Below are 72,089 nucleotides of genomic sequence, written 5' to 3'. Positions count from 1 at the left end.
AGACTTGGACTTTTAACCCTGTTGGTGGCTAGGATTGGAATTGGATTAAAAGGAATTAATATGGGATTTACTATGAGGACAATTAGACTTTTATTCATTGTTACTAGGACTACAACCATGAGAGCAGTTGATTACTATGGTTGTAGCTAAGAGATGGTCTTTACACCAAATGAATGTAAAGAATGTTTTTTTACATGGTGATTAACAAGAGGAGGTCTACATCATGTAGCCACTAGGATATGAGGACTATGCACACCCAAAGTTTGTTTGCAAGTTTGATAACTCCTTGTATGGCTTGAAACATGCACCTAGAGCATGGTCAAACAGCTAGGAGAGTATCTTGTCACTATTAGATCTCATGTATCTATAGCAAATTTTTCTCTATATGTTACAAAGACTAACAGGGGCATTCTTCTAGTAGTCATCATACGTGTTGATGACTTGATTATCACAAGGGAGATTGATGTTAGCATTCATGAGGTGAAGATACTCCTTAAGAAAAAGTATTAATATGAAGGATTTGAGTGAGCTGCGATGCATCTTGGATATAGATATGATTAGATCATGTGATGGAATTTGGCTTTATGCTATCTAAGTATATAATGACAAGTTGTAAGCCAATCTCAGTGCCGTTGGACCAAAACACAAAGTTGGCTAAAGACATAGGTAATATTTTTGAGTACCCTACTATGTGCAAGCGCATTATAGAGAGTTTAATTTGCATAACTATCACCAAGCTAGATTTGAGCGACATTGTTGGATAAGTCAATCTATATAGGCCCTTGATAAAGCCATACTTGGATGCAGCTATGAGGATACTCAAGTACATAAAGTCCATAGTACACTGTACTTTTCTATGAGGATACTCAAGTACATAAAGTCCATAGTACACTGTACTTTTCTATGAGGCTAAAGTACAGGTACAGGTTTATAAATATAAAGATATATATTGGGCTAGTAGTGTTTCAAATGGGAGAGGTATTAGGCTAGTAGTGTTTCAAATGGGAGAGGTCTACTAGCAGCTTTATGTATTCTTTTGGGAGTGTTACTATTAATGTAGAAAGAAGCAACCCTGGTTTCTTTGTCAAGTATAGAGGTTGAGTACAAGAGGGGCACTACTATAGCAACATGTGAGGTAGCTTGGTTACATAAGCTACTTATAGATATGGGTGGAACCCATAGATAGAGTTGTTGTCATTTATTGTGACAATATGAGCAGCATACAATTGGTGAGAAACCCAGTATAACATGTTAGAATGAACCACATTGAGGTGCATTATCACTTTGTGAGGGAAAAGGTTCTAGCAAGTGATGTGGATTTGGTATATGTTGGCACAAAGGATCAGGCAATTAACATCTTCATAAAGGCATTGGGTACAAAGAAGCTCCACAATTTCAAGTGCTTACTTGGACTATAGAGTATGGAGTTGAGCTTGAGGGGGAGTGTTGAGATATCGAGCTCAGCTATAAATAGTAAAAATATGGATTACATGCTGAGATGACAACTCCACACTTATTCCACCTGCATGATTGGTGAGATTATAGGTGATATGTTGCCAACAATTTACGTTGTGTGACAACAACCACTCTTGTTCATTAGAGTTATGGCATAGTTATAGTGCCAACTCATGTAGTCAAGTTCACACTATGATTGACCTTATATGTTTTAGTAGGAGAGTGATTTCCATTATAAGTATGTACTCTTATCTTTATGTTATGGTTGTAGAGAAGAAAAGAGAATGGAGGAAATTAAGCTATCCATCTTCCTTGTGTGCTTATCTACTCTTGTGTGTGTGTTTTCTTACAAGAAGCTCAAGCTTAGGGCCTCTCCCCTCCATCTTCCTTGTGTGCTTCTCTACTCTTGTGTTTTCTTGCAAGGTGCTTAAGCTCACCCTCTCACCTACATTCTTCTTAATATTATGGGTTGTGCTAATGGAGGCAAGTGGCGTGAGAATTCATGATATATTTCCAAAATCCTTAGATTTCTTAAGACTCACCACCCTCTCCTACAAACCTTATCCTTACATTGCCTACGGAGAGAATCACCCAAAATAGTGTAAGGAAAAGATATCCTTGCAAGACTTTACTTTGTGATGATTTAATCCATGGGAAAAGAATCCTTTATCCAAGTAATATTGAGCACCCTAGAGCTCTAGCCATCTTATGTCTATCAAGGTAAGGGTAGCCAAAGTTAGAGTGGCTAAAGTATCAACTCTTTGATTATCCTTTCTTCCAACATGGAAAATTTTACAAAAAGATAAAAGCTCCCTAGCTTCAAATTTCTTGGAGGGGCTAATGACTCCATCAAAATTAAGGATTGAAGAAGTTAGTGGCGTCTCCCAAATCTTCACACAATTTCTCATGTAACTTTCCTCTTTCTACTTTCATGTAAGCAAAACTGCAAGTTAGCCTTGTTTTCTATTTTAAAAAAAGTAAAAGAGAGCTCTTGAATTTTACAAAGCCATATTGAAAATCTCCTTATATGATTAGGTTTGTGAAACAAAACCTATAAATGTGTTTGAGAGGTGAGAAAGAAGAAAGGTGAGGGTAAAAAATATGACTTGTAGCTCTTTACTACTACTAATATAAATGTGACAAACTTATATCTATTTGTTAGCTTTTGATATGTTTGAGATCACATACTCCTATGTCAAGACATCAATCACATACTCCTATGTAAACAATTCTTAAGGCATTAGTCATGATATTTCAAAACAATCACAACTTGGACAACCATATCATAGCTTGGATATTAGAGGCTTTGTGCTTCCAAAGTTTAACTATAATCCCTTCGTTTCAACCTCTTGTATGTAGATAAGTAAGAGGTTATAGGACTAAACACTGGATAGGTGTTGTCCTCTTCATCATCCCTTTGAACCCTATCCCCATCACAATAAATTTCATACTTCAACATGTTTAGTCAAAAGATAATGGCTTGAAATGTATTGCATTTTCATCAATTGAGGTTAACAATATTTTCAAAGTATTGAAAAAGCCAATTGGTGAATCTGGAGCTCAAAGGACTATGCAGGTGCCTAACGGGTTGGTAGGTTCTACCTACTCTAGAAAGCCCAGTTGTCTTCAATGTAGTTGGCCTCCCTCGAGGCCTCTTCTTCTTTGGCTTATCCTTCCTTGCTTGAATATGCTTCCTTGTTCTTCATGTCAATGTAGCTCTTAAAATATTCTTTGTCTTTGACTTCATTGTTCTTGAAATCCATGTAGGCTTTTGAAGTAATGATAAATCATTTTTTCAATGTGTTCATGAAGCCTTACATGATGATGATGCCCATTCTTTCAAATGATAAGGTAATAAATATGCATAAGGGGGTCTTAGCCTTATCATCAATCAGTGTCTTACCCTTGTATAATTTGATGAGCATGATTATTGAGTTACATGATGCACACAAGCTCAAAAATTCCATTGTCATGAGAAATGCTTATGCAAAATTATGTTGTATTTTGGACTGAGCATTTGACCATTCAAATCAAATGTGATGGTATACAAAGGTTTAGCAATGATTCCAATGTGAGTCTAAACCATCAATCATCCAAAAAGCTTCAGATGATTAGCTCTAATCAAGATTCTAATAAAGGCATTATGACCTCCACTAATTAATAAAGGCATTATGACCACCACTAATTAGCCAAAAAAATTGAGATCAAGCCTAATTTAATCACCATATAGTGATTTATCTCTCTATTTTGGAGGCAGAGAATTGAGCTCACTTGGAGCACACAAGTGATGGCCCACCTCAAACAACCATGAAGAATTCTTTAAAATAAACTTAGACTAGGGTGTGTAGATGGGTTTCAAGCTTATACGTACATGATTTACCATTATAATCGTACCTTAATCTCTATTTTAATGAACTATGTCCCTAAGGAATACACAAAGCTGTCACGACCAAACCAATACAAATTTCATCACTCTAAGGTCATAAGTGTCTTTTTCATGTTGAAAAACTATCCGTCCTTTGAGGATTTTATCCAATTTGGTTTGTAGCCTTCAATTTTGAGAAAATCCCCAAATTATGTCTTCTCTACTACTGAGTGCTACAATACTACTGTCAGCTGGCTACATGGGCTGTTTTGGATCATTAAGGTGGTGGCGGGCTATGCCTAGGGCTTGGGGAGATGCCCCAAGTTGTTGCTTAAGATTTGGTGGGGTAATTATTACTCTAATGGATATGGATAAAGATGATGAAAGAGGTAAAAATGAGATTTGCACTACCATTAATCATAATTAGTGTAGATGATAAAATTGGGATTAACGAAAGCAAAAGGAGTATGGATTTAAGCTTTTATACCATGTTAGATTTTATGGTGGATTCCAAAAGATGATTAGAGTCATGGTTAAGGCATCATTAGAACTAAGCAAGAAGGTTAAGACTAATCACATATAAGATATCATGATGAAAATGTGAGAGATAGTTTCCATTAGATAACAGCCTCTTATATAGGCAGTACAAGTGATTAGCACATAAGATTAGGGTAATGACAAGCATAATGATAGCAAGATATGAGAATGTGAGAGAGAGTTTCCATTAGATGATAGCCTCTTATATAGGAATGAGTACAAGTGACTAACAATGAGATTAAGCCATAATCTCTCCTAGAATCTCTCAACCATCTCCTAGATTTGAGCACCTAAAAGTGAGCACCCACTTGTCTAGATTTGGGGTCATGGAGCCTTCTCTTGCCACTTGATCTCAACAAGTTTTTTTAAACTACAAGCAGCCTTGATAACTTTTACTGCTTGTAAATGTTGCTTTTGATCATTAAACCATATGCCCTAAGCCCCTATGGAATTATTTTGGTGTATTATTTCAACAGAGGAAAGAGAAGAGCTCACAAGTAAACTTTTGTAAAGGGAATGATTGTGTACTAGTTATTGTGAAAAAATGACTTACATATAAGTGACTAGTTTTCACACTAGGCTAGCCAAACTTAAAAATGCTCTAGCCTCTATTATTAGTCTTAAGCAAGTATGTACATGGAGTCCATGGACTTTCTTGATTTGACAGGGTAAGGCCACTTTATATGTTCTAGCACCGTCTTACAAAAGATAAGTGCATGCATGAGAGAGTAAGATGGCAAAGCACCTCTTGTAGTAGGTTGGCCGAGTGAAACCATGTTAACCTAATGGAGTGGTTAACATGCATCTAATGCTACTATCCCGTAGGGCCACCACCACTATATACGTGTAGCTAATTGTTACAAATAGCCAATCGTTTGCCTTGCTCCTCATGGTGTGCTTCCCTAGACTTGCATGCTAAAAACAAAATGGAATTCTCTCTCTCTCTCTCTCCCTCTCTCTCTCTCTCTCTCTCACACACACACACCCACACCCATGCACGCGTGCATGCATAAACTCAATAGATTTAAGTGAAGCGCTAGAGTCTCACTCCAAGTTTGGAATTGGGAGAAGCTTTTCAAATTGTAATGATCTTTCAAATCATACAGCTTCCTCTATGTGCATCCTAATGTATTTCAATTCTCTGAATAACTAATCGATATTACATTAAGTCTTTTCCAATGGAATACATTAGTTTCTTCCCCCATAAGATAGAGGGTCTAATAACTCATAATCTACTAAATGGTATTAATCCTTATTTATGGCTTAGATATCTCTTATTCATCATCCAATTTTTACTTATCCATTTGTTTATGGCATATTTTGATTCTCAATAACTAGTTCCATGTTTCCAATCCACGAAAACAAAAAGATTGTGGATTGAAACAAATCTAAAATTTACAAAAATGGGCAACAGATTTTTTTATCTTTTGCCACTTTATGGGTCTCCTCTTTCTTCCATATGGCACTACCAAAATTTATAACAGTATCCATTGATTCATTGCACTTCGATCTTTTCCTTCTATGGCTACCATTGGATAGCCATATCTTTTCCTTTAATAGGTACCATTGTTGGTATCTTTAGGGTTAGCAAATACAAATCCTAAGCTATGGAGTTTCAAACTAAAACATGATGTTGTGTGTAGTACTGAGAGAAGGGTAGAGAGGTAAGAGAACAAAGCTCAAGGGGTTGTATTTGTACAATACATGATGCTTATATTCATTGATTTAAAGTTCACAAAGTATAATGTTTTTATAAGCAAAATGCCTTATCTTTTTCAACACACAAACCATGGGGAAATGACACAAGGCTAAATGATGACATCATTGCTTACACACACAAACACTTAGGTGGTTCACATGTACTAACTCACTTACATAAGTGACTGTTCAAACACACACAAACACACACATATAAGAGGTGCTCATACCTAGATAGGTGTTCACACCTATACACTTACACATTGATGGACACAAGAGATGGACATGCACACATACGACTTTGAATCCCAACAGACCCCCCTTTGGAGTGAAGGTGGAGATGTATCAAGACAGACCTTCAATAGGCAAGGTGATTTAGGCTTATTGGCACCACGTGATGCAAAAAGGTCACAGTGGCCATACCTGACATGATATAATAGATCACAGTCAAGCCTCTAAAAATGGAGCTTGACCACACATGACTTTAATTTACATCACATGACTTTAACTTACATCATTCTACTCAAAGATCAACCCCTGGATCTAAACAGGGATAGATTGGGATAGTGGAGCCTTTTATAACATAAGGTAATACAAACATATAATAGACATGAGAAAAACACACATGATTATTATATCTTATTTTGGGGGAATCCCAGGTAGAGAACCCTAGATACTCACACACAAAATCAAACATAAATAGACTAAAAGCTCACTAAAAGTCAAGGTAGAAGATTCGCCATGATATCGCCCTTTTTTATGGCATCATTTCTAAGACACTATCACCAAGAGCGATGGCTCAAAGATAGTCAATGAAGCTAAGCATCTTTGATGCTGAGTTTTGGTGCTACCAGAATGCCACAAGGTAGTATTACCACCTTTGGTATCCATGGGAGTGATTCCAGTTGATGCGAAAGGCATTAATTTTACCATTTTATGATAATTTTTTAAAAAGCCTGAAAAAATAAGTGTATATGATCCTTTAATTTATGTCAATTTGGCTAAGAAGTACCAATTTTGGGAATTGAACTCACCACACACTTCAATTTTGGCTCTAGAGATCAATTTTGGCAAAACCCCCAAATTTATAGCCTACTACATCTTTAATTTTTAATGCAAACTAGCAGTTTTGATGTAGTGAGCTGAATTTTTGAAAAAAACACCTAATGTTTGTAATTGCAGAAGTGTTATTTAGTTATTTTCCTTTTTTTTATTACCGGAGGTGTGCTGTGCCACATGGAAATGCCACATGTTACTTTTCCTAGGAAAAGGATCACGCTACTCCAACAAAGATAACGGTGTTTAAAGAATAGAACCAGGGTACAAGGAAAGTCATGTATTTACTTTCAATCAGAGTGACAGACACTATGATAGAGCATATATAAGATGCCAACACTCTAGTAGTTACATGGTAAAACCTAGTGAAGATGTTCCAAACAAACACAAAGGCAAGGAAGTTGCAGCCTAATGCATTGAAGATCCAGGAAATCATTGAATCATGTGGATTTATTATCTCTTAGTGGAAGACAATGACTTGGTGAGCATGTGTTTGAATAGACTTGGTGAGCATGTGTTTGAATAGACTTGGCAAAGAATACAAGCCATTCAAGACCTCTATTTTTGTAAGAGAGAATGTTTTCAACTTTTGAGATTTGGTGTCTATATTATAATCATAGAAGAGGTCTTTGGGTGAAGACTCTTCCTCCCAAAGTAAGAACACCTCAGAATGGGCCTTCTACTTAAATTCAGGTAGAGGTAGAGGTAGAGATAGAGGTTATGGGTCAAGGCCAAGGTAGTGATCATTTTGGAAATGAGAATTATGGACAAGAATAGTCCAATGATTCGCAGCCAGCAAACACACAAGTGGAAGAGGCTAGTCTTAAGGCACAAGGAGCTAGAGAGGCTGAGACAATTAGTAAAGATAGCAATCAAGATTAATTTCAAAAGATTTCTTTTATTATGGCAAACCACATCACTTTGCAAAGTAGAATGTCGCAAGAAGCAGAGTGACATAAAAAGTGGCAAGTTGCAGATGAGGGAAAACTAGAGCTTATAAGCTCGCACACACACACACACACACACACACACATGAATTAAACTCATGAACCCAAAAATGGAGTGAGGAGGGAGAGAGGGAGTGTAGACACAATGTGTAGCATCCAAACAAACTAGATAACTCTCACCCAAGTGGTGAGCTTTCTCACAACAATGGATAAGACATACACAGAGATGAAGACTAAAATTTTGTGCTACTTCTTGCTCTCAAAAGAGGTCTACAAAAGAAAAGTGAAAACTAACATAAGTACTACAATACTATGTATAAGCAGTCCATAATGTGAACATGCTAAGTAGGGTGAGCTATCAAGATAAGTATACCATAACTCGGTTGGACTAGGTAGGTGTAGTCTAGCCATAAAATCAATGGTGAAGATCTATCATGTAAGTTTCCAAATACGTCAGTGGTGTAAAGGCGGAATGGTCACCCAGGCACATCATGAGTGTCAGCTTGTGTCTAGCTTGATATCCCAACACTCCCCCTCAAGCTTAATTCCATCTCCAAGACTCTAAGCATAGTGTGTAATTTACAAAGCTTCTCTGCTTCCAAGGCTATGGTAGTGAAAATGTTAGCTACCTAATCCTCTATGCTAACGTACACAAGATTAATATCTCTTGCCCAAGACCTCTCTAATGAAGTGATATTAAACCTCTATATTTTTGGTTGACATATGAAACACTGGGTGACTATATGCTACTAAGGCTGACAACCAACCATACCATATTTGGACAACATATCCAATGCATATTATCTTTGTGATAGCCATATGCCCTTAAGAATCCTGATGACCTCAATGCCAAGAAAGTATCTTAACTCACCTAAATTCTTCATGTCAAACTACTTCTTGAGGAGTCCCTTTACATTCTCAACTTCCTCTTCATTGCCACACCCAGTAATCAAGTCATCCACATAGATGGTGATGACCACAATCCCTTTATCACTCTTTTGCACATAGAGTGAATGATCAGCATCTACTATATGAAAGCTAACGATGATGGTGATGACCACAATCCCTTTATCACTCTTTTGCACATAGAGTGAATGATCAGCATCTACTATATGAAAGCTAACGATGATGGTGATGACCACAATCCCTTTATCACTCTTTTGCACATGGAGTGAATGATGAGCATCTACTATATGAAAGCTAACGATGATAAGATATTGTGTAATCTTATCATGACATGCTCTCAGTGCCTAATTCAAGCCATACAAGGCTTTACATAGCCTACACACATAATTTGGGTGACTCAAATCCTCATAACCAAGTGGCCAAATATACTTCTTCTTACAGCTCACTATGCAAGAATGCATTCTTTACATCAATCTGCTGCAAAACTCGGCCTTTTGACATAGCCAATGCAATAACAACTCTCACGATTACAATCTTAGCAATGGGATGGAATGTCTCCTCATAATCAATGCCATAGGTCTAAGCATAACCTTTGAAACCAATCTTACCTTATAGCTTCTAATGCTTCCATATCTAAGTTGTGCTTCACTTTATAGACCCACTTACATTCAATAGCATTTTTACCCTCAGGTAAAGGCACCGATTCCTGTGTCTTATTTGCATCCAATGTAGCCATTTCTTCATCCATAGCTTCTCCCAATGTATACCCCCAATAGCATCCTCACAATATAGGTTCAACCTCCTGCACAACCTTTGCCATGTATGTGTAATGGTGAGCTACATAACCATCATATGTTAATATCTGAAAAGGGTTTTTGACCCTACCTTACATGTGTGGTCCTAGATATGTCCTTGGTGTCCTTGTGGCATTGCCTTAGCCTTTCTTGTACCAGGTGTCCTAACTGGAATCCCAAACTCCATATCAAGGCTCTACTCTAAGCCACTAGACTCTCCATCAACATATGAATGCCTTGCTGAAATGTCAAGCATACCAAGAGACTCATCAACCTTCTCTTTACCTTTATATAATGCACTTGTTAAACCTCCAAAACCTCTAGCCACCGATGATGTAGGCTAAGTGATGTATGTGTGTGTCTCCATTAAAGGGGGGGTCATGTCTATGTATGTCACATTACCTTCTTTGGATGAGAGATCCATTTGGGAACTATCAAAGTCCAATCAAGACCGGCACTTACATGGTTCTGGACCACCTAGTCGGATCCTAAAGAGTAGAGAATAATGCAACTGTACCCAATGCAACAAGCAAATGCTGGTGCTACCAGTCTAGCTAAGTTGGGGAGTTAGTCATGACCACAAGCAAATGCTGGTGCGTCGAGCTGCCAGTCTAGCTAAGTTGGGGAGTTAGTCATGACCACAAGCAAGTTAGTTCCTAGGTCCTTCATGATTCTGGATAGGAGTTGACACCTAGACAGGATTGCAGCAATCAACATAGAATGAACATAGAATAGACAGAAATATGTAGTGTACTAACCCATGAGACATTCTTCAAAATTAGCTTGGATTCATAGAGTACAATACATCGACAATCACTCAGCTCATGAACTCCTGAGCTCAACTACTCACTCAATTCTCTCTTCTCTAATCCACATATCCAAGAATAATCCCCTTTGTTGCTTACATCCATCTGGGTGCTACTTGTTTGCAAGAAACCATTACAAAGTTGTTACAAAGCAAGAAAGCTTAACCCATAATAGTTTGTTACAAAACGGGACAATCTGGGTGGTGACTTGGGTGGCGGCCAAATGGGCTGGTTGGTTGGCGATCATGGTGGATGCTATGTCACAGCAGCGAAGCCCACTGTTCTTGCTGTTGCTCTGAAAATTTTCAAAAAAATTTTGGATTCGAATAGTTTTCGACTCCGGACCATGTTGTCCTAAAGACTGCTATGGCCTATTCCATCCTTCTTCTTCTGGTTCAGCCTGTGTAGCAATGCCCCCTAAAATAAAATTTATTGGCCGTTCTTGGCCATACCTAGGCTCATAAGATCTTTTCTTGCTGCTCACCTAAGCATGCCCTAGCCCTATCCTTTCATCTAGTCGGACTCTTCTCTGATCAGCCATCTGGATCTGGAATGGAGTAGGCTACATATCTATAATTCTTAGCTTCTTGGCCAGGCTATCTAATATTATATTTACACATGATCCTCCATCAAGGATGACCCTTGACACTATCTCCCCTCTGATTTTTATGGTCACCTCCAGAACGGCTGAGTCATAGTCCTAGATTGTTTTTCCACATTCCTACATTTTGCGGATGAATTCTCCATTTCCTACGCGGGCATTTGCGCTAATCTTTCACTTGGCACTATGGCTCGAAACAAATTTTTCATATAATTGGGCACCAGATTCAGCATTTAATCCAATGTGATGTTTAGCTTTATCTTGTTGAGATCCTCCCATAGGTCATATTCATCCACGGGGTTGCTACGCCTTACCTTGTCTCACTAGGTATACTCTAGCCTTCGTACACTTTTCCTTCTTCCTCCTTTGCTTCTCTTTCTTCTTCCTAACCTTCGCTTGTTAGTTTTCCTATCTGGATGTGTTCTGGATTTCTTTCCATTTCCTTTTTGTAGGACGCTTCTACTACTCTAGGCTGTAATGGGCTCTAGTTAGCACTTCGGCATCCTTTCTTCAGTCATCTTATCATTGCATAGCGACTTCTTGCCTCCTGCAATTTCTTCCCTCTTCTTGACCAGGCTTGTCTTGTCCAAATCCGTGTCAACATGCTCACTTAAGAGCGGGCTTTCCTACATTGTCCACACCATTCCTTGTGCACTCTGCACCAGCTTAGTGATTTTCCCTTGGACCCTCTGCTGCCCTGCCCACTATTATGGCTTCTGCTTCTGTTCCGGCTCGAAATTCTTGCATGTACTGTCTTGACAAGTCCTTGCGATCTTATCACAGCCAGCACTACTGGTGGCTTTTCTTGTTGTTTTCTTGCTCATTGGTCCACTTTTTCTTGTTGTTTTCCTGCTCATTGGTCCACTTTTACCATATTCACTGCTACATCAATTCCCGCTAGGTTTGCCTCTCTTTGCGTCCTTACCTCTTGCAGTTCCTGATGGTGTTGTAATATGAGGCATGTATTTTTCATATACCCTAGGACACTGCAATAGTAGTATATCAGCCCGACTCCCCTCTATCCAAATCTTCCTCCTCCTCTTCCATATAGGGGTTTGTTGTTTTGAGGCCCAGGTGACATCTCGGACACCTGTTGTGGTGGAAAGGCAGCGGCTGATGCGTGCTGCCTTTCCACCACTCTCGGATTCCTGTTTAGTGCTCTAAATTCTACCACATAATCCTCTGTTGGCCTCTTCTTCTGAGTCAGCCTTTGCAACTTTTCCAATACTTCTGTGATGGTCTTGTCTCTATGGAATCTTTTCAAAAAAAACCTTCTTCAATTCCTCAAGCCTCTGGAAGTGCTCCAGACCATATTGAGCGTACATGGCTCATGGCCTTGCCACCCAAAGTTGTTGTGAAGTACTCTATCTTTTGTGGCAATGGAGCTCAGGTGGCCAAAGAAGGTGGTCTCGAAGGCAAAGATGTGAGCATCTGGATCCTCCTCACTCTTTCCCTTGAACTTTGGGTATTTGAGAGGCATCCTTCCCCCGTAGCTACCGATTCTTCTTCTTCTTGATTTTCATGCCTCCTATTTCAAAGCTCCTGTTGCTTTTCCTCTCCCTCCTGGTTTCTCAAAGGTGCTCGATTCTGCCGTTCTTGTGCTAGCACGAAATCCCTTTTGGAAGTCTTCTTGGACGATATGGTCACCCTTCACTTCCTGAGGCCTCCCGATTGGGCATTGCTCTACTTGAGCTTTCTTTATTCTCCATGCGTTATCCATTGCGCTCCTATGATTCCCTCATGAACATACTTGACATAAGGACATGTGCTCTTCCTCTCTTGATCCACCCTGACTGGCTTTTCTATCGGACTTCCTGAGCAATACTAACCTCAGAACTAGCCTCTACCTTCCTCCTCTCCTTCCTGGCGTACCATTCCCCCACTAGGATCACCAAAAGTGTCGGAATCTAGTCAAGACCCGGCACTTATGTGGTTTCAGGATCACCTAATCGGCCTTTTAAAAGTAGCAACTAATGCAACTATACCCAATGCCAACGCTGGCACGTTGAGCTGCCGGTGTGCCTAATCTTGGGGAGTTAGTCACATGACCACAAGCAAGTTAGTTCCTAGGTCCTTCGTGATTTCGGATAGGAGTTAACATCCAAATAGGAATGCAATTAACAAAGAATGAACACAGAATCAACAGAACTATGTAGTGCAGAGTAGAGACAAGTCAAAGACCAACCCATGAGACATTCTTCAATATTAGCTTGGACTCATAGAGTACAATACACTGACAATCACTCAGCTCATGAACTCTTGTGCTCGACTATCTACTCAATACTCTCTCCTCTAATCCACATATCCAAGAATAATCTCCTTTGCTGCTTACATCCATCCGAGTACTACCCGTTTGTAACAAATCGCTACAAAGTTGCTACAAAGCAAGAAAATTAACCCATAATAGTTTGTTACAAAATGGGACAATGTGGGTGGCGACCTAGGTGGCGGCCAAACAGGCTGGTTGGCCGCCAAACAATAGGTGGTGCCCATCATGTCATGTATGGGGCATATGTATGTGGAAGTAAGGTAGAAGAAGATTAGGATGTTATGAAATTGGAATGGATACAAGCTAAGGTTATTAGGGGATGTTCAATGGATGAATGTAAAAGGCGGTCAATGGTCAAAAAGTAGGCACATGGAAGGTGCAAGGATGCACAAGCCATGTGAGGATTTGTGAGCACATGGATGTCACAACAAGTAAGCATAGAACATGTGGATGAGAGCTCTATGAACACATGGATGTCACAAGCCATGTGAGGATTTATGAACACATGGATGTCACAAGTATGCATAGAACATGTGGATGAGAGCTCTATGAGAGCTACATATGGATGTAACAAGCTCATTCTCATAATACAAAAAATGTGATGTGTTGATTATTCTTGAGTCATATCTTAATCACTTCTATTAGTGTTGATATTATGCTCTAATTATGTCTTTTTCCATCTTCTATCGACCATAGCTCTCACTTCTCATGTTTATGAACTCTTCTTTCAACAAAGGAGTGGGCTTTGAAAGCCCATAAAGGAGGACAACTAGGCCACAAGTAGAACCTACACACAAAGGTGCACTTAAGCTCGTGCGAAGTAACAAAACTAGAGTACAAATTTGCAAAGGCTACGTGTGCACACATATGAGAGAGAGAGAGAGAGAGAGAGAGAGAGAGAGCCCTCTCCTCCACACTCATGGATGCTTTGGAATAGGGATAGGGGTGCTTTTGACCTTACACTTGTGGAGCTCGAGTGTCAGGAAATATTCTTGAGCCTAAGCTATGGAGCTAAACCCAAGCCCAAGAACACCTAGCAAGAGAGATGCTCAAAACTGTAAAGTCTCTTCAACTCCCAAAACCAAGCCTAACAAGAAAAGGACCTATGGCTGGAGTGTGTCCAGGTTCTCACTTAGGAGTATGCCTTTCCACAAATTCTATGTGATTAATATTTTTTTAATGTTTATAATGTATCATACAATCACTGAAAACAAGGCAAGTTTGGGTATTAATATTACGACTGAATTCACACTAGTGATGTTGATAAGTGTACAAAGGTATGAATCATAAGAGTTTGGCAAAATATTTAATATGTGTGATGATGGAATTTTTAATATTGTTGTTTATCAATGTTTATCACAAATGAGGAGGGAAAAGAAAAAAAAGAGCTTATCTCCTTTTACTGAGTTTTTTGCTGAATCTGTTTATATGTTGTCGTCGATGTTGCCATTCTCAAGTGTGCTTATCCTCTCGATGTTCAAGATAGACAAATCAATAGAATTTCACAAAATTTTTAGTAGGGCTGTATGTGAAATCACAATTTATGTCTTCTTCTTCTTTTTTTACAGGGAGAGAAGGCTCACAAAACTGGAGCAAAAGAGCCACATGTGGAGGAGATAAATCCCACATAGAGTGAAGGCAGTCTGGATTTTAGGTTATATATACAAATTTAAACTTATCTAATTTTCAGTCAAAAAATGAGAGAGAGAGGTAGTGTCTCTCTTCTCTCGGCGTCGACATGACACTATTGTGGCGATCGCATTTGTCGGCGACTATGTGACATCATTGCGTTGTTGTGGCTTGGGTGATTGGGTTGTTTCGGGCTTGGCGGTGGTTGTTGGTGGCCATTGCATGGTCAATGCTGTTAATCGCAGTCAATTTTTTGTTGTCTCACGTACCCTTTTTTCCACACGACGCTAGCTACCAAACTTTCACTTCTTTTGTGAGTGCGCCCATTCAAATCTTAGGCAACCCACACTTCTTTTACCAAGATACTTTGTGCATTTAGTTTTCCAATGTGGTTTAGTACTACAAGCTGGCATTCGTATACCGACTCATTATAGTGGTTTTCATCATCGTGATTTGTCATCCCCAAAGGTTGCCTTCTCTTAGCGGTGGTTGTTGGTGGCCATTGCACGGTCGATGCTGTTAATCGCGCTCATTTTTTTGTTGTCTCACCTACCCTTTTTTCCACACGACACCAGCTACCAAACTTTCACTTCTTTTGTGAGTGCGCCCATTCAAATCTTAGGCAACCCACACTTCTTTTACCAAGATACTTTGTGCATTTAGTTTTCCAATGTGGTTTAGTACTACAAGTTAGCATTCATATACCGACTCATTATAGTGGTTTTCATCATTGTGATCTTGTCATCCAAAGGTTGCCTTCTCTTCTTTTCTTCATGGTTTTTTAATGGGCTGAGCAGTGGTTGTTAGTGGCCGTTGCATGTGCGATGCTATTAATTGCGCTCCTTTTTTTTGTTATCTCACCTGCCCTTTTTTCCACATGATGCCATCTACCAAACTTTCACTTCTTTTGTGAGTGCGCCCATTCAAATCTTAGGCAACCCACACTTCTTTTACCAAGATACTTTGTGCATTTAGTTTTCCAATGTGGTTTAGTACTACAAGCTGGCATTTGTATACCGACTCATGATAGTGGTTTTCATCATCGTGATCTTGTCATCCAAAGGTTGCCTTCTCTTCTTTTCTTCATGGTCTTTTAATGGGCTGAGCAGTGGTTGTTAGTGGCCGTCGCACGTGCGATGCTATTAATTGCGCTCCTTTTTTTTGTTGTCTCACCTGCCCTTTTTTCCACATGACGCCATCTACCAAAAGGTGTATCCCCCCCAAAGGCACCCTTTCGCTTCTTTCGCACGACTGTGCCCATTCAAATCTTGGACAACCCACACTTCTTTTACTAAGATACTTTGTGCGTTTAGTTTTCCAATGTGGTTTAGTACTACAAGCTGGCATGCGTATACCGACTCATTATAGTGGTTTTCATCATCATAATCTTGTGATCCAAAGGTTGCCTTTTCTTCTTTTCTTCTTTTCTTCATGGTTTTTTTATGGTTAACGAGCCGTGGCCTTCTCTCACATGGTTACCATGCAAAAGGATGATCTTCTTTTCTTTGAGCAGTGAACATGGACAACTATGCCAAGATCTTCATGCGTATGAGTCTTTACTTTTTAATTTCCTACGAGAACGAGAAACTTTAGCCGAGACCAAGTGAGATCATCATCGGTGTGAGATAAATATTATGTGAGATGCATATAACGGTAATAAATGGACACGTGCGGACACAAAATGCATGCAATGCTCACACAATCACATGCTCCCAAGGCTCCAAAAAATGCAACATCAAGCCATCCCGGTATGTGGAATAAATTCATTGTGGGCACATAAAAACTTGGGAGCTAGGGCCTTTTCCACAAGAAGGGTGTTCCGTCCTCCCTTGAAAGTATTATTTTTAGAAATCGCTTTGTATATGTGAAATTAAGATGTGGATTGAGCCCATATGATGAATTTGGGGCACAATTTTTGTCACAATTTTGTTTTTGCATGTGTGAAGGAGGTTTTAGTTCAATCTCAATTTGTGTGGCTATTCACAAGTAAGGTGCATGTGTACCTTCTCTTGAGGGTGTTGCAAGTATATCTTTGATATACAAAGGCCAATGTATGAACCCTATGTATGTGGGCTCAATCCTTTGAGCATGAATTCCATGTGGATTTGGGTAAACTCTTGTAAACTATTCACGATATGTCTGAAGGTTAGTTGAGTCTCATGCATGGGACATGATGTGGAGAGTCAATTGTACAAGGAAATTCCTTGAAGAAATATTTGGAATTTGAATCGTTGGGACATTGAAGGATGCATGCTTTTGGGGTGTTGATATGTAGTGATGATGGTTAAAGATGATTAATTGGTTGAAAAAGGGTTTAAATGTGAGTAATCCTAATAATAAATTGACCATTAACCCTTCAATGCCCAAGGGCCACGAAGGCCATAAAATAGGGATTCATGTGAATATTTTTTCTCATAGTAGTAAGACATTAACCAACTATTTCTAGGAGCAAGACTTTCCTACGATATTCAACTTTCTCCTAAGATGCAATCCTCAAGGAAATGCTTCCTTATGGAATTCTAGTTCTCCAATACATACACTTCCTCAAGTTGGTTTCACTAACTGTATTCCCTTCTCATGCTACCTCAGTAGGAATCTTAACAAGGAGAGGTTGCTCTCAAATTTGGACTCATAGTAGTAAGCTCTCATTCTAGCTCTCTAATCCTCCATACACTTCCTCAAGTTGGTTTCACTAAATACTCTCTATTGTATTCTCTCTTGCTCACTAGCTCCACTCGTTTCTCACTAAAATAAGAGGCTCCAAGTAAGGGTATTTACACCACTGGTTAAGAGAAGCACTATGGATGTTCCTATACATGCCATAGTGCACCCATCCTAAGCGATAAAAGTAAAACTCTCACAAATGCTACAACCAAGAGCACAAATGAGAGCCAAAGAACTCCCAAATTTTATAGATCATAACAACAAGAGAGCAAGAAGGAGATGACCACTCAATGAAAGCTTATTAACGTGATAAGATACATTAATTGGATTTCACATGTTGTTAGTCCATAACGAGTCCATAACCCACTCATGCCATAGTCTATTCTCTTTTTCTATTATTGATCACTAGCACTTCATAGTAAAAATTGTTAGGCAAAACACATCAATGGGTATATCCTTGTGCTATCTTAGGATCCATAATATATTTATGCACAAGAATGATAGATAATGGGAATATTTCCAAGAGTGCAATTACCATCCCTAACCATGTATGACTTATAGAGCACGTAACTACCTCATAGATGTCCATTAAGATAATGAAAGGACATTGATTTGGTCAGTGTCATTGACTAGGCTAATAATTACATAGTTCTATCCATGTGTTACATCTTAAGGATCCCACAAATGGTGCTCGATTATCATTTTGATGCACATGTGCCATGGTAAAATCAATTATGGAGTTGTCCACCAAAAGAAATGAAAGAAGCATACATTAAATAAAAAAGGGCTATGATTTTGGTGAGAAAATCTTTAATCATAGTGTAACTAAGAAACATAAAGCTTTGTTCTAAATAACAAATATCAGAGACAACACAATTAGGAGTAGCCTTGCGAGAAGACAAAAAACTACACTTAAAGTATGCATGCATGCCCTCGTGTAAGCATTTACATTGAATTTTTTTAATCAAATAAAGGGATTAGATAAGCTTGGAATCAAATTAATTATGAGAATTGCAATCCTAAACCTCATATAGACCACATTTACAATTTTCATACTTACATTTAAATAAGGAGTACTTACATTGGAAAAAAAATCAGAATATGACCTTCTTATAGTGTTAATGAAGCCCGATGAACTAGTGGTCTATTACATTGGACTAGAAAACACTTTTTCTTGACTATAACCTTATATTATCCTAGACATTTATAATCGAGGCTATTTCTTTGACCTAATGGGGCAAAAAACCTAAAATGGCTCTTTGCCCTATCTCTATTTCCTCATAGGAGGGTAAACCAAAAGGCATCAATATTCTTACTTAGACAAAGCTCTCATTCTTCACATTACTATCACCTTCTTTTTTCTTCATGACACTAAGTGTTAGTTTTCCCTCGTATGACCCAATTGATAGCTTTAGAGGTCCTAACAACCTCTTACATTATTTTCTCTTGGATTCCCATTTCCAAGCCTTCAAAGGATTATGTATACTCAAGAGTGAGAAACCATAGCATCTTGTTTGGTAGTTTGTGACATGTTCACATCTCACCTATACTCAATATTCTTTTTTTTTTTGTATCCTTTTGTTGGTGTGAAAATGATAATGATGTGCGACAATACATAAGATTCTTTGTATCGTAAAGCACATATTTAGAAAATGAATAGTTAATGTTTACTATACGAAATTAGACTTAGAAGTGAAACAATGTCTAGATTATCTACCACATTATTTAGAAAGAGTGTGCATATATTGTTGATCAATACCATCTAGGATAATTATTTTGATTGGAATAGGTGTTAAATATAAGGATTATGTAACTTAGCATCAAATCACGTTTGATCTTAAAGTTCAATTCAAATAATCAAAATGGTTTATAAATTCGACAAATCATGTTTGCTCTTAAAGTTCAAATCAAATAATCAAAATGGTTTATAAATTCAACAAAGATAGTGTTTAAAGAAGCATATTTACTAAAGGGAAACAAGTACATCATTAAAGCTATATGGCTTTTCACTTTCAAGTTTCCAAGTCCTTTGGTTATTAAAGCTTGGAGGGTTCCCCATAGTACAAAGAAACACTTCTTCTTCTTGTAGTTTTTTTAATTTGGAAATCTTTCCAACTCCTTTCTCACCACCTTCCACCCTTCACAATCGAACCTCCTTACATTACTTTTTACATTTTTAGGGCTAGGCTTATTTGATTAGCTTCCCAAAACATGGAAAAGGGTTGCAGTAAATTTGCCTAATAATTTTCCAAATTCTACCAAATTTTATTAGATATTGTTGAGATACATACATTGAGGTGATCCAATGAATCCCACTAGATCCACTTGTAGGAAGGCTTAACACCATTAATTTGGGTAATTGATATACGTGCAAAAAAATTTGGAACACTTTTAATAATCAAGGTATAATAACCACAGCAAGAATTTGGAACACTTTTAATAATCAAGGTATAATAACCACACTAAGAATTTTATTGACTAGTATCTACCCCTCCATATATGTAGATGGTAGGATATGGAGTAGATTTAATACTTACATTGAATTCTAGTGTATTGTAAAACCACTTATTATTGTTGTTTTTTAAAATCCTAAAACATTTAATATTGATTTGTGTCAATGAGAGAATATTATATTTGTAGAAGACTCCATTAAGTGTGGCCAAATGTCTCTACATTTCACTAAAGGGAAACACTTTCGAGCATTGCAAAGGACTTCATCACATCTCTACACTTGTCAATATCGCAAAAAATTGGAATATTTTAAGAGTTCAAATTAACCCCCTTTCAAGGCTTAGGTGGGAATCTCTAACCCCCATTTGATGACTGAATGCAAAATTTTATAACAGCACTGTTCTTCCCATTCATTTTATGTTAGAAAACTAAGCTCTTATTCAACACCCTAGCGCTTGAAACTTATACACCCATCTTATCACTCACACATGTTTTTGATGATTTGTTAAGCTATCAAATTGCTTTGGCGAGATAAAGCAACAAAATCTTGAAGCTCATCAAAGCTTGAACAATCAAATGTAACAACACATATATTCTATTTAGATGCACAATAATCGAAGCTTGGCGAGATAAAGCGGCAAAATCTTGAACCTCATCAAAGCTTGAACAATCAAATGTAAAAACATTGATATTTTATTTGGATGCATAATAATCATATTGAGGAATTGAGTAAATAGTACCCTACCTTGCATTTTTGTAAATGGCTCCATAAGAAATAATACAGCCATAATTGGAGAACTTACATTAAAGTCCAGCGTATTATGAGACCACTTAATCTTGAATTACTATACACACACTCCTCTTCTCTTTCAAATATCCTTTTGAGGATGTGTTAAGTTATCAAACTGCTTAGGCAAAGATGGGGTGGCGAAATCTCAAACCCCGTGGAGACTTGAGTAATCAAAGTTTATAACATAAGTGTTTCTTTTCTTTTTAAAATTTTGGCAAGAATCACCGGTTTTTATATACACTACTCACACACCCAACTTCGGTTACATGGATGCGCAACACCGTAGAGAGCACGGATCGAACCCGCACCGTTGGCTGGGATTTCGTTTGCTTTAACCATTCCACTACAACCGTGTTCGCAAGTGTTTCTTTTCTTAAGCATCCCCCCATCCCAAACTACCACATGCACATGTAGACATGCACACGATGCACACACATACACATGTACACTCACACACACACACACACACGAACCATGCACTCAAATTATCATTAGGACACTTGACCAACACCCACAATCCTATTGTTATTGCCCAGACATTTAAAAGTATTTCACCTACCCATACATAGCCCACATACTCAGATGAGCATCACTGCAACCCATGCAATACCACCGTGCACACACGCTTGTCTAGCGCTCAATGGAGCAAGACCTTGGACCATAAATCTTGAACATGTGTATGCTTCAATGGGAAGACATTTAGAGGGTAGGTGTGAAAGGGGTTATCAAGTGCTTTTGTGAGGCGCCACTAATGACAAGAAGTTGCTTATCCATCTTCAGTTCAAGCCTTACGTTCAATTAATTCAAGAAATCAGAGTGCCATCGAAACGCTCAAATCGCTTTACTCAATGAATCTCTGTATCCGATCATCATGTGAGGTGGAAGGGTCGCAGCAAAGGGTCTGCTCGCCTGTACTATGCACTTTGTAACCGCTCGCTCAACAACAAGCTCTTTATCTCTGCACAATTCAATCGGTAAGCCCGGATGTACGACTGCTTTCTTTCCATGTTTTCAATTTTTGAGGACGAGTTCATTGTTTTTTCATGTCTGTTTTGATCTGCCTAGGACCCAGGTAGTTTTCTGGGTTTGTGCCATTCTTCTGTACAAATCCTAGAAGCCATTTTTAGCCTATCTTGCTGCATTTTATGTTTTTCTGTGTTAGGGTGTTCAAATGCTTGAAAACCTGTTTTAGGGTTTTTCTGTGGGTTTCTTTCCTTATCTGATCTGAACTTGCAGCTGATCAGATTGCTAAAGACATATTCTAGGGTTTTCTAGTACATGCTCACCTGGTTTCAACTTGCAGGAACCTGTTGGACATCCAAACCCTAAAATGTATCAGGCCAAGAAGTTTTCCACCACGAGTCTCGTGCACCACAGAAGCCCCGGGCTGCCAGATCAACGGTTTTCTCCTGGATCTAGCATGGCTATGAGCAATGACGGAGGGGACATTGCCGCCAGGGTAGCAGCAGCATCTACCAAGCAGCGATTGCGATGGACCTCGGATTTGCATGAGCGCTTTGTGGAGGCTGTCACTCAGCTTGGTGGTCCAGACAGTGAGTTATAGTAGCAGTTCCATTGTAGAGTGGATTCTAAACAGAAGTAGAAATGCCTATCAAAAGATGAACTATGTGAGCTTGGTGACAGTCACAATCTAGTGTGTTAACACATGTTGTAATTCAACACGTTTGTTTGTCTTAACACCACCTTAAACCCTTAAAATTTTTTTTTTTTTTGGCCGTTACTAAGGTGATTGCTCTAGCCAGTGATTACTACTAACTGTACCAGTTCTTCTTGTGAGTAGTGGACATCGACTGTATAAGTAATTCATGTTGTTTAAAGAGACGTGTTCTTGTCAGTGGAGGTTATTTCCAAAGTTGGCGTGCTTATGAGTTGAGTTTAGTGGGGCTGGATGACCATGTCAGACCTAGTGCAGAAAGGCCTTCCACTTGTGAGCAGAATTAGCAGCAGGTTAGAGTCTCAACACCAGCTCAGAAACTCTGTAAGGAAACGATATTGGGGCCTCCAGTGACAAGACATTGGGTCCCCTTATTTAGAGGACTAGCATTGGAACTTTGGCAGGGGTGGAGGGAAAAATGACCCCTATGACCAAAAGCATGGGCCTTGACACATGTAGCTCTTCTCTAAGGCAAACAGTCCATGTAACCTCTCCAAAAGCTTGCATAACTCTTTAAGCCAGCAATGATGTCACATGCACAGCATGTGTATATGCTTAATCCCCGGTTTTTGGCTGTGTTTAGATTCTAGAAACCTTTCGGGGCAGTAAACAGCCCACTTTAAAGCTAGGTATTTTACCCAAAGCAGTTAGAAGGAGTCGGAGGGCTTTTCCAGGCAGTTTGGCATTATAACTGCATTTTATGCTTGCCCCCATTATGCCTCTATGACTAGCATATGGAGGAGCATGGCACTTATCCAAAACCTTTTGCCTCATGTCAGACACCACACATAGGCAATTATCTTTCATGAGATAACCCTCTTTGATCACATAAGAGGCATGTGCATGACCAGCCATCAAATCAGTGGCAAAATCAGCATCCGTATGATACAAATCACACATGGCAGACAAGTCCCCATGAGAGGCAACCGAGATAGCTGTTACATAAGGCTTTCGTGACAATGCATCTGCCACTAGTGACTACATTCTTCTTTCCTGGGGTGTGTAAGATCTGAAAATGAAACATAGAGAGGAAATTGGCCATCCTCATATGCTTCTCTGACAACTTAGTTTGGGTAAGAAAATACTTCAAACTCTGGTGATCTGTTTTCACAGTGAAATCAGCCCCAAGAAGGTAATGTTTCCATATGGTAAGTGTGTGAATTACAGCCAAGAGCTCTTTCTCATAAATGCCAAGAGATAGCTCTGCATCATGCAATCTACAACTCTCATAAGCCACGGCATGTCCTCCTTGATTTAGGACAACTCCTATGCAATTTCCGGATGCATCACATTTCACACTTAAAGGCTTTTGCAAACCCGGAATGATCAACACTGGACCATGAGTAGTTGCATCTTTCAATTTGAGAAATGCATCCCTCTCTACATTAGTCCATTTGAATGTGGCCGCCTTCTTTGTCAAATCATGCAAAGGAGAAGCAATCCATGCAAAGTGCCGAAATAAGAGCATAATCCAAGAAAGCTATGGATCTCATGCACCGAACTCAATTCGGGCTAATTCTGAATTGCATCAATCATCCGCACTCCATCTTTGGACACAATATGCCCAAGGTAATTTATCTCTTTGCATTTATGAAGAGTTTATGCTTACGGAGTTCTTCAAAAACAATAGCTAAATGAGCTCTATGCTCTTCTTCGGTCTTGGAGAAGACTAGGATGTCATCAAAGAAAACACTTGTAAATTTCTTGTATCCATGGAATATGCGATCCCAAGATCCGCAATCCTGCATCCCAATGAGCTTCAAAGGTGTCTGCATGAATGAGCCCGATAGCCCCACTGGAAAGCTCAAGTCCAATCTGGTGTTCAGCAACCAAATCAATGAACCAACAAGCTTTTGATACAAAGAGGTATCAACCTGCTCACAAGGATCATTAACTGTAAGTTTGGTATTCGGGCTTGCAGTTCTCCATCCCAAAGGTCTCCAGCAACTCATGAACATACCGTTGCTGAGAAACAAAGAATCCCCTCTGGGTCTGTCAAATCTCCAATCCCAAAAAGAAATGGAGGAAGCCTAAGTTGGTCATCTCAAACTCCTTTGACAAGGTAGCCTTCGTCACAACTATGTCCTCCACATGACCGCCAACGAGAATGAGATCATCCACATAAAGGATAATCAATGTGACCAAACCATGTTCTCGAAAGAGATACAAGTTAGGATCTGCAACTGATCTTTGAAAGCTTGTCTGTAGAAAGAAGGAATCAATCTTCTGATTCCAAGTCTTGGGAGTCTGCTTAAGACCATACAAGGTCTTCCGTAACCTGTAAACCATTCCCTTTGATCCCGGAACCTCAAAGCCTGGAGGTTACTCAACATACACCTCCTCCTGCAAGGCACCATTAATGAACACAGATTTTACATCCATATGATATACGTGCCACTGGTGAGAAGAGGCAAGGCAAGAATTGTCCGAATCGTGGTCATCCTCGTTGTCGGTGCAAAGGTTTCCTCATAGTCGATGCCAAGTCATTGAGCATAGTCCTTAGCCACAAGTCTGGCCTTGTGCTTGTCCACCGACCCATCCGACGTATACTTGGTCTTGAAGACCCACTTGACACGGATGACTGACCATTTGGAGTCTGGACGGCCTCAAACAACTCCCAAGTGTTATTTCTCTCCATGGCATCCAATTTCACTTGCATGGCTTTCCTTCAAGTCTCCCGGGAAAGAGCTTCCTTAACAGAAGTGGGCTCTTTTTCCCGAATGATATGAGACATCAAAGCATAGTTCACATGTAACAGCTCCTCTAATTGACTTTTATCACGAACTCTGTGCGATCTTCGAGGTCTATCCTCTGTGGTCCACTCGGAGGGAAGCTACGTAACACCTGACTCCCGAATGGTGTCTAACAACCACTTTGGTACTCGAACAGAATGCGGAGCCTCCTGTTTTGCTGCTGTGGCTCATCTCCAGCCTCGGGCACAACCTCCACATTGAGGCTGTCTAGTTGGAACAATAGATTGGGAATCATCCTCATACTCATCTGGTTCTCCAAGAAGTGGTGGTGTAACTTGGTTGAACACAATGCTAATCAATACACTTGAATACACCAAGATTTAATGAACAACATGCTCAATACAAGAAGTAATTTGCTGAATTGACAAGAGACACACTGAGCCGGAACGGCCGGCCCCTCCCTCAAATAAAGTATATTGATCTTGGGAGAATCAAGTACATAGTGTCATGGGCATTTCTGACCAGATTTCCATACCACTGCATATGAATATAGTATTGCAAACAAAGTGGTTATCGGTGTAGACTTGCAACTCACACTACCCTCTCAAGTGCCCATGTTCCCTACCATCTGATCTCTGTTGTTCCACCAACACATGGTAGCAACAATCTGCAAGAGAGCACGTAGGACAAGAGAACACTACACAGGGTATGTGATCTTGGAATCTAGTTCCTCCCTCCTGCTACTTGCTTCCATATTTAAGCATCAAAGCTTACCAATTCCAAGTAGAGTCGATGACAGCAGAAGTCTTCACGATGGAAGTACTTGGAGTGTTGAAATCTTCGTTTTGTTGCAATTCTTCGCGACAAAAGTCTTCAAGAGGATGAAGGGAACCCTGGGAAAGGTTCCTCTATCGTTCAACTTGAGAAAGGAAGGTTGAAATTAAGGTTTTCAGCAAAAAGACCAGAAATTACAGCAAGAGAGTTGTTTTACTGAATTTCAGTCATTGGGAGCGTATAGGAGAGTGAATAGCACCTCGAAACACTCTTGGAAACTTGGGAAACACCCTAGCAAGCTTGGATATGGAGTTGGGAAGGAGAAAGTGCAGAAAATACAGCCCAAGAGGTCTTAAGCGCCTACTTCTAGAGAGAGAGGGAAGTGTGAGGTGGTGAGTTGTCCACTCTAGGTGTCATGTAGATGCTATGTGGTGCAAGCTAGAATGGACACATGGCTGGTTACTCCCTTTGTACAAAAGGGATAAGGTCTGGGCAGTGGACATTGGGTTTTGTCCACCTCGGGATATCAGTGTGTGTGAACACCGGGCTGGTCATAATCTATAAGCGAGTTTTGGTCGCCCAAAACTTAATGAAGTGTGTACACACTCACTTATAAATTAGTGCTAATTCCTAAGGCTAGGTTTATGACCAATACTTATCACGTGTCACATGCCACGTAACCATGTCAGCAGATAGTTTCACACGCACGGTAACGCCTGACAACTTTGTCTGCAGCAAGCTTGCGTTCCTTGTGATACATAATCTACTTTGGCTGCAAGATCTCCTCAAGCTCATCCACTTCCGGTGGATCCTCAATGACCGTTTCACTGGACTCCGGCTCTACTTACTTGCGAAGGAGACTCACATGGAACTCATTGTGTATGTGCCAATGACTAGGCAATGCCAATCTGAAAACCACTTCATTGATCTTTTCGATCACTCGAATAGGTCCATAGTACTTGGTTGCAAGCTTACGATATGCACTCTCTTTGCTAGGTCTCTTTGCAAGTCTTGCTTTCTCAAATTTCAGTAATACCCAATCATTCTCTTTAACATCCAATTTCCTTCTATGCTTGTCGTCATCCTTTCTATGCTTGTCTTGTGACCTTGCAATGGCTGTCCGCACATGAGCTAAAGTAATATCCAAGTCTCCTACATACTCATCAGCTGCAAATATCTCTTTCTTTGTGTGAAGGATGGGTGGCAAAACCACCTTACCATTAACAATCTCAAATGAGGCCTTTCCCGTAGATGCATGCACCGTGGTGTTGTATGCAAATTCCACAAGCGGTAAGTACTTCTCCCAAGAAGACTTCTGATCTGCCACATAACATTTCAAGAGATCCAACATGGCTAAATTTGCAGTCTCACTTTGCCCATCCGTTTGAGGGTGATAAGCTGATGAGAAGTCCAATTTGGTGCCCATGTTATCAAATAAGGCGTGCCAAAAGAGACTTGTAGTCCTAGGATCTCTATCCCCCACAATGGACTTCGGCATTCCATGATGCTTGAACACTTGTGTAAGATATATTTTAACCATATGCTCAGCTTTGATGGTCTTTTTGACCAGCAAAAAGTGAGCTTGCTTGCTAAACCTGTCCACAATTGTCCAAATTGCATCATTACCCTGTTGGGTCCGTGGCAAGTCCATAATAAAATCCATTGTAATACTTTCCTATGGCTGCATGGGAATAGGCAATGGCTGAAGCAAACCTGGTGCCTTTTGCCTATCAAATTTCACCTTTTCACAGGTGATACATGCACGTACATGTGCCTCTATGTCCTTACACATACCTGGCCAAAAGAAATACCGCTCAATCATGTGCGTAGTAGGCATTATGCCTCTATGACCAGCATATGGAGGAGCATGGCACTATCCAAAACCTTTTGCCTCATGTCAGACACCACACATAGGCAATTATCTTTCATGAGATAACCCTCTTTGATCACATAAGAGGCATGTGCATGACCAGCTATCAAATCAGCCCAAATAGTGGCAAAGTCGGCATTCGTATGATACAAATTACACATGGCAGACAAGTCCCCATGAGAGGCAACCGAGATAGCTTCTACATACGGCTTTCGTGACAATGCATCTGCCACTACATTCTTCTTTCCTAGGGTGTGCAAGATCTAAAAATGAAACATAGAGAGGAAATTGGCCATCCTCATATGCCTCTCTGACAACTTAGTTTGGGTAAGAAAATACCTCAAACTCTAGTGATCTGTTTTCACAGTGAAATCAGTCCCAAGAAGGTAATGTTTCCATTTGGTAAGTGCGTGAATTACAGCCAAGAGCTCTTTCTCATAAATGTCAAAAGATAGCTCTGCATCATGCAATCTACGGCTCTCATAAGCCATGGCATGTCCTTCTTGATTTAGGACAGCTCCTATTTAACTTCCGAATGCATCACATTCCACACTAAAAGGCTTTTGCCAACCCAAAATGATCAACACTGGACCATGAGTAGTTGCATCTTTCAATTTGAGGAATGCATCCCTCTCTATATTATCCCATTTGAATGTGGCCTTCTTCTTTGTCAAATCATGCAAAGGAGAAGCAATCCATGCAAGGTGCCGAATTAACCTGCGGTAATAAGAGCATAATCCAAGAAAGCTATGGATCTCATGCACCGATGTCAAATCCCCACGGATCTCCTCGTGATCGTTCTTGGTTCGAGACTCGAAACCTGCAAACAAACGAACAAACAAACAACAAGGGGGTGCAGGCCTGACTCACCTCCCAACCATGACAGCCGTGGGCGAGCCCACAGTCTTGGCTGTCCCCACCGAGCCACGAGCTGAGCTAACTAGGATGACGTACCGACCAATCTCCTCCTCGCGACGTCCCATACCGCCACGAAGCTGCCCTCGCGGGCCTCGAGATTGCTATCGGCCTCGTCTGCGTAAAGCAGGTGCACATTTGCACTAGATCCAGGCTCCAAGACCATGTATGCAAATTCTAACATAGGAAGATAATCCTCCCATGAACTCTGTCTTTTGGATACATATGCTCGAAGCATATCCTCCAAAATCTGATTCACTCTTTCAGTCTGGCCATCAGATTGAGGATGATCAGAGGAACTCAAATTCAAAGTTGTTTCCAACTTCTCAAAAATAAGTTTCCAAAAATCACTCGTAAACTTAAAGTCTCTATCACTGACTATGTCTTGCGGTAACCCGTACAGTCTAAACAATTGCTCGATAAATTGCTATGCTAATTGCGTAGCTGTAATAGTCTTCCGGGTTGGTAAAAATCTAGCCATTTTTGTCAAGAGATCTACCACAACCCAAATAGAATTGTGGCCTTGATGTGTTCTTGGCAATCCGGTAATAAAATCCATGGAAATACTTTCCCATTTATTACCCGAGATTTGCAAAGGATGCAACAAGCCAGCCTGTCTAAAGCGTTCAGCTTTATTTGCCTGACAAATCTGACACTTGAGAACATAATCTTCTACATTTCATCTTTGGTCAATAAAAAGTGTGCGAGTCTGGTAAACCAGCTACGAAAAACCCCAAAAGAGTAGTGGGATCCATCTTTGTAGCTTTCATCTGTAAGTCACGAAACTTCTGGAGGTAGACCTCATAAGTGAGGTGCTGCGAGGTCATGGTCAAAGCTGAAAACCGGGCAACAACATCATAATCATCCTCTTTCTCGAGGAATTCTTTCTTGAAGACGTCTTCGAATTGTGTCCAAGTTGTTGGCTTAGGGTTGAGTTCCTTCCACCAAAGCAAAGCTTTGCCGGACAGGAAACTTACTGCTAAGTGGATCTTCTTTCCATCATCATATGGATGAAACTGAAAGTGAACTTGCCACTTATGTAGCCACGTGTCCACGATCTCCTTGGTGCGTTGCTTTTGCTCGCCCCCAAACGGTTCCGGAGTAATGTTGGCAACTTGGCCCTAAAGCAGAAGCCAAGGTATCCATACCCGAAAAAGTAGAGAGGGTAGTGGTCAATAGAACAATAGAGTTTTGCAAAGCTTGCATCTGGGCTGCGATTTGTGCCTGACGTTCCGTCGAAGAAGCTTCGAGAGCTACTTTGAACTCTTGGAAATCTGATTTTGACACAAAATCGTCAAAAAGATCGGCATCGGTACCTTCCGTAGCCGGCAAGCCTTCGCGTTCCACGAGGGGCTCCAACTCCGATTCTTGGGTCGACATCGTGAAGAGGGTACGTGGAGAGAAAATTCGATCTTTGCACAATAAAAGTGTGAGTGAACTTGAGAGCTTGAGAGCTTGAAAACTTGAGAGATGTGTGGCAAGAAGCCCACTTGAGGGGTTTATAAAGATAGCCCCAAAAGCTAAAAATCTCCAAAAGCTAGAATTAGCTTTTGCTTTGCTTTTGCGTTTTTTTTTCTCGAATAAATAAATAAATAAATAAATATATTAATATATATATATATGGATATATATATTCTATACTCTTAAAAAAAAATAAACACTTTGAAACCTTGGAGGAGGGGTCTTTTAAAACTTAAAAATCCTGACGTCAACCTGCACTGCCCTTCCTGCTGGCTGCAGTGGCCTACGCCACCTTCACGAAGATCTGGCCACAAGGCCACGTGGCTTGGGCTGGCTACGCAGGATTGGCCTGGGCGCTGCCTGGCTGGCTACGCAGGCTTGGCCGCCTCGCTTGGCAGGCCTGGCCGCCTGGTCATGCAGGCCTGGCCGCCTGCTTCCCTGCCTGCGTACAAGTCCGCCTGCGTACAAGGCTTGCACACGTTTGTGTGCGAATGTGCTTTCTTGGCCGATTGTGTACTCGCCCGCCACAACGCTGCCCACAAACGTGGCGCCAACACGACCTCTAGCACGTTGTCCAGCACGCCACCACGTTTCAACCCTTCGCATCTCTCTTCGCTCTCTCTCTCTCACTCGTTCAATGAAAAGCAAACGTGCTTTTTTGTTCTCTGTTTCTCTCACTGCTGAAACTGTTTATATAGTTCAAAGCCATCTTCCTCTTCGTTGCAAAGCAAACGAGCCTTCTAAGACTACCATCTCCATCAACATGGGTCTCTGTGATGAAGAAAAAACACATACTATTCTGAAAACAGCAGTATGCACAGAAAAAACAGCAAGCTTTTTAACACATACCTTTCCTCGACCTCATCTTCTCTACCTACCGACTTGCTCGTTCACGAGGTATGCTCTGATACCACTATCAAATCCCCACTGTGCACATGACAACTGAACTCAATTCGGGTCAATTCTGAATTGCATCAATCCATAGTTGTTACGAGGCGTGTCTCTAACGGTTTAGAGGCGTTCGAGGCGTATGATTGCCTGATCGAGGCGTCCACATATATTTTTTTTTTGCTGGTTTGAGTCTTTAGACGGGGGCTTTAAGGGCCCAAGGCATCCCCTCTCACACACACTCTCTCAATCCCTCATTCTCTCCCTTCCTCCCTTAAGTCTTTCTGAAGATCCAAAGTTCAAACACACTAGGATGATGATGTTTTTATACCCACTTTTGGAGCTCTCTCTATACTCTACCGGTTCATTTCATTTTACTGTGTACCCTTGAATCTTGATGATGTATCCAGATGATGATGATGGACTATTTTGGTCTCATAGGTCATTTTGGCACAGCTTTCTTTCTTTCACACACACACACACTCTCTCTCCCTCTCATGCACACACTCTCTCTCTTCCTCCCTCAAGGCTCATACATACACACTCTAGTCTCTCTCTCTCTCTCTCTCTCTCTCTCTCTCTCTCTCTCTCTCTCTCTCTCTCTCTCAACTTTCACTATATATATATATAAACAGACGCCTCTAACGTCGCTAAAAAATACGAGTCTTTTGAGGCGCGTACCATACCCGCCTCGTACCAAACGCCTCTGACGCCTTGCATCAATCTTTCCAAGATCCATCCGCACTCCATCTTTGGACACAATATGCCCAAGATAATTTACCTCTGACAAGAAAAACTCAATCGTCTTTGCATTTATGAAAAGTTTATGCTTACGGAGTTCTTCAAAAACAATAGCTAAATGAGCTCTATGCTCTTCTTTGGTCTTCGAGAAGACTAGGATGTCATCAAAGAAGACACCTGTAAATTTTCTATATCCACGGAATATGTGATTCAGCATTTTATTGAATATAGCCGGGGCATTTGTAAGACCAAAGATACTCATAAAGCCCAAATGCTGTCTTGAAAGTAGTTTTGTGTACATTCTCAGGCACTACACGCACTAGATGATATCCACTCTTGAGATCAATTCGGCTAAAGCATGCCGATCCATCCAACTTGTCAAGGATGTCGTCTATGCGTGGAATCAGAAATCGATTCCTGATGGTAAGCTTATTCAAAGTGCTATAATCCACACACATACGAAAGGATCCATTCTTCTTTTGAACCAAGAGGACGGGCGGACAATATGGGGAAGAGCTTGGCTGAACCAAAACCTTCTCAAGAAGCTCATTCACTTGCTTCATGATCTTCTCTTTTTGGGATGCACGATAGGTTGGCCTACTAGGTGGTGAGCTACCCGGCACAAGATCAATGCAATGATCTTCCGGTGGTACGGGCGGCAACTCATTTGGTAACTCATTGACAAAACAATCATTGTACTCTTGCAAAAATTTCAGCCTATCATTACTAAGAGTGTTTACATGCACAATATTTTCCTCAACATGATCCCGTATAAAAATCAAGTACGCAAAAACACTTTTTTCATTACTTTCTTAATTTGTACATGAGATACAAGAGGAATGGTATCACCCTCTTCACCAGCATCAATTACATGCTCTCGGCCTTTATGCATGAATGTGATCCTGTTGCTCTTGTAAGCCTTGCACGATCAATGCGTGTATGCCAAGGCTTTCCAAGCAATACATCACAACCATTCAAAGGCGCCACAAGAAAGTTCTCATGATCTCCATAGCCTTGAATGTGTATCAGCAGGTACACATGGGCAACCAGCAGGTACACGTGGGCAGCCAACAGTTGCAGGTACAACAGGTACTGGTCAGGTATACGTGGGCAGCCAGCAGGTACAGCAGGTACACAAGGTAGTAAATGAGCTGGTACTACAGGTGGTACAGCAGCAGGTACACGTGGGCTGCAGGTAGGCGGGTACTGCAGGTGGTACAGCAGGCGTGGGCAGCCCTGCAGGCGAGCTCTCACAAATCACGGGAGACTCTATATGACTAATGACTAATCTTGGCCACCCTTTTATAGGCTCTTGGCCGGTCATCGGGCGTCCACACTTGAGCGCCCGCCCGTCCATACTTGGGTGCCCGCTCATTAGTCTTTCCCTAACTCAGCTCGTCAATCTGCCTGCCTAGCTCCAAGCTTCCCCACCATTTTCAGTTTCATCTATATGATGATGGAAAAAAGATCCAATTAGCAGCAGGTTTCCTCTCAGGCAAAGCTTTGCTTTGGTGGAAGGAACTCAATCCTAAGCCAACGACTTGGGCACAATTCGAAGACGTGTTCAAGAAGGAATTCCTCAAGAAAGAGGATGATTATGATAGTGTTGCCCGGTTTACAGCTTTGACCATGACCTCGCAGCACCTCACTTATGAGGTCTACCTCCAGAAGTTTAGGGACTTGCAGATGAAAGCTACAAAGATGGATCCCACTACTCTTTTGGGGTTCTTCGTAGCCGGTTAACCAGACTCATACGGGTTACAGGTTAAAAATAACAAATGCAAAACTTTGGACGAGGCCATTCATTCAGCTCGTATATATGATGATACAATGGTCTCTTCCAAGTCTAAACCCGTTACCGAGCAGGGAAACAAGCATAAAAGAAAGTTCTCCGCACCAATGGCTAACACGAGTGAAGGAAAGTCTTCGGACCAACCTTTGAAGAATTCAAGTTCGACACCAGCGAAGAAGAAACGACTCCTTAAGGCTTTGCAGCTCAAGAAAGAGGGACGTTGTTTTATCTGCGAAGAAAAAGGACACATGCGTAACGAGTGCCTGAAGCAAAAGGGTGCAAAGACCAATGCAGGACCCAAGCCAAAGGCAGCTAACCAGTTGTCTTTGACAATGACGTCAGTTACTGTACTTTCTCGCCCTAGTACATGTTTTGATTGTCTATTCAACTCTAAAGTTTTTGGCTTGCATGATCTTCTTCGAGTTTATGGAGAAGTGAATGGCCATAGAATCCACATTCTTCTAGACCCTGGCAGCTCACACAACTTTGTTAACTATAAACTTGTGCAGAAATTGAGTCTTGATACGTCACCCAGCGATCATACCTATGAGGCACGCCTACTTGCAGGTCGGAAAGTATGGTATCAAAAGGTGGAAATGCTACCAATCCGGATTCAGGACTACAAAGATACTCTGGAATGCTATATTAAGCACCTAGAACATGTAGACTTGTTATTAGGGATTGAGTGGTTTAAGACTCTTCAAGTCCAGATAGATTGGTCTAGTCATATTTTTTCTTTTCAGCATAGGAACACCCAGTATAGTATTTTAGGTGATTGTATACATCCCTCTCAAGGACCTCTTGTAAATACAGTTGATTTTGAAAATATAATGGATTCTTCTTTGTATACTGCTTTCCACTGTGTATTGATTTCACGTTCTTCATTTCTCATACCTTCTATGGATGTCAATGAATTAAGTGTATTTGAAAGCAAAGAATTACAGAAGATACTTGATTCGTTTCAAGATGTATTTCCTAAGAAACTGCCATTGGGTTTACCACCGCCTTTCGGACTAGGTATGGCCATTACGAGTTTCTCGTATTACCTTTTGGGTTAACCAATGCTCTAGCCACTTTCCATCAAATGATGAACGATTTTTTTCGTGAACATTTGGAAAAATTTGTGGTGGTGTTCCTGGATGATATTTTGATATATAGTCATACTCTTGAGAATCATGTTCGACGCCTGACGATTGTCTTATCTATTTTAAGACAGAATCGACTATATGCTAAATTAAGTAAATGTGAGTTTTTTATGACAGACATCATTTACTTGGGACACAAGATCATTAGAGATGGATTGAGCATTGACTATGACCGAGTTCAGAAGGTTCTTGACTGGCCTATACCGCGAACAATGAAACAATGTCGTTCTTTTCTCGGTTTTCTTTTGAAAGATAAAGTCAAGGAAGCACCTATCTTGGCATTACTCGATCCTAGTCGGCCTTATGTTCTTGAAATTGATGCCAGTGACTATGCCATCGGGGCTGCTTTATTTCAAGATGGTAGACCTGTTGCTTTTGAAAGTAAAAAGCTAGACGACACTCAATCTCGTTGGCCAATTCTTGAGAAGGAGCTTTATGCTGTGATTCATGCTCTCAAGGTTTGGAGACATTATTTATATGGCTCCAAGTTTGTGGTATTGACTGATTATCAGTCAATCAAGTATGTGTGTGATGCGGATGATTTGAGAGGAAGGAAAGCTCGTTGGACTGAGTTAATGCAAGATTTTGATTTTGAGATTCGTTATCGGAAAGGGTCCATGAATAGTGTTGCAGATGCGCTTAGTCGAATTAGAGAGGTGAATACTATGTCGTTCACCGAGATTACTACTGACTTATTTCAGTAATTGAGAGCGCTTTGCAGGAGTGAGTTATTTTGGTCCATTTTGGCAGAAGATCCAGGACGGGAGCTCATTGATTGACCAAGACTCAATGACCGAGCAGTCTACCATTCAGGCTGCAGGAGGCTTGTGGATGATTCGGAATGGTTTACTATTCCGTAATGACAAAATTTGTGTACCACAGATCCCGGACATTAGGTCTAAGATTCTTAAGGAGTGTCACAACGCCCCTTCTGTTGGACACCCTGGGGTACACAGGATGCTATCGTTAGTGAAACACACTTTTTATTGGCCAAAGATGAAAGGGTATGTAGAAGATTATGTTCTCAAGTGTCAAGTTTGTCAAGCAAATAAAGCTAAATGCTTTAGACAGGCTGGGTTATTGCAACCTTTGCAAATCCCAGGTAATAAATGGGAAAGTATTTTCATTGATTTTATTACTAGATTGCCAAAAACACATCAAGGCCACGATTCTATTTGGGTTGTGGTAGATCGCTTGACAAAAATGGCTAGATTTTTACCGACCCGGAAGACTATTACAGCTACGCAATTAGCATGGCAATTTATCGAGCAATTGTTTAGACTGTACGGGTTACCGCAGGACATAGTCAGTGATAGGGACTTAAGTTTACGAGTGATTTTTGGAAACTTGTTTTTGAGAAGTTGGAAACAACTTTGAATTTGAGTTCCTCAGATCATCCTCAATCTGATGGCCAGACGGAAAGAGTGAATCAGATTTTGGAGGATATGCTTCGAGCATATGTATCTAAAAGACAGAGTTCATGGGAGGATTATCTTCCTATGTTAGACTTTGCATATAACAGTACTAAGCATATGAGTACAGGTTTTAGTCCTTTCATGCTTATGTATGGTTTTCAACCTAGATCACGTGTTACAGTAGGATTCTCAGGACTTCAATATGATGCAGCACGTAATTTTTTGCAAGATATGCAAGAAATGATACAAGTTGCGAAGGAATCTATTAGAAGTACTCAAGACCGAGACAGATTTTATTCTAATAGACATCGTTCACCCAGAGAGTTCTCTACAAGTTGCGAAGGAATCTATTAGAAGTGCTCAAGACCGAGACAGATTTTATTCTAATAGACATCGTTCACCCAGAGAGTTCTCTACAGGAACAATGGTGTATTTGCGAGTTCCGAAAGATTACGAGACTTTACGGACATGTCGATCTCCGAAATTATCCCCTAGATACTGTGGACCATTTCGTATCGTATTACACGACAGATTGGTCAGTTGCATATGAATTGGATTTGCCTTCTCATGTGAAAGTTTACCCTGTATTTCATGTCCTTAGACTTAAGGAAGTAGTGGGTGGAACAGATCAGTTAGTTACTCCTCAAGAAATCATAGATGTCGAGGACATGACATTTGTTCCACACGAATCTGAAAGGATTCTTGGATTTCATGAAAGAAGATTGCGTAATACCACAGAATACAAGATCAAGTGGAAGGATCGTGTTGAGGAGGACGCTACATGGGAGACATTGACTACTCTTCAGAGAGAATACCCTGGCTTTTTAGTGAGGTCAGGAGTAAGCTCTTAGAGAAAGGGGAGTATTTCATGTGCACAGTGTGTATCTATCGTGTGCTACACGCACACAAGACTAGCTTCGAGGTTTGGGGAAGCTTGGAGCTAGGCAGGCAGATTGACGAGCTGAGTTAGGGAAAGACTAACGGGCGGGCGTCCAAGTGTAGACGCCTGATGAACGGCCAAGAGCCTATAAAAGGTGGCCAAGGTTAGTCATTAGTCATATAGAGTCTCGCGTGATTTGTGAGAGCTCTATGGTCTGGAGCTTGGATCTAGTGCAGACGTGCACCTGCTTCATGCAGCCGAGGCCGGCAGCAGTCTCGAGGCCCGCGAGGGTAGCTTCGTGGCGGTATGGGACGTCGCGAGGTAGAGATTGGTCGGTACGTCCATCTAGTTAGCTCAGCTCGTGGCTCGGTGGGGACAGCCAAGTCTGTGGACTTGCTTACGGCTGTCGTGGTTGGAAGGTGAGTCAGGTCTGCACCCCCTTCTTGTTTGTTTGGTTTGTTTGCAGGTTTCGAGTCTCGTACTAGGAGCGTTCTACGAGGAGATTCTATGGGGATTTGACACAGCCCCTTTTTTAAATGTGTGTGAACACATTAGCTTATAAACATTAAAGTTAACCATAGTTTATGGATTTTACCTTTTAAAAGGGCCAAAATGGAAATACTTACCACTTGTTCACACGCCACACCACCAAGTCAGCAAACAGCATTCCACGGTACATTGGGGGCGTCCCCGTCCAGTGTATTGGCACGGCATAATAGGCAGACACACGCAAACAAGTCATGCAAAAACAAATTTATGCATGCAGGCATAAATGCATGTGCACAAATAATGGACGAAATCTCCCTTTCATGAAACTTGTACAAGAGGTTCCTATCGGGCACAAAACTGGCGCGACAAATATAAATAAATAGGTCCTGGTCTCCCTATGGAGTGACAGTCCCATAGGTAAGACACCATCCTGGCCATACACGGGTGGCACCAACAGGCTCCCGTCCATACAGCACGAAGCAAATCACACACGGGTGACACGAAACTGGTTCCTGTCCATGTGACGCAGCACTGGTCGCACACAGGTGGCACTGATCTGGCTTCCGTTCATGTGACACCATAAAACTGGCCCTTTCACATGGGACACTGGCCTGGCCCCATGTGAACATGGCACAAATCTGGCCGCTCTATGGAGTGACAGTCCCATAGAAGTGGCTCCAAAAATGGTGATGGACCAAATGGTGACAAAGGGAAGCCTGGGAAAGCTTCCCCTATGGTTACCTTGAGAAAGGAAGGCTGAAATTAGGGTTTTCAGCAAAACGACCAGAAATTACAGCAAGTAAGAGAGCTGTTTTGCTGAATTTCAGTCATTGGGAGCGTGTAGGAGAGTGAATAGCACCCGGAAACACTCTTGGAAACTTGGGAAACACCCTAGCAAGCTTGGATATAGAGTTGGGAAGGAGAAAGTGCAGAAAATACAGCCCAAGAGGCCTCCTGATGGAGGCGCCTACATCTAGAGAGAGAGGGAAGTGTGTGGTGGTGAGTTGTCCACTCTAGGTGTCATGTAGATGCTATGTGGTGCAAGCTAGAACGGACACATGGTTGGTTACTTCCTTTGTACAAAGGGGATAAGGTCTGGGCAGTGGACATTGGGTTTTGTCCACCTCGGGACATCAGCGTGTGTGAACAGTGGGCTGGTCATAATTTATAAGTGAGTTTTGGTCACCCAAAACTTAATGAAATGTGTACACACTTATAAATTAGTGCTAATTCCTAAGGTTAGGTTTATGACCAATACTTACCACCTGTCACATGCCACATAACCATGTCAGCAGACAGTTTCACACGCACGGTTCACGGGCGGGCGTCCCCTTACTCGGAACTACACATTGGTCAAGCAAGCATGAAAACACCATGCAATTTCAATTGCAAGCAAGCACATAAAGATGTTATGCAATGCAGCATTGGTATGGACAATCCCCGTTCATGAGACTATACCAAAATAGACGTGCTCCAAGCAAGTACACGAGGTACCAAACCCAATTTAACATCAATCCAATAGACATTTCCGGGCATGTACACAGGCACAAGTCCCAACGGAAAGCCAATTCCACAGTATCACATGAGTGGCATCAATCCCCGGCATAAACAACTGCCATGGATACCAGTTCAATGTACATACATGATGAGAAAGCACGAGTGGACCAATTGGGTGGCCAAATGGTGACATGTGGCTCCTCAACAGTGGAAGCTAGAACATGCTCATCAAAGACAACATCCTTGTTGACAACAACCTCGTTCCACTTTGGGTCATATAACCTGTAGCCTTTGGAAAGAGAGTTATATTCCACAAATACAAGCTTTTGGGACTTTGAGTCAAGCTTCCCCCTCTGCTTCTTTGGAATGTGAACATAAGCGGCATCACTCCCAAACACACGAGAATGGGAGACATCTGGTTTCCTGCCAAAATAAGTCTCATACGGAGTCATCTTTGGTACTTAAGTTGTCAGAGATCAGTTGAGGGTATGCAGAGCTGTAGCCACAGCCTCTCCCCAAAGTGGACGAGGAAGATCACGATGCTCAAGCATCGTCCTCGCCATCTTCACCACAGTCCGGTTCTTACGCTCAACTACTCCATTCTTTTAAGGCGAACCTGTATTCGCCAGCTCCCGCTTGATGCCATGTTCCGCACAAAAGCATTAGTGTCAAAACCCGAGATCTCTCCGTGAAGGAAACCTACAAAACAGCCATGAAAAGCAAGACAAAGCAACAAAACGTCATGCTCTCATGAGTCCACACAAGTCAGTGTGTACACAACTCCAAAGGTTTCGAAGCCCGCCTAGTAGCTTGCTTCGGAAAAGATTCCCTGTGTTGCTTACCACGAATGCAAGAACTAACATCTGGCAAGCCATTCACTATCTGGTCTCGGAAAGCCCGCCGCAGCGCATCCACATTCAAGTGGTCAAAACGGAAATGCCACAAATCACCGAGCTGAGTGCCTGTGAGAGAGTGTTGAGAGTTTGTAGATTCCATTCTCCACTCGGCCTTCCCAAACAACTTGGCCCGTTGCTTTGTCCTGGAGAGCAACAAGATGCTCATCAAACTCCACCCGTATGCCAGCCTTGCAAACCTCATGCACTGACAAAAGATGAAAACCAAGAGCTGGGACATAAAGAACACAGGAGGAGTGCTTCCCCCCTTTGCCAGCGGGAATAATCTCCATGCTGCCGTCACTTTGAATTGGGATAGTGGAATTGTCACCAATGAAAATGCGACCCGTCTGTCGTCGAAGATCCTGTAATAACTCTCGAGAAGGAGCCATGTGCCTGGAAGCACCATTATCGAGAATCCACCCCGGAGTATCCCTAGAGTCTTTGCAGCTGCAGCTGAAGAATCAACACTCTTCTCGGTACTCCATTGAGGACACTTCCTCCAATAGTGACCCTTCTAGCCACAATGGTTATAGGTCCGCTTGGCCTTCAAAGCATCTCGCTCTGAGTTGGGATTCTTCTCAGAAGACTTCTCCGATGAAGACTTCCCTTTGCCCTTATTGTTGTTGTTGCAGCCTTTCGATTGCTGGCCAGTCAAGGCCTCAGAACCTCCGCCTTGTGGAGGGTTCGTAAAATGCTCTTCTTGGTCCAAGACCATAGGCACAAGCTTCTCCCATGTGATGGTGCTGAGCCTCCCACTGGTGATCAAAGAGGAGTAGAAAGCTGAATACTGAGAGGTCAGATGAGACAGCAAAGTGATGGCCATGTCCTCTGAAGATATCTCCTTCCTAGCCTGAAGAACCTCTTGTTGAAGAGCCTGGAGTTTGTTGATGTGCTCTTGCATCGTCGAAGACTTTGCGGGATTCATCACTCGCATCTGCACTTCCAAGGAAATCTGCTTCATGGGTGATACCCTGTTATACAGAGAAGCCAAGTGCTGCCAAATCCTTTTGGCCAATGTCATGTGTTTGATATGATTAATCACCTCAGGTGTGCAATTAAGGAAGATGAAAGAACGCACATGGGTGTTGACACGATCCCATAACTGTGCTTGAGCCTCCCGTTCTTTCCTAGTAGAGGGTAAAAGCTCCCCATCCTCCAACTCTGGCCGTGGAACACCAACCACAATGAAATCAGCCAAGTCATAAGACTCCAAGACAGACTCCATCATTACCTTCTAGATGCCATAGTTGGTTCTGTCCAACTGTCGATCCACCGGGAATGTGGCGAGAGTGGGGATCTTCACGTGCTTCTTAGCCATCTCAAGCAAGTCTGCCATCTCAAGGGTTCACAAGGTCTTGTGAAGGGAGGCTGGGTGGGGAAAAAAATGAAGAAGAGGCTGCAAACACTATGCAAGGTGGCTGTCCAACAGTGATGGCCGCCTTCTACCCGTTCTCCAAGTCCTGAACAGCCCAAGAAATCTCCAATCAGCACCAAAAAACAGCAAACCCTCAAGCTCCCATCGTCTCCAAGCTTCAAGCCACCTGGGGCTCTGATACCATGTCGGAATGCACTACGGAAAATAAGACAACTGCTGTGAGAAAGAAAACACAGAAGTGTAGAGAGAGAGAAGCTGTATAAACTCTGCTATATACACAGATCCGATACAAAACGTGATGTGGGGGCAAGGCATGGTGCCAGTAGGGGGGGGGTGGCGGTGGATCGATTCTAGTGGATGGAAATGTGGCTATGACGGTGGTGTGTAAGATTGTGGTGAGCTGAGAGGTGAGGTCGGCTAGTTGGAGATTGGGGTTTACGTATGTTAGATGTTGGTAGAGATGGTCGGAGTAAGTTGAGTCTCCATCATGGTGGAAGTGAATCTGGGTGTGGTGGACTGTGGAAGATGGATGGTGGCTAGGAAAGGCGGAGGCTGAAGGAGGGATACGCATGGTCGGCTCCATGGGGGCAGGTGGGAATGGTGAAGGCATGTATGGTTATGTACCTAACACTAATCCTCGAGATTAGGGCCTAATCTGGTCAGGGTTGGGGAGCCCAAGGATCAGGGGAAGGCCATATGCAAGTTATAGGTGACTAGGGTTCATTATTAGTATTAATGGATGGTTACTGGCTATTTATAGTTGGATTGTTATTTATAGCGGCAATGGTCATTATATAAGTGACTTATGGGCTATTGTGATCATTTAGTCATTGAGTTGGCTGTTGGTCTCTGTCTGGACCGGACTCGTCATGGACATGGCGGTTCACAAGCGATCTTGTCGAAGGTCCCTTAGGACAAGATTTGGTGGTATGGGACACCAAGATTGATTGGCTTGGCTTGTGGGGTATGGAACCCTAGCCCCTGGCTCGGTTGATTCCCGATAGAATCTACGGTTGGGAGGTGAGTTTGCTTGCACCCTTCTATGTGTACTAACCTTGTGTGTTTAGCTTGTGAATCAGGTGGTCCTATGAGGGTTATTGCCATTATTCAGTCATTGAGTTGGTTGTTGGTCTATGCCTGGACCTTACTCTTGCCATGGACATGGCAGTCTTGCCGAAGGTCCCTTAGGATAGGTTGTGGTGGTATGGGAAGCATAGTTGCCAGGTGTTTCATGAAACGTGTTTCATAAACGTTTCATTGATTTTCTAGAAGTTTCAAAAACGTTTCATACAAAAAGGGGGGGGGTACAGGCCTCAAAATTTATATACAGGTTTATAATTTGTTAAAAATATGTTGCCTTCTCTGCAAAACAATATTAAACATGCATCATTTACACATTAAAACATGTTTACAAGCTAAAACTAAAGAATTTGGGTGACCCGAGAGGAACTGGAGCACATGGGCCCTCTTCCATACAAAGAAGAGGAACAGGTCGTCTACTGCTCAGTTGGAGCGATTGGTGTATTGCCATTGCAATCTCCGCCTAATTGAGTAGTCGGGCAATCCGATAGAGCCTCGTCACGTCAATGTCGATAAAATCGACATTGAGAAGATGAAAGATGTCCCAGAGATTCCTCACAAGGAGCGCGACATATATGCCATGTTGTATGAGGAGTTGATGGCACCTCACACTAGCATCTACAGTAGCATTATCAAGAGGTGCTAGTACTAGTGCAGCGCTGAGATGAGTGCGGCAGCTGAGCCAGCATCCTCCTCTTCTGAGAGTGACATTGAGTCTACCGAGGTACTAACGTCTAAGTATAATCATCATTGATCAATGTATTATGTAAATAACAGACTTGTCTTTTAGAGTTTTACTCACCAAGTGAGGGCTATTGATCCCATACTTCTCCCACCATGAGACTGGCTGAAGCTCTCTCTCTCGCATGCATGCAATCTGTCTACCAAATGCGTGGCTGGCATTCCGATACACTAGCCGCTCATCCTCCAAGCGTCTCATGAGCTCCATGTCTCCTCCTGTCCATTTCTAAATGTAATCTTGCCATCCATCTTCCAACTCTTCATTAATATACTGGGTTTCACTATGCCAGAGGGTGCAATATGTGGGCAACTGCGTGGATTGGTCTATGGAACCAATCCCATCGGTCATTCCAAACCCATCGAATGTCCTCAACCCTGAAAATTAACCTTGAATGATCAAAGCTATTAGCTCACTCCTACAGGCTACGATAGATCATAGTACGATACAACTTACAAGTTACAACAAGAAGGCAACTAGTTGGAAGTTCAGTACCTCTCATCGGTCAAGAGAGTGCATTGGTTAAGAGCCTTTCCAATCCGGTCCATGAACTCGTACAAGAGTCCAAGAGTGCTACCCTCCATGCCAGTGATGGGAAGAACACTATAGATTGGTTGAAGAGCTCTCAATAAAGTCTCTGCCTCCTTCCACCAATCTTCTTGCATCACTCTGCGTGCAAAAGCAACTGCTTTCGGGTGCTTATCGTCCTCCCAGCTCATCCACTCTCGACTAACCACTGTGCGCACGAGTCCCACCCTCTCAACCTCAATGAACATATAGGCAAACCTGGTTTGTGAGGGCTTCAAAAGCTCAAGGTCACTATTGGCACGAAACATTGCCAAGACCTTGGGCCTCTTGGTAACAAACTTCACCAAGCTACGCGCAGTGTCAAAGATGTCAACAATCCACCTAATCTTGGCAAGATCTTCAATGAGCAAGTCTAGGCTATGGGATGCACATGGAGTCCATACAATCTGTGGGAACTCATTCTCTATCATCCGTCCCATAGAGACAGTTGCTACCATTATCAGTGACCACCTGCACTATGTTTTGTGGGCCTATCTCCCTGATAGCCTCGCGGAGGTGTGACCATATAAATGCTTCTATCACCACTGTCCCAGGCATAGATGCATCAATGGCACGCAAAAACATAGTGTCCTCGCAAGAGGACACCAAAATATTGTACACATTCCTCTTGCGTATATCTGGCCACCCGTCACATAACAATGTGCAACCATACTTGCTCCAAGTGGCTTTTAATGGCTCCATCTCCACCTCCATTGCTTGTTGCTCTCTTCTGAGCTCTTTAGTGCGCAAGGTCTCATAGGAGGGTCCCTCCCACTCACATCCAATGCGGCTGATTGCCCTCATGGCCTTTTTCCATCGTGGTGTGTGCACAATGTGAAAAGACAAAGCACATTGGATGAAAAGCCTAGTGAGTTCCATAGTTGCATCTTTAATTGCCTGCTTTTGCATGCTTGCTTGAATGCTTGCTCTCTTTAGAGAGGCTTTGGGTGATGAGGGCAAAGGGGTTCGTGTTGCCGTGGGAGTGGAACTACCAACACCCCCAAATCCTGCTTGGCTCTGTGCATCTTCCTCTGAACCCAACGGTGCTCTCTTTGATGCCTCACATGTATCCTCACTAACCCCAATATCCTCAAGCACAGGCCCACAACCGCGTCCTGCTTGTTGCTGTCTTTTCCATTCTTGTAGCTTGGCTTTGATGTTTGCAGGCACAAGTTTGCATGCACCAATGCCTTCCCCGGTTAAACCTGTGAAATGGGCCTTAACACGGATTATGGACCCTCCTGAGCAAACCTCGCAAAAATTGCATTTCCACTTTTGTGTGCTTGAACCACCATATTTAGATACGAGAGTGACATGGGTCCACATGGCATCCTTAGTGTGAGGCATCTTGACAAAAGCAGGGCTGGATTGGCACCCTGGCATGAAAACCCCCAAATTTCAAAATCTGTGTGTTTTTTACAAAATCGAAGAAAAAAAAACAAAAATCACACAACCAACCTGAGAGTTGGCGGGCACGGAACCTCGGAAGTGCGGGAGGAGCTGGTAGGAGCTGATTTGTGCAAGGCAGGAGCTCCTTCAATCAATTTTCCAATCGCTTGTAGATGTTTTTTTTTTCAAAAAACGTGCTCTCTGGATAGAAAACGTTGAAAAACGTGTTGGGGTAAAGGCATTATGCCCACCCTTATAGTGTGTACAAGCCCATAAGTTATAGTACATAGTACACTTAGTACTTTTAATGTACTAAGTGCACTATGTGTACTAGTGCAATATACATGTGTGATAGGGGAGTCACACACTCACACTTGATGAGTTGACTTATCCCCACAACTCTCTCTCTCCCTTCTTCTCTGTGTATGTCTCCCACATGAAACTCTAACCCTAATTATCTCTCCCATTCAACTGGTATCAGAGCCACGGTTGTGACTGTGTGTGTGCGGGTGTGCGGAGTCATCTTCATCGCGAAGAAGAAGCTCGGCTACGGAGCCTTGAGCTTGGCACGAGCAGAGGAACTGGCCAGCGTGAGCAAGGCACAGGTGCTACAAAGCAGCACACAGTAGGTAGCGAACCATCTACAGCATCACAGCAGTCGTAGGCATTGTGAGCAAAGCAAGGCGCTGGTGGCCACAAGGCGTAATAAAGAAGCGAGGCAGGAAGTTCACTGCTGGACGGCTCTATCAGATCCAACGCTTTCTCTTCCTCCGTCACACAGGTTGCGTTGTAGATCGACCGTTGATGTTCTGCCATTGTGCCCGCTGCTTCTCATCGCTCGCCGCCTGCCACTTAGCCTCTTGCTTCCCTTTGCTCGCCAGTCCTATTCTGGTCAGGGTTTGCTCGCACTGGGCCAGCGCTTGCGGGTGGCTAATCACCCGACGGAGCTGCTCCTTTTTTTACACCGGGCATGGCCAAGAGACAGTGGTGGACGGGAAGCTGCATCTCACCCACAATGTGAAGTCGGTGGAGTAGGAGGAGGTCGTAGTTGCGGTGGATGCTACCGCCCAGAGAGTTTTCTACTGGCAGAACCGCCCTGTCGGCTAGCCAAAGCTCCACCGCCTGAAACGCCGCCAACACGCTGGACTTGGGCTTTACCAGGTCATGAGAACCTCGCTGGACCACCCTCAATAGGCAGCAATAACTTTCTGCAGCAGCATCAGCAAACCCCCCTTTCCTGCAACAAAAAATCAAAAAATTACCTGAGGTATTTGCTTCAATTTTTTTTGGAATTTGCATGTCCAATTTGCAATTGAGCAGGTACAATCAGCAATTGAGCAGGCCAGGTGCCGAATTGCTCAATTTTTGAGCAAAATTGGCAAAATTGGGTGACATTGGTCACAATCAGGATCAATTTGTAGGAAATTGGATGTCAAAATTTGGGGTTTTTGATGTAATTGTGCAATTAAGCATTCATACATGCTGTATGATGTGAGAAATCGCACATTCGGGCAAAATTGCAGCAAATTGCAGTGCAAATCAAGGGGCTTTTGTGCCGATTGGATTGATTTGCATGCAAGCAATCGCATTTGATGCTTTGGGCAATGTGTTGATGCCTGTCAAGCACTCAATGTGCCTGTAAATCAAGGGGCTTTCATGTATTAGATGTATATGTGGCCTGGAGGAAGCACTGTGAAGACTCTGGATGCCTTCATGTGCGTCAATGTACCATGTATGATCAGCAATTGATCTTAAATCAAGGGGCTTTTCAAGATTTTATGCTTTTTGAGCTCAGCAAAGCAGCAGGCAAGACTTTTATGCCTTGAATCCTCAAAAATCAGCTTGCAGTCAAGGGGCTTTTGCCCAATTTCTGTTCGGGACTGTTGTATGCAGTGTTCGGGACTGTAAAAGTCTGATTTTCACTCATTTGGACAGCCAGGAGAGCATTTATTGCTACTGTACCTGTTGGTACAGATTTGGGACAGCTTTGTACAAGTTTTGGCATGGCTGCACATTGATTTGAGTGAAGAAAAGGTTCATTTTCAGCTGCTGTACTTGCCGGTACAGGTTTGGTACATCATTGGTGAGCACTTAGTACTGCTGTACAGTACTTTGGAAGGGGAACAGAGCACATTTAAGGTGCTGTCCTAAATCTGCAGCAACCAGATTTTGGTGATTTCATCACATACAATGGGAGTAGAGTTGCATTTGTGCTTCCGCAGTGGGAGATAAAGCTTGGAAGAACAACTGTGAGCACTTTGTGTGCTTTTGGTGCAGTGTTTGCACACTTGCAGGGAGTCAGGCATTGACAGGTTGCATATTGCTATGGCAACCACAGGTGAGAGCTCTTCATTGCTTCACATCAAAAAGCTTGAAGGCTCACATAACTATGATATTTGGCAAACCCAGTGCTATAATGTGTTGCTCCAAAAGAAGCAGCACAAGCCTATCAAAGAAAGGGGTGTAATGCCCGCTTCTCTTACTGCTGAAGAGTGGGAAGTTATGGATGAGCTGGCAAGATCTACTATCATGTTGTCTGTGTCAGACTCTTTACTTTTCAGCATTCGTGAAGAGAAGACAGCTTGGGGAATGTGGCAGAGATTGCAGGACTTGTATGCCCAGCAAAGTGCCTCAAGCAAAGTGTATTGGTTGAAGAAACTCATAGGTCTTCAGATGAAGGAAGGGGCGTCTATGACAGCCCATCTAAATGAGTTTAATGGTATTGTCAGCCAAGTTATAGATCAAAAGTTGGCAATGGACGATGAGTTCAAAGCCACTTTTCTCTTATGCACTTTGCCAGAGAGTTGGGCTTGATGGAATCTATGGTTGGGAGGTGAGTTTTTTTGTACCCTTCTATAAGTACTAATCTTGTGTGTTTAGCTTGTGTATCACGTGGTCCTATGGGGGCTTTACATGTATGGATGTGACTAAAGCCAGAGATTTTTTGGTTTGTATAATTTTGTGAATTTTTTTTTGGAGACGGGCCAAAATTGAAAATTGAAAAGGACGAAAATGCAGAATCGAAAATTGAAGGTGCAAAGTCGAAGATTGAGACATTGAAAAGTGAAAAAAGGGGGGGGGGGTGTTGTGGTGGCTTGTGCGTGGTTAGGGTGGCTGTCTGGTGGAGGCAGGGGAGCAAGAGCGATGGGGCGGGTAGGGGAGTGGAGGCGAATGGCAATGCGGTGGTGCAGGGGCGATGGTGGAGGCAGGAGAGCGGGGCTGATGTGTCGGATAGGAGAGCAGGGGAGAATAGAGATCGCGGTCATCCTGTTCGACTAGTGAGCCGCTCGCCTATGCCCAGTTGGGCAGTGATGGCAGGGGTGAGGACCTCCTGTCCGACCAGCTATGCCTGTGCGAGACCTGGGAGGGGGAGTCCCTTGTGCGTGTAGCACTAGAGAGAGGAGCCACCTGCGTGTAGTACGAGCAGGAGAAGCTGCATGAATCTCACACCATAGAGAGAGAGAGAGAGAGATGCAGAACACACGACTATCCTGAACTACTGTGTGTATTACGACCGTTTCTCAAATACCAAAATGAAATGCTAAATACGATCCCTGATCTCAGCCTGTAGCTGCAGATCGTTTCCCAACTCTCAGCCTTGTAGAGAATTGCTTTAGACCCAAACGCTCTAGAAATGTGAGATGGGGAACTGAATCACCAAAACCCCCGCCGGGGGGGGGGGGGGGGGGGGGGAGGGGGCCTGACCTGGTCGGCCAGTATGCTACAGTTTGCCAGCTCCACGACTTGCTTCAACAAGGTGTTCACACCTGTGCGCTGCACGAGCTGCACAGTGCATGGGCCCTGATAATATGCAGGTGTGTCACAACCTACAGGGGGGAATGGGCTGGAGTCTGGACAGGCAGAGGGAGCAGCGCAAGAGGGCAGGGGGTACATGCTACTAGCCTGCAGAGGAGCATGCATGCGGGCAACAGATGCACAGGAAAGTGGGGCGGGTGTGTGGACTTGTGTGCAAGGGGATGGTGAGGCCAAAGGCCAGAGCGGGGGGCTGGACATGCGCTAGTGGGGGAGCTCTCCTACATATACCAATGGAAAGTTTATATGTTTAAATTTGTAGATCATACTTGCTTAAGTAAGGTACTAGGCAGGGGTTGATCCAACTCTATCAATGCCAGTATCACCTTGAAGATACTTATATCAATACAAATCTTCTTGATGCAACAGGAGCTACTCCAAAAGGTGTTTTAAGAGCCATGGGTGTTCAAGGCCTCACTATTTACCATGTTAAGAGTCACCTTCAGGTAAATCTTCTGCTTCTTTTGGGCACTGCATTCCAATTTTTCTGCATGCGTGCTTAAAGCCACCTCTTTTTACCCCCGTTTTGCCCTACCCTTTTTTCAGTCTTTTTTTGAAACTAATAGTAATCTCATATATTGTCTATTGGCATGGTGTTGCAGAAATACAGGCTGGCCAAATATATCCCTGATTCTGGGAAGGATGGTGAGTTTTTTTTAAATTTAATATTTTATACACATGCATGCATGTACATGTGTGCATGTGCGCGTATACATAGTGGTAGGCATTGGACAGCAACAGCATGGGAGGGGTGTAGCTGGGGGGATTTGAACCTAGGTTCCTATCCTGCACTCCAATTCCCTCACCAGCAGGTCAAGTCCTGTAGATAGAACATGATAAGATTTCAATAATACCTCGTTTTAGAAAGAGTTCTAAGATGTCTGTACAGTCCCATTTAGGTGTGTGATTCTGTATAGTACATATGATTTCCATCAAAATGAAGCTGGCTACACATGAAGGGCATGCCTGTGGGGGGACTCATCATGACCGCCCCTGAGCCTTGAACACTCGAGCTTGCCTATCCAAGCCCCTGTTCATTCAACTGTAGGCAGGGATTGGGGCTGTGCTGGTGGGTGGGACCATCATGACTTTTCCCTGAGTCTTGGACTTGCATAACCCATGTGACAGGTGGGGATTTTTGTGTGTTTACACATGAAGGGCATGCCCATGGGGGGAACACATCACAAACACACCTGAGCCTTGGAAAAGCAATCTTGCCCATTGAAGTTGCCACCAATTCGATAGTGGGTGGGGATCTATGTGTAAATAGCATTAAACTGAAACTGTAGAGCCTGTTGGCACAGGTGAGAAGTTGGACCAAACAATGTTGCCCATTGAAGTTGCCACCAATTCGATAGTGGGTGGGGACCTATGTGTAAATAGCATTAAACTGAAACTGTAAGCCTGATTTGTTGTTGGCCTGTTGGCACAGGTGAGAAGTTGGACCAAACGGCCTCGGCAGACATCCTAACCAATCTGGACGCTGCATCGTGGGCTTACTTTACATCTTGTTTTGTTCCTTATGCATGCCCTAGTTATTGCTTGTATCTGTACTCCTTATTTTCATGGTAATAACTCCAATCAAAAAACTGTTTTTGGGCAGTGGTTTGCAGATTACAGAAGCTTTACGAATGCAGATGGAAGTTCAAAAGCGTTTGCATGAGCAGCTTGAGGTAATTATATACAATATATTGAAGGGATTTAGTGTGTTAAGGTTCAATTATGTTGAAGGGGGCCTTAATGTGTGCAGGTTCAGCGGCAGCTACAACTACGGATCGAAGCACAGGCGAAGTATTTGCAGAAGATAATTGAAGAACAACAGAGGTTAAGTGAGACTTTGAAGCCGCCTACAGCTTCCTCTAAAGAGCCAGATGGACCTAAGTTGTTGGAGCCACTTACAGGCGAGACCCCTGAGACAGTCTCGAACCACTTAGAAGTTATGTATGGTGGTGTGCAAGGACAAAGCCTTGGTGGTTCAGGAACTAGCCCCATAAATTGTGCTCCGGTTCTCTATGCCAATGGATCATGTGAAGATTATACATCACATGTAGGGCAAGAAATACCTGAAGCAGCAGAAGAGTTGGCTTTGGCAAGCCCAGATGAGGCAGCAGGCCAGCCACCTTTGAAGAAAACTAGGGTGATTGATGGTGTGATAGAGAAAGAAGAGGAAGGAGGGTTTGAGCACTTAGGCCCTCAACATGGTCTTCTACAGCGTAACGAGCCTTAGGGATTGCACTGCTAGCTTTTGAGGACATGCAAGTGTTTGATCAAAGCTGGTCACTGGGACAAGGTCTATGTGCTAGCTCACCTTTATTCAGATGGTTTGCAGGTGTTGGAAATGGGAATGCTCCTTGTTATAGGGGCTTAAAAGAGATAGAAAGTGCTAACCAATGCATGGCTGGGGGCTGAGGTGGCGTTATGCCTAGCCAGAGAACCTTCATGGTCATTTAGGAAGGTTTCAGGGCATTCTTACTTTTTATGACCCGTGAAAGGTCCAAATGAGCTCTATTGGTCAGGTTGTCAAGGGAAGATACTTTGATGCAATCAATAAGGAACTCTTAAGTAAGGCTGGAGTGTAAGTATACTGCATTCTGACAATAGCTGGACTAAATAGTAAAGATCATCGTTGCTCTGCTTGAGACTTGAATGGACATGAGATATCATTTCTACCGACTGTCGATGGCTTGAGTGCCTGGTTTTACTATTGTAGTAACTGTGATTTGACCTATGGTCATTTACAGGCTTGAGTTAAAGTTTAGCTACCCTGCCTGAAAGAAAGAAAACATCTCTTTTCCTTTGTTTTCATGAAAATTCCAGAGTTGCATGCTTTCTATATAATCTCGTTTTGGGATTTTGGGATGAGGCTTTTGCTTCCTTCCCCACTATGGTACAGGATGGAGCTAGCTAGGTTGCATATCATGATTGTATACTCCATGCATATAGCTTTGCATTCTCCTAGTAGTAGAGCTCCATCCCCTGCACACCCAGATTCAGCTTTTTTATTCAGTACTTTTTCATTTTGTTGGGATGACAGAGGATACCCCATACAGGTACTCCGATTTGTCTCATAGGCCGAGTTCGGTCTTTTGGAAGACGTTAATAAAATCTTTCTTTCTCTCTCTCTCTCTCTCTCTCTCTCTCTAAAAGCATCCCCCATTTTTAAGCACCATATTACTTCAGTTCTCATCACACCACATATCAGTTACAAGGCACATAGAGCCAAGTTGATTCATCCCAATCATCTCGTACATTCTCTCCATTTGACCTATGGTTGTAGACCCACTTGCTTTTATTGAGGTAGATTTCAAGGCTCTTAGCTTTTACATCTTTTACATTGCTTGATTAACTGAGGTTTTGCTTTACACCATTGGGATTAGATTGCTTCCCCATGGGTTAGATGCCTCCCCCATGGATAACGCTCGACCTTTCTAACAAACCCTATCTCAAATCTTATCCATCCCTTCAGCAATGGTTTTAACTTATTTTATTACACATATTTTTACTACTTAACCTTGGGTAATGTTTTGTTCAATGTAGGGATTAGGGGTGACCACTTGGTCCTTGGTGCTCTAGAAAGGCCAATCTTCATAAACAATGCTAGAGTTCGCTGTTGAGCTAGAGGCTTGCTCACCTTCTTTGTTGTCGTTGTTTGACAAGTTGGCTTGTGCTTTCTTGGCTTGTGCTTTCTAGATTTAATAGTTGCACTTCATTTTACCCTTTGCTCTAGGTGGTCCTTTGTAAGACCCTTTGTTGATGGAGTTTTGTTTGGGGTCCTCCCCCTTCTTGCCTTGAACTTCTTGTCGAAGTGAACACTCTTTCAAGATTAGACCAAGAAGAATTTTGAGAATAGTGACAATATGGCCATACTCTTCATCTCTAACATGCTATCGATAGGTGTGAGTTGAGTCATGAGACTCTTTATGTGATTGACATGGATGTCAAATGAGTCGTGAGATTTCATCATAAGTGCAAATTTGAGAAATTTTTCGTGTCATAAATATTTTCTCAAGCTTCTTCCATGCCTCTTTAGGATGATGAATGTAATTATCACTAAGTGGCAATGCAATGAATGTAATGATTGAAAATGCTAGCTCTCCTTCTGTGGTTTTACGATTTTCCTCTTTCCCTTTGACCACTCTCCAAATGCACTCTCATTAGATGATACTTAACTTTCATCTTTGAGGTAAGAAAGCCTTGATCATCAAATTTATCTAAATATGCCATTATGATGGGACGGAAGGTGTTACCACTTGAGACTGTGAAGGACTGTCTAATCCCAAGTATAAATATGCTTAGTTTCCCTCACCATACAAATGCATGTGAGTGTTGAGATATTTAGAGGTGAGAGGACAACATGAGTAGAGCAAGGGAGAGCATGCACAAGGAAGAAATACCAAGGATCCTAACTCAAAGGTTGATTTGTATGGTTACTTGTAAAAGCTGAAGTCAATGGTTAAAAAGTTAGTACATGGAAAGCACAAGGTGGCACACGCAGTGTGGGTATTTATGACACATGGATGGCACAAGGGTGCACATAGCAAGTTGTGATTTAGGAGTTCCATGAGAGCTATAAAATCATGCCATCCTTGCTTATTTTAGGATCTTGATTAATGCAATCATGTGATTATTATCTTGATTCTGTTTTAGTTTATCATTGATTGCGTGATTTTCGAATTATTTAATCATGAAGTTTATTGCTTGTCATGAGCCTTCCTAGTAATGCTAAATTTCAACTTGGTATCAAAGCCCCCTAGGGTTGGCCATCGCAAGTGATCAGGAGAGGGCTAGGAGTTGCATTAACTTTATGAAGATTAGATTATGATTTCTCAAGGCTTACCTCATTAGAGTTTTCTTCATTCTAGGCAATTGCTTTGTGTGAGGAAGGACTTTGGTTTGAGAGCAAGCATAAATTTTTCTCTATGGTCAAGAGAGAGGAGAGCATGTTGAAGTCCCCTTCCATGCATTAAAAGTATGTCTGAGGGAGCTCTTGTCGCATGTGTATCAAAAATCCGTGTGCCCCGACACCATGCCAATAAACCTAGCAAATTGAAAGCTGCTTAAGGCAACAAAGATCTTGGCTTCTCACCCGTGGTTGTAATCCCATCTTTCCATGTGTAAAGTGTCAAGTCAAAATCAATAACATTGTAACCCACAGAATAAATTGAGATGGACCATTCCAACATATAACTAGGAGTGTAGGTCTAGTGTAGCATGTTAGGTGATAGATCCTCATCACATTGAGAGGGAGTGTTGAAATAGCAATGTCTCAGGTTACAACATCAATAGCGCAAGGAGGAGAGCATGTACATTACAAAGGAATAACAACAGGGTCCTAACTCAAAGGTTGATTTGTATGGTTATTTGTAAAAGGTGAAGTCAATGGTAAAAAAGGTAGCACATAGAAATCACAAGGAGGCACATGGAGTATGGACATTTATTGACACATGGATGATGGAACGAGGGTGCACATAGCTTGTGATTTGGGAGCTCCTTGAGAGCTAAAAAATCATGTAATCCTTGGCTCATTTCAGGAGCTTGATTAATATAATCATCATGTGATTAATATCTTGATTATGCTTTAGTTAGTTCTTGATTAAGTGTTTTTATTATTATTTAATCACTAAGTTTATCGCTTGCTATGAGCCTCTCTAGAAATGCTAAATTTCAATTGTTTTCCCTTTTGATCTGTGCTTAACCTTCTCTTTCTTGAGTATGAGCTTTAAAAGAAGAAGGCATCTTAAAGCCTTTTACAAGTGAAGCTTAATGATTTGATAATCACACATTAATGAGGTTAGAGCTCTTAAGGGGCACCTTTTTACACCAAGATGCTTTAGACCTTAGGGTTTTGAAAAAGAAGAAGAAGAAGAAGAAAATAGCCTTTTGTGGCTACATGTCACCGCACGTTTCTTCTCTTTCTCTCGCCTTGTTGCTGATGGATCACACCACCACTATGTGGTAGCTTACTGATACTGATGATGAGAGAAGTTTTCAGCTTGGAGTGCTTGATTTGTAGCTTGTGAAGGGCTATTGCAAGTTTTCAACTTGGGTTTCTTTACTGATGATGAGAGCTTGTCGTCGATGATGAGAGAAGTTTTCAACTTGGAGTGCTTGACTTCCACTAGCTTGTGAAGAGCTATTACAAGTTTTCAACTTGGGGTGCTTACTAATTGATCAAAGCCGTTTTAAGCTTGGAGTGCTTAACTTACAATAGCTTGTGAAGAGCTAAATTGATCTCATTTTGGGAAGCCCTTGCACTATCATAGAAAGAGTGCAGGAACTAACCAAGGTCATGGGGCTTTTCCCAACCGCACTCGGGAGCATAAAACAACTCAAACCGAGAAGCTAATCTTCCATAACCTAGCTCACAATTGCATGGACAAGGTGTGTCACTCACCTTGTGAACGCTTGTGCTTGGATTCTCACAAGAGACGATGTTGTCTCCTCGCAGCCACACTCCAAAGCTCCACTTCAATGCTGCCGCCGTACTCCAATGGTAGTTTGACCCTCCTCTCACTCAATCTCCCTCTCTCTCACATGCACTCACACATACACAAATGAGCATATAGCAGCTCTAATTAAATTAGGCAAGTAAGCAAGACACACAAGAAAGCAAGAGAGTAGACAAAAGGAGAATTCTAAGTAGTTTCATAAGAGAATGAATGGTGAGAATACAAAATGACCCTTATCTTGGCCCCCCCAGCCTTCACACCTTGGGCATCCATACTTAAAGTATAGGTCCATGGCTATCCAGGGCCACGTAGGCTTGTGCAAACACTTAATATAAGAATGCAATCTTCATAATTAATCATGTTGCACGCCTTTCATAGACAAGTGTCGATCGCACACGTAAATATACAATGTTAGTATTTTTTAATGTCAATGGCCAAATGAAGTGACGGTTGCCAATGGACGGTGTCGACGCTGGAGAGGTGTCCAATAAGGGTTAAAATGCCCCCCTTTGTAATGTAGATTCCGTCCTCAGAATATGTCGATGAAGATTTTGAGGTTGTTTACTGGATGTATGAAATGTCGGAGGTCTTGGAAGGTCTACAAGGCAACATGATACCATGAGTAAGGTGCTCTTGTGAAAAATAATTAAATTTAAGCATAATGCAAACGCCAATCATGTAATGAGGAAATTTTTTTGTGATTGGTTAAATTTTCTAGTTAAGACAAGGGTAATATTAAAGTTGGTCCAAATTTGATCTAAACTAAGATGGAGTAAAAAGCATGCCTTGGGTTATGATCTTGTCTCGACACACTATCACGTTGGTGAAACCATCTCTAGCTATTGTCTAGCCTCATAAATGAAAATGCTAAGTGCATATTATAAGTGTTCGTTTTGATTCTAAAAATATAAAATTAGGGCACCACCTTACAGAGACCCAAGCAATGGTCCAAAGACCTTATACAAGAGTGTCTAAGAACCGCTAAGTACCTCCACAGTAATGGTTTTTTTTAAAAGCCCTTTATTAATAGGTTTTTAGCCACAAGGTCCCATCCCATGGAGATCAAGGCTACTATCCCAAGGTTCCATCACTAATAAGAGCCAAAAGTCCTACCATGGCAATGGTTATCTTCTTGTGGGTTTTTTTTTGGTATTTTTGCTTTGTTTTTTTTAAATAAACTAATTTCTCTTTCACAAGTAACCTAGAAGGCTCAATTCTAACTAAAGAGGTCACACTAAGGAAGGTGGAATACTTGGTATACTCCTTTCGCATACTCTAAGGTCGATCTCAGGGAGGATTGAACCTAAAGGGTTATCCAAGTAATAACTTGAAAATTGAAAGACTACTTACATAATGATGCAAGTAAGCACTCAAACAAATACTAAATGGAGAATTATAAAAAAGATTGAAACAATAGCAAAAGGTGAGGATGGGTTTAGAATACACTTGGGCAATGAGGAAAATCTTGTCCATATATCGAGGGTTGCACGTCCACTGCATGTAAATCTGGATCTAGTCTTTTGACTACACCTCAATAACCTGTAAATTAAACTCATCTAGCAAGCTTATTGTTAGATAACCATAGTTCGTAAGCATGCTCTGATTCTTCATCGCACTAGGTTGATTTTCTCCCTCACTTGGGTATGCTTCATATATATGTGTGTCCTTTGGTATACTAGGCAATGGTTTGAGTGCATCCTCACTATAATATGGTATGGGTACTATCAATAAGTGAGCTAAGTAGCTATCGTGAGCTAAGCTATCTAGGAAATCACCCACCATGCTCTAGAAGGGACAAGGAAGTGGAGATATTACTCCAAAAAATGATGGTTCCATAAGTTCTTACCCTCCTCTCCTACTCTACAAGCGGTTCCTATGCAATTCTAGCTTGATAGGGTCCTCCCACTGGGTAATGTACACTCATGTGATTGTTTCGTTGTGGTGTCTCTCCTACCATGGATTGCGATAGTCCTGTTTCATAGCACCTAAAATAAGTTCTACAATGCTAACATAAGTAGGACGCTGTGTACAACATGCGATGCTTGCATGCATGGAATTGTAGGTAGAATAGGTCCACAACGATGGCTCACAACATCTCTCCCCTATGGGGTGCATAAAAATAGCGTGAGTGGGTCTGGGAAAGAGGAATACTTAGCTGCCCCCTTGATAGTTTCATTCCTGACAATCCAAGTCTAGGATAGGGTCACTCATGTTGGTCCACAAAAAGTCCATGCTCACGGCCTGTATTCACATCAGAGTCATACTTCATTCTTTTATTTGACATGTGCTCTTTCTCATCATCTTTTTTTAGTTTTTTAATTTGTATGGATAGTCAGATTTTTAGTATGCGTATAGTTGCTATATTGATGTACACTGTTGGTTAAAGCTATATTGTCATGGGTTAGCTTTTTTCCAACAGGCTCCCTCTTAATATGGAAATCATCTTGTCAGGGAGAAAAACGTGACGGGTAAACGTAATGATATTAGCATAAGTCTCCCCTTCCTGCTTTCTATCATACCTAGACCTCGTAGAAGGTATTGTAAGTTTTTTGTAACCATCCCTTCCAACTTTTCTCCATCAGTGTTTGTTGGCTAGGTGCGCCCTTTGTTACTTGTTGTGGCATGTCAACTTCTAGCTTTAATGGTGGCAAAGAGCTCTCATAATACCGGATGGAGCTTATGGGTTCACCCTTATATAGATGACCAATGGACTTGACACTTGCATAGTGGGTCGCTCTAGGGAAATCAATGGGGTTGGGGCTTGGATAGCCAATAATGGTTTTGTAACCTTTCGTGATGTATAAGCTTCACCATCAATCACCATGTCTCATGTGATAGGATTTCTCTTTGGGATCCAAACTTGTTTGGGCAAGCATTGGTGTTGAAAGTTCTTTTACAATAGCTTTTTCTTTGTTAGCATTTGAGCTATTGAAGCTTTTATCCATTAGGAGACTTGGAAATTTGTACGCGTATCCAAATACAATGGCTACTCTCGTAGTAGCCTTTAGCTTTTAATAAGTGTTTGGGGATCCATTTTGGGGTAACTTGTAACATGGACTTCCTGCATCGATTCTTGTGTTTCCTCCTTGCTTGCTTGGTTAAGGTGGTATGGATGGAGAAATCTTGGGAATCCATTTTAAGGTAGATTTGGGTTTCCACTTTATAGCTCGTCATATCTGTTCGTTCTTTTGATATGCAGGTATTTGCTGTGTGGAGGTTGAAGAATCGAGAGTTTTTTAAATAGTGGAAGCTGAAGTGGAGGGGGTTTTCATAGATCTTGTGGAAGTTGAAACTTCCTCCTGCCCTCCCAATCTCCCCTTTCTCCCTCTATTTGTGCGTTTAGGATTCACTTTTCTCAGACATGCACATGTGCATGCCTCTCTATGTACGCAAGCAAACACTTTTGTGAAGGTCTTCTTTATAACCCTCTCTTGTTGTGAGTGTTGCTCATGGATACGAGCTGTGTAGCTACATATATGACTTCCCAAAGGTATCCATATTTTAATTACATAATTATTGGGGATTTGTGGTGGAAATATTAACTCTTTTTAAAATGGTTATGTATTGGCACAGGGAAATGGAGACATCTCCATCACAACTGCACCAAGATACGACCTGTGCAACTACTACAAATATGGGTATTTCTCAAGAACTTGCAGACGAATGTAACCATGAGGCTTCTACATCTAAAAGGAAGACTTTGAGAGTATATTGGTAGAACATGAATGAAAGCAACGAGCAAGATTTAATAATACGGTGACTTAAGATAATGGTGTGGTTGATGAGTAAAGAAGACGTAAGATATGCTGGGCTATGGTGCGATACTTTGATCAAGAGAGTATGGAAATGGACTCAAGTATTCGAAAGGAGATTTTTCAGCAACTTCTTTGTCAATGTTGCTTCGCGAGTTTAGAGGATAAAGTTTCAAAAATTGAAGCTACGATTCTAAGTAATGTTCGCAACACCTTGAACCGAGTGAAGGTGCCAAGGTTGTCAGTTGAGTTTTTCATGAAGAAATCAGTCCTCTCATGATGGTGGTGAATGGTGAAGATAGTGATGCATATTTTAGGGGTCCATGAGAGAAATTTGTATTCGGCAAAATCTTGGTTATTAATTGATGAAGATGGATTAATGTCTTTATCGGCATGCTAAAAACATGGATGTAACACCCATATAACTGAAGAGGTCAAGGACCTTGTATTTTCTTTTTGGTCAAGTGAGAGAAGGGTCTCCCCCAACAAGAAAGATATTTGTCGCAAAATATTGGCTAGATCTGCATATGTGAAGCATCCAATTTATCTTCTTGATGAGCCTAAGGTGACCAAACTATCTATTGGCATCTAGTGAGAAGTAGTGAGTAATGCAGATTTCTATTTGTGTTTTCAACTATCTATTGGCATCTAGTGAGAAGTAGTGAGTAATGCAGATTTCTATTTGTGTTTTCAACTTGAGTTGTGTTGAAGATGCTACTTTCTATTCATTTTATGGTTTTGAAGGGCTTTAAGTTATATATGGATATTGCAGGTTGAACTTTTCCTAAGATTCAAGGCAACATATCCAAGAGTCCTGTTCTTCGAGTGAAACTTTTCAAGTGAGGAAAAAATTGAGCGACACATTTCAAGGAACAGTGTGGCAAGAAGGCTAAGGCCAGTAATGAGAACACCATAGGTGTGCAACACAAATTCAACACATCTAGGAATGGATTACATGTATTTTTGTATAGAACTTTTCCTTCACAACTAGTACACCTTCAGAGTTCATCAAGTTGCATGCAAATCATTACGATTCAAAATCAATTTCACCATCATAGTGAGCACTTTAGAGTCCAAACCAATACCAAGACATGTGTATTGAGATTGAAACATATGACAACAAAAGAGAACACAACAAAGCGTACCACACTTTGCAAACTTCCTTAATAACATTGCAAGTGGCAACTTTCCAAAAATGCCAATCAACTCTAGTGGATTACAAAAACATAATGTGGACAAGAAGGCATAGCCCACCTAAATAATGTAGGTGCAATTGCAAGGATGAATATCAGTAGAGCCCCAAAATAGGGCACATAAATAACAAGATGGATCGGGGTGACAATGTCATCATTAGCATGTGATTAGCTTAATCTACTTGTATTAGTGAAGGTACCATGAATTTTAACATGCACTACTCTTAGGCTTACATTAAGTGTGCACTAGTCTTAGGCTTAGGAAGAGAGAGTTTTTTAGAAAGCACAAAGAGAAGGGAGCAAGTGGGCTTACAGCTCTACCACAGGTGCAAGGGGACATTATGAAGAGAAGATGGGGGATACATAAGCCTCACGGTTGACAATTGCAAGCACACAAGTGAGAGAGAGATAGAGCATTGAATTGAAGAGGAAGTTGGGGGACCGATGCTACATAGGTGCAAGGGGACATTATGAAGAGAAGAGGGGGGGACTACATAAGCCTCATAGTTGACAATTGCAAGCACATAAGTGAGAGAGAGATAGAGCATTGAATTGAGGAGATTGGGGGATCTACACTACATAGCTCTACATACAAAGAGGCTAGCATCACAAAGGAGACACGTAGAAACGTTGCATAGCAGAAGGGTCCATGGATCATGGAGAGCAGAGCTTGAGATTGCATAGTGGCATAGAGGGTAGTGATGGGCAGTGCATAGGAGCAGCATTGAGGCTTGCATAGAGGTCGACATGTAGTGTATGGCGTTGCCAGCAGCTGGGAGTTGGACGTGTAATGCACAGAGCTGATAGCTGCTGCAACTGGACATGTAAGGGGCGCACAAAACGCAAGCATGCTTTGGCTAGCTACGGCTGGGCATCGAGTATAACTGTGGCAAGCTGGTGCTGTAACGTAGACTGGGCCCTTATGCTATGCAACGTGATCCATGGACCCTTATGCTATGCAACGTGAGGCTTATGTACCCCCTCTTCTCTTCATAACGTCCCCTTGCACCTGTGTTGGAGCTCTAAGCCCCCTCGCTCCCCTTCTCTTTGAGCTCTCTACGCCCCCTTGCTCCCTTCTCTTTGAGCTCTCTAAAAAACTCTCTCTTCCTAAGCCTAAGACTAGTGCACACTTAATATAAGCCTAAGAGTTAAAATTCATGGTACTTTCACTAATGCAAGTAGATTAACTAATCACATGCTAATGATGATATTGTCATCCCGATCTATCCTGGTATTTATGTGCCACATTTTGGGGCTCTACTGATATTCATCCTTGCAATTGCACCTGCGTTATTTAGGTGGGCTATGCCTTCCTGTCCACATTATGTTTTTGTAATCCACTAAAGTTGATTGGCATTTTTGGAAAGTTGCCACCTGCGATGTTATTAAGAAAGTTCGAAAAGTGTCGTATGCTTTGTTGTGTTCTCTTTTGTTGTTATATGTTTCAATCTCGATACACATATCTTGGTGTTGGTTCGGACTCTAAAGTGCTTATTGTGATGGTGTAATTGATTTTGAATTGTAATGATGTGCATGCGACTTTCCATTTACTAATGAACTCTGAAGGTGGACTAGTTGTGAAGGAAAAGTTCTATACAAAAACACATGTAATCCATTCCTAGATGTGTTGAATTTGTGTTGCACACCTATGATGTTCTCATTACTGGCCTTAGCCTTCTTGCCACACTCTTTTTTGAAATGTGTCGCTCGATTTTTTTCTTGGTCAAAAAGTTTTTCTTGGAGAACGGGAGGACTCAATATCCAAGATTGAAGATCTCACAACACTCTTTTGAAAGGTTAAAGCCTTTTTTTGTTCGAAAATTGGAAGACTGCTACACATGTTGTTGTATTGCACATATACAAATGATTTTTTTAAAGGGATGCAGTCAATCAAATGAGAATCCATGGGGCATCATGTGTAAATGGAGAGTAGGTCGTATGTAGAGATGTGGCAATACCACACTTTGGTCCCCATAGCCGATGATGCTTCTAACGATGCTGGTACATCAGATGATGATGATGACTCATGTGGTGTTGATAACATTCATGGTCCCACTTATGCGGGACATTACGATCACTTAAGTGATGCCCTTTGTGTCGAGATAAATTTGTAGTCCCTCTCGAAGAGGAGAAAGAAGAAATTGTTGATTTCTACCTTGTCAAATGTACACTAGTCAAAGGGCCAGCAACTAAGGATCAAAGGGACGCATGGGGTAACAAGATTGATAAAAATACTTATTTCGTGGAGGGGGCTTTGTACAAATCTATAGGAGATGACATGTATGAGCTGTGGGATGATCAACCAACTATTTTTATATACACGCATTTGGTTAGACCAATTAAGCTTCCTATGGAGCCAATGCAAGATAATCAAAATATGTTTTGACTTCCCCTGAAGCACATGAGACAATTTACAATAGTATGTCTTTTGAGTTGTAATACTCTTTCTATGAGAGAAACAAAAATTTCCACTAAAAATTACAAATGAAATCATATATAATATTGATGAGTATCATGATCATTATCATACTGAAAAATCACTAAACCCTTCTCCTTTTTGGAGTTGGCACATCATCTACATGATCTTCGATTGGAGTAGGTATTTGTTTTTGATACTTGAGGAGCTCCATTTTTCCAAAATCTTTAAGCAACTAGCTATCCTTAATTCCACATGATAATGCATATGCTGTGTAGATCAAGTGGTAAGGTCCTCTGAAGGCATAAGTGCCAGGCCCCTGACCAAACACTCGCAAAGCTGTTTGCTTCTGTAGCACAATTATCTTATCGTTGTTCCATTTGATAGGATAGCCCCCAAGATATCGAGACAAAGTCTTGATTGAAAATAATGGAAAACTTAAATTGTCTGGTGATATATAACAAATTGTGGCACAATTTTATGTATCCTTTCCCAATCCTCCTATGCTTGAACCTTTATCTCGATGAATGAAATCATCTTCATAGACGATGAGCTGAAAACAAGAAACACATATCATTTTAGTAAGGAAACAAAACACATACATAGCAACCATCAAAAAGTGTGGGCGATCCATTCATTCATACACACCTTCTGATTTTCATCGTAAACAAATAATTCATCCATCCAAAGTTCAATTGAGGACTCCCCTCGCTCAACATTCATCCATCCCCTTGAGGAAACCCCTGGATCAACATTCTTTCCCATATCAGAAACGTGGAGCTTTTTTTTGAATATTATGGAATTCCTCCTTAGATGGGAGCCCAGCCTGTTCATACAATGAAGCATCTCTAAACATCATTTCTAAGGCTTCCCTGGTAGTAAGGAGTTTTGTATCCTTAACATTGGTGGAGTTGAGAAGAAAGTACTTATCTACCCCCTCCGTGTCTATAAAATTACCCTCCTCCTCGAGATTATGCGGAATGATTGCGAGGCAATAGTCCTCCCTAGGGTTAAAGACTACTTGTAGATGTGATGTCAAAACATACAGATCTTCGATTGGGAAAGATGGTAAAGCACCATTATTCTCTTTGAGCACTGTTATGTGCTCCTCAAGTTGAATCAAAGTCTCCTCACGAAGACGCTCAACATCAAGAGATTGAGCTAAATTCCTCTCCTCATCAAAGTCAAGAATATTTTCTCCTTGATAAAATTCTTCTTCCTCCTCCTCATCGGATGCATTCACTTTGACATCTTGTGTGCCTTCGTAGTCATCATCTTTAAGGATCAGATTTAGATAACATATTAGACCTTGATCATACCTCACAAAGTGGCATGTATGGCTATGAAGAGGGCACTTCTTCTCAATTCTCTTCATGCCCTCTGGAACCATTTGAAGGCTTCTATTAAGCTTTTATGTGAAACTATTTTCAAAAGATAGCTTCATGTCGTTGACATGCATGAACTTGTCACTTCCAATGATAATTCTGTCCCTCGAAGTTAATCTTGAGAATTCTGCCTCATGCTCTAAAATATGACCACCACTGTGACGACCCCAAGGATGTTCCCTAAAGCAAAATCACAGTTAAAGAATTTTGATATTTCATGGAAGCGATTGTGCAGCTCCGATTTGTGCAGAAAATTGTACAGCATCACTGTGTGCTGACCAGTATCTGTTTAACACAGATGCGCTTGAATCCATGTGCAAAGAGTTAATATATAGAAATATGTTGAGAAATGTGGTGCCAAAGAGCACATAGAAAATATGGAGTGAGTGTGAGAAGCCACATCACCAAGTGAGAATTATCCCATATGCAAGAGAAAGGCCAAGTTGTACTCTCCTCATATAAAAGGAGAACATTTCATCCTATGGAGTACAAGCAAGTATTTTTGTGAGTACTAGTTTTCATCTTGTAACCTAATTGAACTTTAGTCTAAACCTTAATTTGCACACACTCATGATGAGTTTTTTTCATTTCTATCCACCTTAGTTTAGCATTGTGATTAGTGTAAGATTAGTTTATGATTAGGTAAATATCTTGTTATTAGGATGTGTAGTTAGGAGATCTCGATCCATGATTCTCAACATGGTATCAGAGCTTAGGTCTAGCTGTCCTATATTAGCTTAGTTGCAACTTATTAACAAGTGATTAGGAAGGTTAAGTTGTTAATCTCATTATAGTATGCCTACCTTGCCATTAGGTCCTATATTAGGTTAGTTGCAACTTATTAGCAAGTGATTAGGAAGGTTAAGTTGTTAATCTCATTATAGTATGCCTACCTTGCCATTAGGGTTTCTGTGCTTTCTCTTGTCATTAGATTCAAGCTTTTTAGAGGTCTTTCTTGTGAGGTGCTTGTTTTCATGTCTCTGGTGTGTGTTGAGAGATTCATCTTCATCTGATATAGCATTTATCCTCTAACAAAGGGTGAGAAAGAGCTGTTCTTTTTGGAGATAAGAGCTGAAGCTCTCTGGCCAATTTTTCTCTCTCTCCTCTGGCTACCACAACACAACAGCAGCTTGGAGAGACGCACACGCTTATCAAAGGAACAAAAGTTAAAGCAGTTGTAGCGCACGCAACGCATACAAGCAAGGGCGTTAGCAAAGGCAAAGAAAGCAAGCGTGTGTAAACATAATCGTCCACAGCAGCAGCAGCTAGCACACAACAGAGCTAACTAACCAAGAGAAAACAAGTGCAGCAGTGTAAGAAGCTGTAGATAAAGCAGAAGAAAAAAGAACTGAAGGCACATGTGAAAGAGAAGAGGAAGATGAAGGCCTTGAAAGCAGAAGACAAGAACAAGAAGAAGAGATGCTATTTAGGGTCATCGTCTTCATCAGAGGCCAGGGACTGCAAAGTGAAAATCAGACAACATGACAAGGGAAAGTGGATATAACAGAGCTCGGCGGCGGTGAAGGATTACAGAGTCGAAGGCAGAGAGAGCAACCACGTCATCATCACCATCGCGCGAGGAGACTGCAGAAAGATCCGCCCCATCGCTTCGCAGCGATAAGAATTGTGGAAAGATAAGGTTGAAGAAGAATAAAAATAAATAAATACATAAATAAATAAAATAAAAATAAAAGTCTAAAGTCTAATAAACCTTAGCCTCTCAAGAGGTTGTTCACATGGGCATGTCTTACATTGGCATGGAATTTATCATCAAATTTAAAGTCATCGACATATTCAAACTCCGCATCAACAAACTCTTAACAAAAATTATCATGTTGTAAGCGGCCAAATGAGCACGCAATCAAAAACCTCTCACTACCCATCTCTTAAACAAAAATGTGTTGGTAAAAAATCCTACTTCCTACAAAAAGTACTTGTAACTAGCCTCTGGGACCAATGATGTACCCAAGCTAGAAATTCACCCCTCTTGTCTCTACAAAAAGTGTGATGTAGTCAGCCTCTAAGGCCATATGATGCACTCAAGCTGAAATTCATAGCCAAAGTAGCTATAATGCCAAAGTAGCATAAAGGCCAAAGTAGCCTAGCACAAGGGGGAAGAGTGAAAGCCTAAAAATTGTACTCTATCTAGTATTAAGGGGGGGAAGTGCCAAAGTAGCACATGAGCCATAGTTGCTCACACACATAGGGGAATGTAGAAAGTAAAAAATCAAAATAAGACTTTGTAACCGACATCCAACCGCCTTGAGTAGCCCAAAGATTTGGCACCGAGAAATGTGGTGCCAAAGAGCACAAGGAAAATATGGATTCACCAAGTGAGAATTATCCCACATGCAAGAGAAAGGACAAGTTGTACTCTCCTCATATAAAAGGAGGACATTTCAAACAATGGAATACAAGCACAACATCTCAAGTCTTTTTATGAGTACAAGTTTCCATCTTGTAACGTAATTGAACTTGAGTCTAAACCTTAATTTGCACACACTCATGATGAGTTTTTTTTCATTTTTATCCACCTTAGTTTAGCATTGTGATTAGTATAAGATTAGTTTATAATTAGGTAAATGTCCTGTTATTAGGATGTATAGTTAGGAGATCTCGATCCATGATTCTCAACAAAATATAAGATGGTTATGCACGCAAGAATAACCAGAACGCGATAAGGTTTTGACACTCATATTTGGGGACCCTATTCGTGTTGTAGTGATTTCGATGAGTTCAAAATAAAATAATGTCAAATCAAATTAACAACATCTCTAGAAGTGTTTTCTTTGTATCAAGAATGGATAATAGCGTAGTCAATACGTCTTAATGGTGCAAATAACATTAATTCTATGACTTTCATATAAATCACCACAACACGACATGGCTGTGTTTGTCCATGAAGAAACGGCCTATTCGCAGCAGCATTGTGGTGATTCTATCTTAATACACAGAAATAATTCAAGAAATGGCCTAAAATAACGTATTCAAAGGGTCTTAATGGTGCAAATAACATTCCTCAAAAATAAAGAAGATTGAAATTGGGAGGAGTGGGATAATTGTTCTATGGAACAAAAGAATTTAATCTCCTCAATATAACTTACTATAGAGAAATTGTTGTAAAGCTTAAGGGAATAGATAATTTTCAAAAAGTAAGAGGCTTCATTAGAGGCCTAAAAGGGAGTACAAGAAGGAAGTTCGCTCCAAAGAGCTAAAAAACTTAGATGAGGCTATAAAATTTGTAAAAAAAATTTACGATACCATGGATAATGGTAATCGCAAAGAAAATGTTTTTTTTTTCATATGAGCCTTATGAAGAGAATTTTGGCTCTTAAAAAAAGGGTTTTTTATTTAAAAAGGAAGAACCTCTTAAAAAGTAAAAATCCAATCCTAGTAAGCTTCTAAAAAAGCAAGATTTTGACAGATCGATTAAAGAAAAACTTTGTTTCTCTTGTCTGGAGCCGAGACATGATAAAAGGAATTGTCCTAAGTCCCAAGGATAAGAACTTAATGGGAATGGTAATGATAAGCCTAAAGGAATGCACACTTGAATTATTTTCATTGGGGAAAATACTTTTGAGAAGCTATTTAGAATTAAACATGTGCCCAAAACATCATTTAGGATATCTTTAAAGCACTTTGAGGTTTTAGTTATTCCTTTTGTTCTAGCTAATGCTCTAGCTACTTCTATATTTAGGAAAATCTGTGGTCGTTTTTATTGATGATATATTAGTCTAGTTAAAATAAGCCTAAAGGAATGCACACTTGAATTATTTTCATTGGGGAAAATACTTTTGAGAAGCTATTTAGAATTAAACATGTGCCCAAAACATCATTTAGGATATCTTTAAAGCACTTTGAGGTTTTAGTTATTCCTTTTGTTCTAACTAATGCTCTAGCTACTTCTATATTTAGGAAAATCTGTGGTCGTTTTTATTGAAGCTACTTAATCTTCTCTAAAGTGATGACATTGACCATGTTGCATGACGAGTGAAGATCAATGCAAGGATGCAACAAAAAAGACACTTAGGGCTCTTGTAAAGAGTTCCAAGTTGTAGATGAATGTGGGAGTGGGCTTGACAATAATCCCACATGGGAACTTGTGGGAGTTTTAGAGTTTTTATATAAAAAGTGGCTCATTTGAGAGCTAAAGGCACTTTTTGGTCATTTGGTTGAGAGGCTCATAGAGAGAGCTTGCTCCATAGCTCCTTCTCATGTGCTCTCCCAAGGCTCTCCATCTCCATTCTTGCTTCAATCTTGTACTCTCTATTCTCTACATATTCAATGATTTGAGGTTGCGGTCTACACACTTGCTAATCTAGATTTCGTAATGATGTTTTGATGCTAAAATCTGATTTGTGAATTGTAGAGTGCATGTGATGAAGCTTGTGCATGAAATGATGTGTAGTTGAGGCTTGTGTGATAGCTCTTTGCATGTTGGATTCTTTGCATAAGTTGTATTTTTGTGCTTAAGTGTAGCCTAATCTTGATGCATTGATTATGTTAGATTGAGAAGGAATCAACGATTGATTGCTTGATTGTTGAAGAAGGATTGAGTAGGATTAGAAGTCATTAGTGTGTGGTTAACTAATCTTCTCCCATTTGGGATAGCCTCTATGCGCTAACCGGGTTGCATTCACGGATTGACAAAGTGTGTGGGTTGGAGTGTAGCCTCCGCTATGCTATGATGTACCAAACAATGGCGCCGCTGCTGCCGAGGAACGCACACCTAAGTTAGTGAAGGGTGTTAACCATTACTTCTTACTAAGTGCTCCATTGATTTCAAAATCGTGGATTAGGGTAGATTAGAGTAGAGTTTGCAAGGGCATTGAGTGTGTGATCTCAAGGGCGCCTTGTGTGTTTTCTGTTTTTTGATTAGAAGCAAAAAAAAATTAAAACCCCATTGCGGTAGAGAGAGATCCCGCCATTAATTAGGTTTAAGTGCTTTCTGTTTTTGTATTTTTTGGCATACCTTTTGTCACTAATCAACTAAAACACTAACATTTGTGTTTTTTGTGTTGCGGTTGGGAGGGTTGGGAGGGCTTTGTGACGCGGCCCTCATCTTTCCTTCCATCATCCAGCAAGAAGTGTTGAAGGCGGCTGTGAATGTAGCTTTTGAGCCGGACAGCCACTGTAGCTTGGGCGGGGGCTGTAGCAAGAAGTGTTGGAGGAGGCTTTTTAAAATATATATATATATATATATATATATATATTTACATTGAAGGAGGCGCAGCTTGCAGAAGTGGCTGTGTGACGTCGAGCTGTGAAGAGAGAAGGCAAAAGGCTGTTGGAGGCGCTGCAAGGAAAATATATATATATATATATATATATATATATACGTTGAAGCGTGGCTGTTGGGCGGCCGACAGAAAGCGAAGAGAGAAGGAGTAGGTGGTTGACTGGTGGAGTGGAAGGCGTCGAAGTGGAGGCGTGAACGCGTGCACTGCAGCAGCTGACGTGGCGGCGAAGCGAAGGCGAAGGCTTGTGAAAGCGTGTGGTGGTGGCGGACGTAGGGCCGTTGGCCGTAAGCAGTGGTGGTAGGCGCGCTGCAACCAGTAGAAGGTACTGGCGCAAGGTGCGAAGGTGAAGGAAGTTGGCTGATTGGTAGGCGGCCAAAAGGCGTGTGGGAGGCGTGAAGGGGAGTCGAGGTGGCTGCAGCAGTTGAAGGCGGCCGAGTGGTGAAGAGCTGCAGCTCGCGAAGGCAACGAAGGCGGGCAAGCACAACTGGTGGCGTAGGGTGCGTCGAAGCGAAGTTGCAGTAAGAGAAGAGCTGCAGCTAGCGAAGGCAGCTGTGAGGCGACCGGCAAGAAGGCAGTGGTGGCCGGGCGCCACAGCTTAAAGCAACACAGCCAAGCGGTGGAGTAGCAGACGACGAAAGCGGTGGAGAGCTGCAAGCTGGCAAAGCCTTGAAGACGGGAGAGCGTGGCGGCAGCGAGAAATCTGGAAGGAGCCGATAAGGTTAGTTCAATTATTATTATTATTATTTTATTTTTATTAAATTTTCATGTTTTTGTATTTTTTTAAAAAATATAGTAATAATTAAAAAAACAACAAAACAATAAAAAAATATAATTTTTTTTAAAAAGAGAGAGAGAGAGAGAGAGAGAGAAAAGCGAAAAAAAGAGAGAAAAAAGAAAGAAGAAAAAAAATTTTTAAAAAAAATTAAAAAAAAACAAGAAAACAATTATTATTTTCGTATTTTCTGTAAAAATTTGCATAATTAAAGTAGCTTGCATTTTTTTAGAATTTCTGTAAATTGTGTGTATAATTAGTATTTTTTTTAGCATGATTCATATTTTTTGTAATTAGGAAAAAATTAAAAAAAATAAAATTATTAAAAAAAATAAATAAAACAATAATAAAATAAAAAAAATAGGATAGGTATTTGTACACATACTCATTTTAGTTGCCTTTAGTGGTTAGGTAGGGTAAAAAATATATATATATATATATACATATATATATATATATATATATATTTATTTATTTATATTAAAAATAGAAAAACAAAAAAATAAAAACAAAAACAAAACAAAAAAGAAAAAAACACATAAAAAACCAAAAAAAATTGACCTTATGCACTTGCGATCGGGACGTCTTATAGATTCTGCCATAGGGCCTAGGGCACCTTCTAGAGTACCTATGCAGGAAAGTGGGACCCAATCAGTAGGAAATTTAGCAGATATTGCTGAAACCTTTTCCGAATCCCAATTTGATACCTTTTCCAGAACAACTAGCTCATTGTCCATGGACAATCTAGGGCCGTCAAATAGTCATCTCTTAGCCCCAAATAGAACACCCACAAGATCTTTTAATCCATTTGAAGCCGACACTATGGGGTTAACACTCAATGTGAGACTCCAATATGTCTACACGAATGCTCAAGGAGCTGAGATCTTTAGGGATCCACAACAACGGTATCTTGTTAAGATCGCAGACATTTTCTCAGAACTTGATAGAGCACCTCTAGTCAATGACTAGGGTAACATGTACATGGGTGGAGATGGTGTTCGCTACGAAGTCACCTACCATCCAGAAAATGTAGACAAATTAGGGGAGCTCTCTAAAACCGAGTTCTTAGACTTATCGAAGCTTTCCAGAGCAGGGGAGTCTAGAGATGACTGGCTCATTGCGCCAGACATGCCTGGACCCTCCAATGCCCAGTCCTCAAAGCCATCCATAGATGATTTACTTCTTGTAGATCTAAATTTGGAAAGGGATAGGAAAGGCAAGAGCAAAATGGATCAGGGGGCTGAGAACCAATGAGAGTTTGTATGACAAATTCCAGTGACAAAGGTCTTCCAGGATGACCCACTTCAAGAGGTCTATAAGGACTCTTTAGAGGGATATTATGCCACAACTAGAATGCCAGAGCTAGATCTTCCTCTAGCACTTGTGGTGGTAGTTGAGAAGCTTGCAGGACACATGAACCGAATAATTGATAAATGGGCCAATGAATACCGAACCTTAGATTGGAAAGAGATTCGGGAGCTCACGTGGAAAGGACAACCATTATTCATGGAAGTATTCTCAACAAATACAGCCAAACCAGGAGAGACAGCCTTTCTTGGAGAAACTGTTGCACCTCCCCTACGAGAATTCACTAGAGAGGGACCCTCAACATCAAAGTGGACCACTGCTAGTAGCCCAACTCTAGCACCAAGATATAGTCCTACACTAAAAGTGCGACCACAGATCACACCACAACATTTCTCTCACTATGACAATCGGAGGAGAGGGGAGCCAACTCGGCCTCCCATAAATGCACCTCCTGAAATGCGGGTGACAAGATCTTTGGAGGGGTTTGGTGAGGCTGGTAATAGGGGACCCAC

At 41.5% G+C, this 72,089-nt stretch overlaps 1 protein-coding gene across 1 annotated transcript; it reads left to right on the top strand.

Annotated features, from left to right (window-relative positions):
- The first annotated feature begins 21,571 nt into the window (after positions 1-21,571).
- On the top strand, positions 21,572-51,873 carry LOC147631131 (myb family transcription factor PHL7-like). Its single transcript, XM_086809479.1, has 7 exons — positions 21,572-21,942; positions 22,272-22,521; positions 49,432-49,508; positions 49,665-49,707; positions 50,495-50,552; positions 50,666-50,735; positions 50,813-51,873. Exons 2-7 carry the CDS (start codon positions 22,299-22,301, stop codon positions 51,287-51,289), a joined length of 948 nt encoding a protein of 315 aa, XP_086665605.1. The 5' UTR covers positions 21,572-21,942; positions 22,272-22,298; the 3' UTR covers positions 51,290-51,873.
- The last annotated feature ends 20,216 nt before the right edge of the window (positions 51,874-72,089 follow it).

Source organism: Cibotium barometz, chromosome 15 (assembly GCF_041138505.1).
Source record: "Cibotium barometz isolate CiBa-2024 chromosome 15, ASM4113850v1, whole genome shotgun sequence".
Taxonomy (NCBI): Eukaryota; Viridiplantae; Streptophyta; class Polypodiopsida; order Cyatheales; family Cibotiaceae; genus Cibotium; species Cibotium barometz.
This window is presented reverse-complemented; position numbering and strand designations above follow the sequence as displayed.

Coding starts and splice junctions, on each gene's coding strand:
- LOC147631131 (XM_086809479.1), top strand. CDS start 22,299: ATGTATCAGGCCAAGAAGTTTTCCACCACGAGTCTCGTGCACCACAGA. Junction 49,509..49,664: donor ATGTTAAGAGTCACCTTCAG/GTAAATCTTCTG, acceptor ATGGTGTTGCAG/AAATACAGGCTGGCCAAATA. Junction 49,708..50,494: donor CCCTGATTCTGGGAAGGATG/GTGAGTTTTTTT, acceptor CTGTTGGCACAG/GTGAGAAGTTGGACCAAACG.